The following is a 72,089-nucleotide window of genomic DNA, read 5'->3' as shown; positions in this document are numbered from 1 at the left end:
GTGTATGTGTGTATAGCATGTAGCATTGAGTCAATGTATAAGATCACATATTACATCCCCCTTACAGAAAAATAAACTGAGTCCATAATGTCCAAACTTGAAGTATCCAAAGATGAAGTCCTATCAATAAGTCAGTTTTTCTGGCTTCTTGATTACCCGGCCACTGCGGGTGGTCGGCTGGTGGTTGGGGATTGGGACAGGGTTTGGGGCAGGGTTTGGGGCAGGAGAACCTCTGATGTCGGGCGTTGGATCAAGCGTCATCTCTTCGCGTGTATGAGGATCGGGTGTCTTGGTTACCTCCTCATCATGATGGATACGCCTGGGCTCAATATCAGCGAGGTGTTGCCGGTTTCTGCGTAGCACCCTTCCATTAGGCGTCTCGACGAGATATGACCTAGGCTCATGGCATTGCTCACGAACAGTAGCTGTTATCCAGTGACGTGATGTCTGGTCTTGGACTCTCACAAGCTGCCCAGGTGAGAGTGGTGCTAGGTCATGGGCTGATTTGTCGTGATGATACTTCTGGCTCTGCTGTCGAAGCTGCATACGATGGTTAACATCATCACGACCAGGGGAGTTGTTGCGGATTCGAGTTGGTAAGTTGTCCTTCATCTTCCTCCCGTAAAGAAGCTCAGCTGGGCTTGGTATGCGGCTGTCAATTGGAGTGGCACGGATACATAGTAGAGCCATGTTGGGGTCGATACCACTCACTTTAGCTTTCTTGAGCGTATTCTTGACAGTTTGAATCATTCGCTCAATGAAGCCATTTGACCTGGGGTAGTGGGGAGAGGATGTAACATGGCTGAATCCCCACTGTGTAGCAAAGTCTCTGTATGTTGAGGAGTCAAAATGTCTTCCGTTGTCGCTAACGTTCTTGGAGCTCAGTGTCATCACGAAATTCACAGTCATATGCCTGCAGCTTCAGGCGCGAGATATAATCATCTGCACTTTCCCTCTCTTTCTGCACATATTTCTGAAGGTATAGCCTAGCTACACGGAAATTTGCCCTTGGCCTCAGTTGTGTCTCGAACTTCTCCCAAACAACAGTTGGATTCTTCTTATCTTCACCTTCCAGACCCCACGAGTTGTAAAGCTTGATACCCGTGGCACCAGTGAACAAAAGAACATGATCCACTTGCTTACCAATCGCAACATTCTTGACTGAGAAGTATAAGTCACACTGCTGATGAAAAATCTTAACAGCATTGGCTCTGTCGGGGTCTTCCCAATTCATGCGGGGTGTAAATGATTCATTCATAGTTCATACCAGCTACTCAAACTCCAATAGTAATGCAAATGTCAATGCACATTTTACTTACAGTAAAACCATCATATGGGACTGTAGAAAGGAGCACCTGTTGATCCCATGACAGTGTGTCAGTAAGATGGCCTCCAAAATCTCTCCAAAATGATGCAAAGTTCACAAATATTGTCCAGTAGGTTCTATATCGCTGCCACCATATAATGTGGGGTTGTTTAGCTGTATGGTTAGTACTCAAATGAAGACACATAGAGAAACATCAGAGTGAAGTTGCAATCCAGCATGACTGGTTATATTGTGTATAGAAGAGCCCATACACCACAGTGTACATTAACTGTGTGTGTATGTGTGTATAGCATGTAGCATTGAGTCAATGTATAAGATCACATATTACATTTGGTAAATTAGTTTATCTATTGGTATGTGAGAGAAAAACGCATGTGTCGCGCACATGTGCATATAGTCCCATATACATCTTTCTGTGTACAGTGCTTGTAACTTTACGAAGACTGGGCCAAATTTCTTATCATTTTGATGACTCCAGAACCTTGCAGTACACACCAATACTTATATGCTAGATGATCAACCTTTTCTGATCGATTTCACAACCATAACTGGTCTTTATCTTTAACTTAGTGACCTGAAATTCTACTCACATGATTGGGGATACTTGATAACCCTTTAGTCTAAATTTTATTGAATTAGCTTATACTTTCAAAATTATACTAAAAATTCAAAAACTTAACCCGAGTTTAAGTTTTTGATGTTGACGCTGCCGCAGTTGCCGCACCACCGTCACCAGAAAAGCGGCGCCTATGTCTCGCTTTTTGCTACACCTTCATTGAAAATTCGAACAAAATTCCTTGAGAATTATATGGCCTATAGAGCACACACAAACCAACCACGAAATATTAGCCTTTTACCCTAAAGAAGACGTAACACTGGGGGCAATATAGGTGTGTAGATTATACCAAGATACACCTTCATACAAAATTTGAAAGAAGTCCGTCAAGGAATGTGGCAGTTAGAGCGCACACAAGAATATGACGCAGCATATGACGTGGCGTACGCATGTTGCTTTGCTGAATGCGCAACTTGAGCGCGATAGGCAAGCTCTACATCCATTGTCTACAACGTGCATCCACATGCGAGGACCGAATGCAAAATGCATGTGCAGATTTTACGCGTTGTCACCATGGTTTGGACTGAGCGGAGCTCACGCCTCCCTATTTACATTTGTAGCTGATCCCCAAAATGGGGGGGGAAGGGTAGTTTCAAATTGATGTCGCTTGTGATCACTTGGGACTAGCGAAAAAAATAAGCACATAGATATTATCCTTACGTCTATCCCTGCATAAGCCTGGGGGGCTCACTTCAGGAAAGTGGTAAAGATCGGAGGGGGGACCTTGGTGTTAGCAAGGGAATGTGTATAGACTCTAGTCGGCTTCCGTCTCTAAACTAGAGAGAGCCGACCCTACCCAAATAAGAGGCTTAACAAACGAAAGAAACAGCACATTGAAGTCACAAAATGGAATCAATTGACCTAATTCTGAAACCAAACTTCCAACTTCTAAGATTCAAACAAGTTTTTTTTTTATGTCTTCATGTCTAGACTCTAGCTCTAGACTGTGGTCAGTCTAGACTTTGGAAGATTAGTCATGCCTCATTAGATATGGTCATTTTTTAATTTTAGTTTTCAATTTAATGTGGACTCAATTTATACTAGGCTACTAGACCTAGGTCTAGATCTATCATCTAGACTAGATATCTAGCCTTAATTTGAAGGGATCAATCAGTGAATCACAGGGTCAAACGCAAGGTAGGCCCCTCTAGATCTATTCCATTTTCGCATTCCTAAAAAATATTGATAGGCCTACAAACCTCTTTCCTCATCCGTGTACAGCGTGTTGCACTCTTTCAGGATTTTTTCGTTCAGGGAAATGGTGGCAGAATCCGTGGGATTTGCCGACTCTCGCCTTCTCACTCTTCCTGACATATTGACAGTTCTTGCGGTACAATCGATCAGCCTCAAGAGTTTTGACTTTTATACGATATATCTGTCTATTACTTCGAATAACTCTGGACTTGTGATTGATGAAAGTTATCTAAAATTAGTTAACATCGGAGATTTTCTGACGGGATCGTCTGTTCAGCAGTGGTTCTGCTTCAGGCACCGGCACAGATAGAATGAAGGCGGCGATTGGTTCACAAAATGTGCAAGTTGGCATGTACTTGTACGTGTGGCGGAAGTACTAATCATTTAGTGATCTGTATGAAAATAAAGCACGTTGGGCGACAATATTGTGTTAGTAACGAGTTTCTCTTCCGGACTTTTATTACAAAAATTATTAAAAAAATTATGCTAATGGGTGACCTAAAAGTTGACCTTATCCCCCCCCCCCCCCCAATGAAACAAAATGTCGATAGGTCAAATTGTCAAATTTCGGGACAAAAAAAAAATGTGCTCGATCCCTCGATCATAATCAAAATATTCCATTAGAAATCCAAAGCATATTGTGGTGTGGCGCTTCACGATAATTTATCCCCTCAACGACAACAATTGGGCCGCTTGGGCGCCTCAAAATATAACAATAATACTTTCTAACAAGGCAAGACAGGTCTTCAAAAAGCTTTTACTAAACTGGTCCACACGTACTGTGCTGTGATCTGTCCAGCAAAACGTGACCCCCCCCCCCCCCAACAACAACAACCGCCTACCCTTCTTCCCCTGACCTATCTATACGACCCGACTACGATCCAATTTGGAAAGAATAGGCAACAGCATTTAATGACTGGAACAATCATATTAAAATCTAGTAGGCTATACGGAAGCCCACTAGTCCCACCATGTGAATTATGCTTGGGGATAATAATTGTCCCTAAACTTCGGGCTATATCTGTACCGCTCCTGTACTATGTTTCATCAAATTTGAATGTCTTTGTTTGTTTTTTTCGTTTTTTCCCGCCCTCTTTTGGCTGATATTTCTCAGTTTTTAATGCTTTAATACGGTAACCCTTTAATACATGTGTTTCAGCGTCATCATTCCAAAAAATAAAAACAAAACAACATAGAGAAACTAATGTAGACAAATGCGATTTCATCTTTAGTTTGTGACAAGTTGCTAAATTGGCCATTCACCAGTTGACGGAGGTGTGTGCTTGTTTTCTCCAGATATCTTGCATGTGAAGATGTACGATCAACCGCGTACAATTTTGTATACGTGTAGGCTTTATAATTGTTTAGACCCGGTACCATTTTGTGAGAAAATACTTCACCATCATTGAAAAAGAAAGGTCTTGTTGATTAGTTTAATATTTTTATTTCGATTGAAGACAATACCATTTACATTTTTCGTATTATCATTGTATATTATTAGCAATGAATGTTATATCGAGCTCCACCCCCAAAATTCCCGTTTCCAAATAATTCTAAAAATTAAGACTACGTGTATTAAGAGTTGTGCAACTTCAATAATCTTAATTGTTCCGAAAAATATACGATTAAATATATATACCAAATTTCAACAAAAAACATGCAAACTGTGGTGAGATTTGGAATAGGACAAGATGAACGGTTTCTGCCGTTTCTGAATGAGATTCTAAATGCCGGGGGGGGGGGGGGGGGTACTCAGATGCTTATTATTGTCATTAAATATTATATATCCAGGAATGGCTGTGCAATTTTACAATCGGATGATTCCCTCCGAATAAAAGGATTCATTGCCTTGTTGATTCACTAAGTAGTGGGGGTAGTGAGCAATTTTTTTTTTTGGCCCTCGAAAATTTAAAAATTTGCACCCCCCCCCCATGGGCGCCAAAAAGGTAAAAATCACGTGTTTATACACATTTTTTTTCCAGAGGGGCCAGGCCCCCCCGCCCCCCAGGCCCCCCTCCCTGGACCCGCTACTGGGTGTCCCTATTCAATTCTGACAAATGCCCTCTTTCTCGATATTGAGTGCCCATTCAAGTTCCCTTCAGATAAGTGCAGGGGCGGATCCAGGATTTTCCAATAGGGGGGACCGGAAATTCGAAATTCTCGCAGACCGTTATATAAACTTACCAATACTGACAAGGTCATATTAGAAGCACTGTACTTTAATAGTGTATTGGTACCTACAAACGGGCACAATTATTTTGGAAAGGGGACATGCTCACGTCACATCTCTTGTCCGATATCAACATTCCCCGTTTTCAAGTTATGCTCGCGCGCAATTTTTTTTAACATTTCCATCAGTGGGGGCTGAAGCCTCTTGCCCCAATATCTATTTCCTGGTTTAATAATTTGGCGAGTGAGCGAAGCGAGTTAGCAGAAATTTGAGCTTATGTATGTTGTGAAAAGTGTTAATTGTCACCAAAATATACGAGATAAGATATAACAAATGCATATTGGTAATTTTTAAATTTTCGGGGAAAGAGGCTGCAACACCATCACGCATTAACTGCAGGTGTTTTGAAATCAAATCAGACTCCCCAAAAAATTGTTAACCAAAACGCACGAATCCAGTTTCAAAAATCAAAAAAAATGTCAGCTTCAGAGGGGGGCACATCATCCCCCAGACTCCCTCTAAAAGTATTAACCGAATCGCACGAATCTAGGTTAAAAAAAAAATCAGCTTCAGAGCTAGAGAGGAACCCCCCCCCCCACACACACACACACACACACACACACACACACACACCCTGTGCGCGCAAGCGTGAAATTAACGCTGGCGCTAATGCGTAAGCAGGGGCGGAGGAGCTATTTCCAAAGTGGAAAGCACCAACAAAAAAGGGCACCTACAAAGCGAAATCTCAAAGCGAAAATATCCATTTTTTTAGACATTGGTATATACCCTTTCATTGTGATCCCATTATCAGGGACGATTTCAATATTTGTTTTTCTTTATATATCATACAAGTTATTGCTTAAGCATCACAATTTCGGCTAAGTGTGATTGTCTGAATATTCATTTGCGAGCGAGCAAAGCGAGCGAGAAAAAATGTAAGATCTGTGAGGTCGTAGAGTGAAAAATTACATCTTATAAAGAGGAAAAAAACAACAAATCATGATGGGGTTATAAGCATCACGGAAGACTGAAAAAACATTTGTTTTAAAGTGACATATAATTGTATCATCTATAAATGCGAGCGAGCGAGCGAGCTTTAGGGGAAATTACTCTTAGTCGCTTTAAATTAGGTGCAAGACTAATGATGAGCAGGTTAGGGGGGCACGTGCCCCCCCCCCCGATGATGAGAGGTTAAGGGACACATATCGAAAGGGATAAAGACACTTATTAGAAAAGAAAAGGAGCATGTGTCAAGGTACAAAGAGTAATTATCAAAGGTTCAAACTGGGCACTTCTTACACCTGAAAGGAGGCACTCACCAGAAATGAGATAGGGCACTTATGAGTATGGGAAATGGGCATTTGTCGACGGAAAAGGGGCATCCATCAGAAATTGATTTATCAGAGGTGAAAAGGGGCATTTATGAAAAGGGGATAGGTCCCTATATAGAAAGGAAAAGGGGCACGATTCAAAATTAAAGGGCAGTTAGCAAAGGTGAAAATGGGCACCCATCATAGATGAAAAGAGTACTTATCAGGGGGGGGGAGGGGTACTTTTCAAAGTAAAATGAGCATCTCTCAGATTCGAATAGGGGCAATTATCGGAGGTGAAGAGCGCACTGAAGTGAAACGAATTAACTTCATATATATGAAAATGGTCATTTACCAGAGATGAAAAGGGACACTTTTTATTTATGAAGGGCCTCATTTTTCTAAATAGCCCTTATCAGATAGGAAAGGGGGCACATGTGTTGGTGAAATGTGCGCTTATCCGAGTTAAAAAGGGGAAGGGGCACTTCTTTACAAAGTAAAAGTGGCCCTTTGGGGGGGGGGGTACTTGAAGAGTGGGGCGAACTTTGCCCCCTACCCCTGCCACCCGCCCCATCATCTGAAAATATAAAATGATGTTGTAGGGGCCGGGCGCGGCTTTATCATGAGTACTTTTATGTGAACCTCTTTTTTTATAAATATATTATGCTGGATTCTGACCCAGATTGCACACTCTAAAATGATAGTATGATCATCCCCAATGCACCCCTTCCTCCTAATTCGTCGTTATCGTCACTGCCATTTACGTATGGCCGGTGTGACCGCGTAGAATGTAACCCGCACCGATCGTCCGACTATTAGAGATCGATCAAGAGCGGACGATCGGTGCGGATTTTATCCGCGCAGAATGTCCGTGTCGGACATTCCGTGCGCGCCTCAAATGTCTGACGGACAATCCGTGCGGAAGAGGTCTCGCAGCAATAGTCCACCTGCCGCACCGAATGTCCGTACTCTAGTCCACACATATACATAGTCAATATAGTGGAGGCTGTTAGGGCTAAAAAGGGGTTGTTTGATGCAGATTCTTCTAAAAGCACCAAATTTGGCCCAGAGGTAGATTATACCATACTTTTACGATTTCTTCCGGACGCCAAGAAGGGTACCCTCTGGGTATGCCATATTGGGCAAATCCAACATGGCCGCCATCTGAGTTAAAGGTCAAGCGAAGTTCCAAAAGGAAAAGCGGTTGTATGATAATAGTTTATATATTTATGGGGTTTTGGGGGTCAGAGAATCTGATTATGATATTCTTTCATCAATTTAAGATCTCCTTGGGGCTGCCATACTGGTCATATTGGTCAAATCCAAAATGGCCGCCATCTGATAGTTACAGGTCAAGTGTAGTTACGAAAGAAAATGGGCTAGTATGATAAAAGTTTATATATTTATGGGGTTTTCGGGGTCAGAGAATCTGATTATGATATTCTTTCATCGATTTGAGATCTCCTCGGGTCATACTGGTAATATTGGTCAAATCCAAAATGGCCGCCATTTGATAGTTACAGATCAATAGTAGTTCCAAAAGGAAAAGAGCTAAAATGATAAAAAAAAATTATATAGTAAGGGGGTTTTCTGGGTCAGAGAATCTGATTATAGCTGTTACTGGCCTTTGTATATAATATATACGCATACAACACTGATCTTTATGATGTCTTTAACGTGACATATCTTCTTCTTCCCTTGCAAACGAAAAAGAAAACAAGGTCATTAAAAGGGATTAAGCGACAAATAATGATTGTGATTCAAATTGATGCGAATATTTGTTTGAATAAGCACTGCTATTCACCCAAATCTTCTTTGTAAAAACAACTTTTACAAATCTCAGCCATGCTTACTGAGTTGAGACATTCCACTCAATGTAAAATACTCATTAAAGAATACACTTCTCCTAATCTGAAAGTGATCTTACAACACCGTGGCAGAATTGCATGGCTGAGATTTGTAAAAGTCGTTTTTACAAAGAAGATTCTGGTGAAAAGCATTGCTTATTCAAAAAAATCCTTGCATCAATTTGAATCACAATGATTATTTGTCGCATGATCCTTTTATTAAATAACCTTGTTTTCTTTTTTGTTTGCAGGGGGAAAAGAAGCTATGTCACGTTAAGAAATCATAAAGATCAGTTGTATTATGCGTATATATTATGATACCAGAACAAATGTTGATTATCAGAATGTCATTTTGGAATACCTCTATACAAATACCACATTGTCTTTAGCCCGTATCAGTATTAGTATGATGCAATATAAAGCTATTATTCTTTATTTAATTCAGTATAATGCTTTTCCTCAAAAATAGTTTTGCTATTTCTTTAGGGTTGAGACGCTAAGAAATGGTTTCAAATGTACATTACACGAACCCTGAACCATTGCAAAATGATGGTGGTTCTCTCTCTCTCTCTCTTTATTTTAATCATCCATTATCAACTACATATAAAGCAGCAACCAAAAACTTAGGATTATCTGAGATAGGTGAAAGTAAGAGTTAAAAAAAAAGTCATGCTAAAACGGCGCTTCACTTCCCCCCCCCCCCCCCATGAAAAAAATAAAATAGATTAGTAGTCCTCCTCTCCACTCATAGCGATTCATCCAAATAAGAAATCCAAGTAAGAGGCATTTTGAAAGTTTTAAGAAAATTCTTTCAAATTCCAGGATATTGGGTGTTCTTTTTCAGGAAACTCTATTTAAACGAGTGGAAGCACTGGCGGTTCTGTTTTTTTAAACTGTAACAATTCTCCTTGGATCAGATATAGACCAAAAATAAGCCTCATTATCTTCAGTATACAAGTGTCATTTCGGACCTTACAGCTTTCATAGAAATCGCTTCTGGACCGTCAAAGAAAAAGTTTGAGAACCCCTGGTCTACGCATTATACACATCAGGACCAACTTGACAACTTGACAAAAATTTGAGGGGGGTTCGACCCTCCCTCCCCCTCCCCCCCCCCCCCCCCCTGCGTACGCGCCTGCATGTGCATCCCTTCTTCCTTATTCCCTTATCCATCGTTACGGTCACTACCATTTGAGTAGGGCCGGCCCCCTCCTTAATAACGACTCCAAAGCCATCAAGAATGACCCCATAATTTATAGATTACCATTCTGCCGTTCTTTGGATCCGGAGGGGCCGGGCGCGGCCTTTTCAGAAGTGTTTCTACACTAACCTTTTCATGCACTCCGGCTTAACATAAACAAGCATGCTAAGATTGTTTTGAAAAGAAGCATAATTTCGACTCAGTTTCGCATAACCTAAAAATAAGAATACGGCCAGTCACCCCTTCCCCCCCCCCCCCCCCCTCCCCTCAATGCATCCGCCTTTACACACCCCCCTTCCCCTTGTCTTTCCTTATTCGTCGTTACTGTCACTAATTTTTAGTGCCATTTCGTTGTCTTTCTTTCTCCCCGGCTCCTCTCTTCTTTTTCTTTCCTCTTTTTTGAACTCTCTCTCTTTTCTTTACTTTTTTGTTCTCTTTTCTTTTATCTTCTCCTTTTTCCCCCTATGGGAAATTATGGGTATACGGGCCGCACGCATGTGCGTACGTCGGGTTGCTTTGCCTGGTCGCACGTACGTACATGCGAGCTTGTATATAAAGGGCTTTTAGCCCGTTGCCCGGGGCAGAATTACCAGTAACCAGATAACAGAAGTATAGACTACGCATCGGAGTGCACTACAAGCAACGGAGATCATCACAGCAACCAGCAAAGGACAGCATCGACGGATTCTGACATATAGTGACGACTCTGGTGAGTAGATTTTACTTTACCCCTTTTTTTCCTTCTTTTTTTCTTTCTCTTTTTTCCTTCTCAATTTTTTTTGCTTCGCCAATAGGGGGGGGGGGGCCCGCGGCCGTTTCGGCCCACCCCTGGATCCGCCACTGAAGTGCCCAGACTCTTCGCTTCTAACGAACTCTTTTTCTCTAGGCCTTTGTGATAATAACTCAATTTCAAGCGAATTATTGTCCTTCTTCAAATGTGATAAATGCATATGCCTCCAATCAAATCTATTGAGATCTTTAAAATGTTAAGCACCTGCAAAGCACGTTACCCAAATTATATTTCAGTCATGTTGAAAAAAGGGTATTTTATTACAGCCTTAACTTAACTATCCCTCACCATTTATAATAAACAAATGTTTTGCAACGCTCTCCCCTTCCCAAGAGCGTTTAATATTCGCCCCCAATGAGAGCAATATTTTGTTTTCTCAAAAGCTTGCTCTACACTTGCTAGTATTTATGATTTATGCGAAAGCAGGTAGGCCTATCAAGTTCCAGGTAAGGAAAGAAACATATGACCCTTGTTAACAAATTAATCAGAATGTAGTGATACATTTTTCAATGACTTAGAATTGTATTTTCCCGCTGTGTGGTTATACCGTTATAGCGCCTATCCTTTTTAGCTGTCCCTTTTTGTTGGTCTCCCCTCCCCGCTTTGGAAGACGCTCCTCCGCCTATAGTGTGTCCTAACGCGACAGGTTGGTTACCTGGGCAGATAAATTTCAAACAAAAAGTCCAACACATACGGTCGGGATTTCAGAAATCTTTCATAATAGTAAGTTTTACGGTAATGCACTGCTCTTTGCCCCTAACCAGGCGCGGATCCAGGGGGGGGGGGCCGAGCGGGCCTTGCCCCCCCCCCCCGCAAAAAAAAAAAAAAAAAAAAGAGAGAGAGAAGAAAGGAAAAGAAGGGAAAGAGAAAGAGGAGAGAAAGGGAAAGAAAGAAGAAGAAGAAGAAGAAGAATAAAAGAAAAGGGGGAAGAAGGAGATCGGGGGGGACCGAAAGGGCCTTTCCTCCCAGGCTGTTGACCCCCCCCCCCCCCCTCCAATCAAAAAAATAAGAGAGAAGGGAGGAAAGGGAAAGAAAAAAGGAAAAGAGGAGATACTGGCGTACTAATGGGGGGGGGGCTTTGGGGAAATCAAATTCAAACGTGGTTTATTTATAATTCCACAACGGTGGATTACAAATAATGCTGAAATGACATAATTTCCGAGATTTGTCCTCACTTTTTAGTAAATTATACGTTTGTATATGTGTTTGTTGGAAAATGACAAATTCCTAAATTTACAGCCAGGCACGAAATATGATTCTTGAGATTCCTACATGTCAGGGCCCGAGGTACGGCAGGGATCGGGAGCCTCGAGCTCCCTCCCCCCCCCCCCCCCACTTTATTTGAAAAAGTATATTAAAGAGAAAAAAAATAGAATGAGCGCAAGAAAGAACGAATATTTAACTGCCAGTGTTAAAAAATGAGTCATCAAAATATGCTCATCTGACCGTGATTAAATGCCTAAAACCTTAAGCTTCCGGGGCTCTGCCCCCTGGATTCCACCTAGGGTGCTACGGCAGGCCCTTAGATGCTCATCTGACGGTAATTTAATGCCTAAAACCCCGCTTTTTGGGTGATCCGCCCCTCTGGACCCCACGCCAAATAGTGACCTGCCAGTGTCACAAAATAATAGGTATTAACAAAAAATGATCATCTGACCTTAATTAAACGCCTAAAACCCCTGAGCTTCCGGAGCCGGACAAGTTATCAAAATGTGTTTATCTGACGGCAGGCGCGTAGCCAGCCAGGGGGGGGGGGGGTCCCCCAAATCGGAAGAGGACGTAGAAAGTAAAAGGAGCAGACAAAGAAAATCTTTGAAATTCAGACAAGGATTAAGAGTATAGAGAACGGTACAACGTATCGTCTTCTTTCTCTAATAATTTAATGAAACGTCAAAGCTTCGCGCAGGAGGGGAGGGGAGGGGGGGGGGGACTGAATTCAGACAAGGATTAAGAGTATAGAGAACGGTACAGTGAATCGTCTTCTTTCTCTTATAATCTTATGAAACGTCAAAGCTTTTGCGCGGGAGGGGGGAACCTGAATTCAGACGAGGATTCAGAGGCGAGAACGGTAATAATAATCTTTAATGAAACGTAAAAGCTTCCGCGTTTTGCGCGAGGTTGGAGGGGGAACTAAATTCCGACGAGGATTATTTTCGAGAACGGTACAACGAATCTTCTTTTTTCTCTATTGATTTAATGAAAATTAAAAGCTTCCGCGCGGGGGGAACCTGAATTCAGACGAGGATTAAGATTCGAGAACTGTACAGCCAATCGTCTTCTTTCTCTCATAATCTTATGAAACTTAAAAGCTTCCGCGCTTCGCGCGGGAGAGGGGGGGGGGGGACCTGAATTCAGACGAGGATTAAGAGTCGAGAACGGTACAACGAATCGTCTTCTTTCTCTAATGATTAAATGAAAAGCTTCCGCGCTTCGCGCGGGAGGGGGGGGGGGGAACCTGAATTCTGACGAGGATTAAGAGTCGAGAACCCTACAACGAATCGTATTCTTTCTTTAATAGTTTAATGAAACGTCAAAGCTTCCGCGCTTCGCGCGGGAGGGGAAAAACTAAATTCAGATGAAGATTTGAGTCGAGAACGGTACAACGAATCGTCTTCTTTCTATCATAATCTTATGAACTTTAAAAGCTTCCGCGCTTCGCGCGGGAGGAGGGGGGGGGGGACCTGAATTCAGACGAGGATTAAGAGTCGAGAACGGTACAACGAATCGTCTTCTTTCTCTAATGATTTAATGAAACGTAAAAGCTTCCGCGCTTCGCGCGGGAGGGGGGGGGGGGAACCTGAATTCAGACGAGGATTAAGAGTCCAGAACTCAACAACGAATCGTCTTCTTTCTCTCATAATCTTATAAAACTTAAAAGCTTGGGGGGGGGGGTACCTGAATTCAGATGAGGATTAAGAGTCGAGAACTCTACAACGAATCGTATTATTTCTTTAATAGTTTTAATGAAACTTCAAAGCTTCCGCGCCTCGCGCAGGAGGGGGAGGGGGGGGGGGACTGAATTTAGACGAGGATTAAGAGTCGAGAACGGTACAACGAGTCGTCTTCTTTCTCTAATGATTTAATGAAACGTAAAAGCTTCCGCGCTTCGCTCGTGAGGGGGAACCTGAATTCAGACGAGGATTAAGAGTCGAGAACTCTACAACGAATCGTCTTCTTTCTCTAATAATTTAATAAAACGTAAAATTTTCCGCGCTTTGCGCGGGATGGGGAAAAACTAAATTCAGACGCGGATTAAGAGTCGAGAACGGTACAACGAATCGTCTTCTTTCTTTAATAGTTTAATGAAGCGTCAAAGCTTCCGCGCTTCGCGCAGGAGGGGGAGGGGGGCTGAATTTAGACAAGGATTAAGAGTCGAGAACTCTACAATGAATCGTCTTTTTTCGCTAATAATTTAATAAAACGTAAAAGCTTCCGCGCTTCGCGCAGGACGGGGGGGGGGGGCTGAATTACGACAAGGATTAAGAGTCGAGAACTCTACAACGAATCGTCTTCTTTCTCTAATAATTTAATGAAACGTCAAAGCTTCCGCGTTTCGTGGAGGAGGATGGGGAAAAACTCGCCCCCCCTCTCCCCACCGACCCCCCCCCCCCCCCCCCCCCCTTCCGCATTACGTCACTGTTGGTCATCGTTACGTACCAATATTTGGCTCGCATAATTTCAAATTTGGGCCCCCCCCCCCTAAGAAATCCTGGATCCGCGCCTGCCCCTAACCCCCCCCCCCCTCCCCTCCCCTCCCACCCCATCCAGCTAGAAGGGGATGTGACTTTTAGATCATACCCTCACCTTGTAGGCTAGTACGTACGTAATTCGGGCTCTTGGGCCTTCTTATTCTAAATGCCATTAATTCCCAAATGAATCACCAACAGTTTTGGTTTGAAACCTCATTAGGGAAATTCCCTTGAACGCGCGGACGTATGCACTGGTAATCACAACATCTCACTTGCGATCTTGTACCGGTCGATAGGAGTTTCGGCTGGTAGTTCACCGTACGTGTGATGTCAACGCTGTGAAAATTACCGGGAAAAGTATAGAAAATTCAGCATCATTTTAGTGTTATGTATTTAGTATGTTTGTTGACAAACTTTGCTTTTTAACTATTTGGATTGAACACAACAAGAATGTTGATGAGTCGCCCACTTTTTTTATTCAGTCCCACATGTTGGAAAATGTGTATGGATCCTATCGAGTTGTGTCTCTAGATTTCATTTTCAATGGAGCTTATGTCATCCATTTCTGTACAGAGGCTGTACAGGGCCTGTTCATTGCACTTCCACACTCCTATAATCGTAAATGGGGTGGTCCTCATACATTAGTACCAGCATTATTGCTAAAATGAAGGAAAACTTTTCCAACATCAGTGACCTACGTGAGCTGAGTTGAAAAGATTGTGTTTCACTGCAGGTGTCCTCAGTAAATGTAATGCCGATTTTTTTTTTTTGTAATTCGTACAGTGATGTTTGAACATTTTGAGAATCGATAGAGGTCGTCTGAACAGTTTTTCCTACCCAAAAAGTATACTAATGCCTCCTTGAGTAGAATATCACAGACCATTTGAATTTTGTTTAATTTAGTAACAATCCTCAGGACAGCCGATGCCCGATGGAGAAGATACTAAAGGATGTTCTTGGGGCTACGAGGGTCAAATCATTCGGTACAACTTCCGGAGGCTGCATCAGCGATGGACAGAGCTACGACACCGACAAGGGCAAGTTCTTTGTCAAAGTCAATGGAAAGAGTGGGGTAATTTGATTGAAATCTCATAAATTTTCATGTTTGTAACCAATAAAGTCATATCAGACTTCATTGGTCTGCTACTGCAAACGATTAACATCTATATGTATCAATTTTCAATCTCATTAATAGTTATTGTATGTACGTAGTACAGATTCTATATTTTGTATTTTAGCTCATTAAATTTTGGTTCAAAATATCTGAGCCAATTTTTTACATTTGAGCCTATTCCATTTTCATTGCATTTATACTTCATGACATTAAAACATGAAAAGTCAATCACAACTGATTTTTTTTTAATATAATGATAAATACAAACAATTTCATTAGATTGTCACCATCTATACAATATTAGCATCCATAACATAAGTAACTTGATATCCTTTATGAAGGCAAGGCAGATGTTTGATGGTGAGAAGGCAAGCCTTGAAGCTATACAGGCCACAGAGACCATCAGGGTTCCCAAACCTGGACCAGTCTTGGACAATCCTTCAGGAACGGGAACCATATTCATCATGGAACATCTTGATCTTCAAGGTCTAAGCAAACATTCTGCAGCTCTAGGTGAACACTTAGCAAGGTATGATCCTGAGGCCATGTTCTATGTTCTTGAGAAGTATGCTAATTGTCATAAAAATTTTAAACTGCTTAGAATAAACACTTATTAAAGGACATGCGTAGCTGTCTCTTTTAACTATTATCTTAAGTATCCAGCTTTGTATAGATGTTAACCAATGGCAGCCATGCTAAAGCTAGGGTAATATTAATGGAGCACCAGGTGTGGCAATTTGCCAGACATAAATGCTGTAAAAGAAGTCACTATCATTATTTATTATTAATTCGGTTTAGCAAGCACTTAGAGCTGTAGGACCCTTGTTTTCTTATCAAGATGTTTCGTATGTACTGCTTTCAGCTGTCAGGTTAAACGGACATTGATAATTCGATATCACAATTTTCATTTTATTTTTTTATCCTGCTGCATTGTGACTCTATCCCATACAGATTGCACCTTCACAACCTAGACGAGGGTAAGAGAGCCAGGCAAGAAGAAGGGCGTGTAGGGGCAGATACCTCCCAAGGATTCGTCAGTCAGTTTGGATTTCATACCACCACCTGCTGTGGCTACCTTCCTCTTGACAATACATGGTGCGACGATTGGGTGGTAAGAGAGGGGCAAAGGTTGTGAGGGTAGAGGGAGCGGGGGGGGGGGGGGGGGGGGGGGGAGGGAGGAGGGGGGAAGGGGGAGCTTCATACAACCACCTGCTGTGGCTACCTTCCTCTTGACAATACATGGTGTGACGATTGGGTGGTAAGAGAAGGGCAAAGGTTGTGAGGATAGGGGAAGCGGGAGGGGGGAGGGGGGAGGGAGAGAAGGGGAGGGGGATTTCATACAACCACCTGCTGTTGTTACCTTCCTCTTGATAATACATGGTGTGACGATTAGGTGGTAAGAGAAGGGCAAAGGTTGTGAGGGTAGGGGGAGCGTGAGGGGGAGAGGGATGGGGAGGGGGGAGGGGGAGAGGGATGGGGAGGGGAGGGGAGCTTCAAGCCACAATGGCAGGAGTTTTGGCCTAGACTCTTTAAGCAGCTTAGCGAAACATAGTGCCACGAAAAGAAGCGTCTGGAACCCAAAATTGCATATTTGTTGAAAATCATAGTTTTGTCACATAGAGGTAGAAACACATCATTCGTATATGGAGCTAGTAAATGCACATACCATCTTGATGAGGCTTAATGTTAGGTTAACTTTCATTTAGATAAGTCAAAACAGAACATTTTGCATTCCAGACAAGTTTTTTTATGCCACCACATTTTGCTATAAAAGTCACGTTAACGGTTCTTATTTGAGGGCATTGAGACCAATGAGAAGAGGAAAGAATGACTGTGGGAGGGGTGTGGTTGTGTTTTTATGCTTTGTGGAGTAAAAGAAGTAGCCTTCCTCAGCAAATGTCCCTTCATTTATCTTAGTAGTATGTTACAGATATATAAAGTACACTCTGCTTAAGTCATTTTATTTTGCTGCATCATTTTCTTTTAAAGGTGGTTACTATGTATATGTTTCAATGAAGTTTTCTACAGCACTAATCCATTTAAAGAGCCATGAATCTATTAGTTGTGTTCTCCCAACATCCTATATCTTTCAGTACCGTTGTTTATGTAAAGGCTTAAGATGAATGATATACCGGTACAGAGGCATAAGCTCTTGCATAGATCTGGCGTAATATTTTAAATAAAGATGTCCTTTGCCCAGCATCACCAAAAGAAGCGGCTAAGAACTTTTAAAGATGTCATTATTATTTGACTTTGTTTGTTTTGTTTTGTTTGTTTCTTTCTGTTTGTGTATTTGACAAAAGTTTGTTTATTTGTGTTTAAAAAATATATTGATCTCATACAAAATACTTGTACAAATTCCAATGCAGCGCTTCTATACTGAGTACCGCCTGAAGAAGCAGCTAGACCAGATACAGGAGAAGAGCAGTGACAAAGAGTTAAGAGAACTGTGGCCACTCCTGGAGAGAAAGATACCCAAGTTGTTTGAAGGTTTGGAGATCACTCCTGCACTGCAGCATGGTGATCTATGGGGTGGTAACGCAGGCCAGCTTGAATCTTGCCCAGGTAAGGAAAATTGGATGTATGGGCGGTTGTATGACATTTGCTTCCATGACATTTCCTCTGTGTCAATTTCCTACACTAACCAAAAACCTAACATCAATCCTGGATTCAACACTCTACCTAGCCCTAAAGCAAACCCAACCCTAATCTAAAACCCAAACCCAACCATAACAGCCCCAAGCAATTGTCGCAGATGTAAATAGCGGGTGGCTACATGGGCATCTCTGTGGTGATCTGATATTTGCTCCAAGCTTTATTTTGTTAAAGTATGTATGGTTGAAATGCTGAAACAGATGGCTAAAGACCGAAGTACTTGGAGAGACACTTGAAGTAGAACTCTATTGGGTCATTGAACCTGTCATAAACTGACAGATCACTATTGATGATGTATGGTTAGGATATATATGGTCCTACAACCATGTCTCTGTCTGTGTGCATCCTCCTGGTCCTATCTCCTGTTTGAGGCATAACAAGTGGTTTTTACATATTTGCAAATGTGCTTTGTGATGAACATGATTTCCAGATAGATTTCGCTCTCTGTATACATTTTGCTGATCAAAAAGACATTTCTCTTGCATTTTCAATCAGTTTATCTCCAAACATGATTCTAAACATCAGAACTCTAGACTAGCTATATGCCCACATATTTGAAATATTCAATCAAGCAAATTTGTATACTATATTTCATTCAATCTTTGCAAAGATATGAAGAAAATATAATAAATTTTGAATGATCATATTAGTTACTGGCATAAGACGCATCCTTTTTCTGTACTCTAGCGGCAAACGTGACAGCTTTACTTTCTAGCATGCTGATACACCTTTTCCCATCTCCTTCCTACTTCATGTCATTTTTCTCTGTTATACTTGCAGTTATTTTTGATCCAGCCAGTTTTTATGGCCACCATGAGTTTGACTTGTCTATAGGAGCCATGTTTCACTCTTTCAACCAAGACTTCCATAAGGCCTACCACAAACTCATCCCCAAGGCTCCTGGCTTCGAGGAGAGAGAGAAACTATACTTACTCTTCCACCACTTGAACCACTGGTTAGTCACCCTCTGATGGAAGACAAGGATGATTTATAAAGATAATTATTTGATGATGATGATGATGATGATGATGATAGTGATGATGATTTATAAAGTTAATTATTTGATGATAGTGATGATGATGACGGTGATGGTGATGATGACCATGATGATGATGATGGTGATGATGACCATGATGATGATGATAGTGATGATGATGATGATGATGGTGATAATGATAATGACTATGATTATGGTGATGATGATGATGAAGATGATAATGGTGATGGTGATGATGATGATGGTGATGATGGTGATGGTGATGGTGATGGTGATGATGATGATGATGGTGATGATTATGATGATGATGATGGTGACGGTGATGGTGACGATGATGATGATGACGGTGATGGTGATGATGATGGTGATGGGGATAGTGATGATGATGATGGTGATGGTGATGGTGATGATGATGATGATGATGATAATGTCTATGATGATGATCATCATCATGATCATGGTGATGATGATGATGATAATGTCTTTTTGGATGATGATTATGATGATGATAATGACTATGATGACGATGATGATGGTGATGGTGATAGTGATGAGGATAATATATTTGAGGATGATGATGATGGTGATAATGATAATGTCTATGAGGATGATAATGACTATGATGATGATGATAATGTATATTAGGATGTTGATGACTATGATGATGATAATGGATTACCTCTGATGTAACATTGAACGTGCCTTATTATGTGAGCATTGTATTTTTTCATTCTCTCTTCAGGAATCATTTTGGAGCAAGCTACAGAAGTTCTTCATTATCTATCATAAGAAGTCTTATCAAAGACTGAATCCAGAGTTTGTAACCAATCATAAGAACTCTCAAGCTGCCATCCCAAAGAACCAACATACCTGCATTCTATCTATCATCAACAAATGTGAGGAACTCAAGAGGAACCTTGTTTACCCTAAATCTCTTACTGCTGTCAATCGTTTTGGATCAAGTTACGAGGCTGTTTATACTGACCAAACTAAGAACAGTTGGACCCACTGATGATAGATCTTAAGAACTCTCAAGGTGCTATCCCAAAGAACTACTGTCACCATCAAGTATGAGGAACTCAACTCAAACCTTGTTTACTCAAAATGTCTTGCCGTTAACCGTTTTTAAACAGGTTACTTTGCTTACATATCATGGGGTGTGTTTATTGACCAATTTTTTGCCTAGAATCAGTGTTTTCAAACGTCTTTTAGGCAAATTTTTAAGGTGATAAATGCAAAGCCTTTTTCTAACGTCTGTAGATATGGGCATATTGTAACGCCGAAAAAGGTGCGTTTCGAATGTGACATACAGCCAGAATCACGTTTCTGAGAGATGATAAACGCAAAGCTGTTTTGAACTCCACATACAAATCGGACCTTCCCAGGCTAATTTCCGGTTCGAACGCTATATGTGTAGCCATTAAATATATTTGAAGCTGATTGTTCAATTGTACATTTTATTTTAAGTCATGTACGTTATGTGGGTTTAATCAAGTGATAATGTTGTTTCAAAGATAACGACTATAATAAATAATAAATGCCTAAATCTCATTTGTGGAGGAATCACTGTTTATCAACTTTGCTCTGATTTTATATAATTGCTTAGAGGGAAAGTTAGTGGTTGTGAGGGTTATGGTGATTGATAACTTATATTACATATACACTTTTTAAACCTGAAATATTTGTTAATTACTGATTTATATGCACATGAAGTTATGAAAATTGCATTTATGATTGTAATATTGGTACATGCCTAAGTTTAAGTTTCTCCTTGGTTCATTTTCCTATGCATGAAATGCCACATACGCACACACACATGCACAAGCACACACTCTCTATCTCTATCTCTCCTTTCTCCCTCTCTCTCTCTCTCTCTCTCTTCATTATATTCAATCACAGAAACAGAAATAACTATTTTATGAAATATTTTGTTTCATATATTAATTTTTAATTAGGGTAGATTTTTTATCACAACATCAGAAAACTTCTGTTCATCTGAAGAAATTGTCTGAACTATTCTTACTTTTCTTTCTGAAAGATATATCTTTTTGAGTTTATGTGCTTGTATATCATGTATTTGTCATTTATTTAGACTTTCTATGTAATACACAAGGCCAGTGGTGAATTATTAACAATGAGTATTTATCAACATATACATGTAATGTATATGTATATTAAAGTCATATTCAACAAATAAAGAATCTTGAATCAAAGTTATTTTGTACTATATTTTGATATTCTTTTTTTACACTTGACATACCGGTATGTACATTTTCAAATTACAACTTCTTTTTGTACATCCTTTTTTATGGGGGGGGGGGGGGTCGGGGGATAGTGAGCACTAAAAAAAATTATATATTTTGCTCCCCGAAATTTGAAAATCGTGCAGACCAATATATATATATTTTGTTGTTGTGGGGGGGGGGGGGGGGGGGGCAGAAGAAAGCACTACAAAAAAAAATAATTTCCCCCCGACAAAGGGGGGGGGGGGGGGTGTTAAACCCCTTTGTAGATCCGCCTCTGGTTAGGTATACAGACGGCTCCAACAAGGAAATGGCGTTCACCTTAATAAAGATGCCACGTCACCGACTGGTTTTTTACAAGTCCCCAAATTTTATGTTTCAATCCCTACTAAGGCCGGGGCCACAAATCCCTCCCCCCTTTCGAATGTTTGCCCCTGCATCAAAACCCCTGAACCTTTGGCGCTAAAATTTCATGAGTTTTTTCCCTCATGTCTCCCGCACAGTTTGATACCAAATTTGTTATGTATGTGTGTATGTATATTTGTAAGCGTGAATGTGTGTTTGTATAATGTTATTTTAAAGTTTTTAAACTGTATAATTTATGGGTAGTTTGTTTTTCTTTTTAAGGCCCCACCACAAGCAATTTGCTTCTAAGGGTGTCCTTTACCGTATTATGTTTACTATGTTACTCATTTGTATGTAGATATTTCATTTTTATGGTTAAAATAAAATAAACTGAAACTGAATATTGCCCCCCCCCCCCCCCCCATTAAGACCTCAGATAGCCCAGCCTTTTTAGGGTTATGGGCCCACCAGTGTTTTTATGCATTTCAGAACACATATTTTGGCTGAGAATATTCGTTTGGTGTAGAAAACCCACTATAAACAATACAGTGAAATATACAGAGTGAGTCAGAAAAAATGTATGTAACATAAATAATTATGTGGGCATTAAATGAAACATAGTATACAAACTTGCTTGATTGAATATTTGAAATATGTGGGCATATAGCTAGTCTAGAGTTCTGATTTTGGAATCATATTTGGAGATTAAAAAACTTACTGGCTGAAAAAGCAAAATGTATACAGAGAATTACGCAATACGTGAAAACCATTTCCCTGTTGGAGCCGTATGTGTACCATATAAGGATAACATGAACCACAATATCAGTAAGGTTATCTGTCCATAAAGCCGACGCCGAAAAGGTATGATTATATAGGAAATAACAACTGAACAATGCCTCAAGAGAGCAATATAACACGATGGCTCATAAGAAACTAAAACTTACATGAAATAATTACTTCTAATTTTATACCGTGCTTTTATTGTTATGTAGCCCCTTTTTTGTGATTCAGGAACCCCTCGCTTCACTACAGGGTTACTTGTGTGGTGGAGATTCTGCAGATGTTCTGAACCCTCCTGTAGACAACCATGTGCCAGTTAATATAGGTCGGTAAGGTTTGACTTTGATAGTGAAAACAAACGGCTTTAAAAAAATTGGCGCATCATCCCTCCAGCAGATCTAGATGATGCCAATGCTGCAGTGATGGGACTACAAGCTAGGAGAAACATGTCGCAGAGAAAACAAAGATCGATCTGATAGGACCTTACAGATCCAAGCACCCTGCAACATGCCAAAGTTCATTTGAAAGAAAAGTTTGATGACGCCTTTTCTCGTCATTCCTGATTCGAAGGCGTTATGATATTAACAGTTTTGTCAATGTTATAACAAGTATTTTTTTAATGACAACTGATGGTAATTTAATTGTGGTTATATTTTCTACTCGTCATTTCTATGAATTCTTATTAATTTACCTCAAGACCCAAACAGCGCAGAAATCTCTTGCGTTCTTGTTTAGCAGCACATCGATATTGCTTGTTCGTCGTCAGAAAAATGAAGAACTTCCACCAGGTATTGATAAACGAGGTAAAATTGACGAATTGGAACGCTATAATGGAGACGTATCCACGGTCAGACATATCTCGGACAACTCGCACGGTAACGGCTGGTAGGGCCACGATGTAGGTAGAGAGAATTAGGATAAGAACAGTGCGGATGCCTTTGAGGTACCGCATACGAAACTGACCATGATCACCAACTCCTTGGGAAATGTCCCCGCCAACATGTGGCTGTAGTTTGGTCTCGGCGCGAATCTTGGTGAAAGTGATGACCAGAGTGCCCACCTGTGTAGACATGCAAGCGATCATGAATAGAACCGGTAGATAAAATGTAAAGATCACCCAGACCTTGTCTCCAGTCATGCCCATTTCCCTGGGGAAACATTCGTTAATCACTGTAGGATTGTGTCTCCATGAGACAAGTTGACCAATGCTTACAGCCAAGCAAACAATGGTTGCAAGGGTGAAACTAATGGTTGCCACCGACTTGGTGACGATTCGTTGGTAAAGGAATGGCTTCCATATCAGTAAAAAGCGATCCCCGCTCCATGCAGTCATGTAGCAAAGGGAAAATGTGCTGAAAGCATGCTGCAAAATATAGACATAGACGCAAGTATGAGTGTCCTGGCCCCGGATGGTGATCAGAAAGTTGTGGCAGACGGCTGCAAGAGCACAGAGTTGATCTGTAACAGCCATGGTCATGGCGTATTGTCTAGCTCTGTATTCAAACCCGCAATCTCCTCGACGAAGGACTTGGATGTTGAAATTGTTCAACCCGACAGAGAGAAAGAGATGAATCGTCATGGCGACCAGCATACTTACTTGAAAGCCGTATGATAGAAAGAACGCATCATCACCGATGACTAATTGAGAGGAGTCATTATCTGTTTTGTGTGATGTATTTACAGCTTCATCCATATTAGGTGACCTTGATTAAATAAAAGATGGCTATTAAAAAGAGTATGCTTATGATGCAAAGTCGACACAAATCACAGAAATCGTCCAGTGTTCATGCAATTTGTGTTCTTTAATGTGCCTTCGCTGGAGTATTAACCTTCACTGACATATATAGCGGTTTAAAACTACTCTGGCACTTCTGGTTTGCTATCCGTTAACACTGATAACAACATAATCACTTTTTCAATTGAAACAGAATCCCGTGACGGAGTTGATTCGGTATGAAAAGACCATAGAATATCATTGCCAATTAAACAAGAATCATGTAAATAATGAGAAAAGTCTGCAATCGATGGGAAAAAACGAGTATTACAACTGACAGATTGATTAATATATCTCATATTTTGACATAGTCGAGGGTTGTGTAAATTGAAAGACAAGATTTTCTTCATCGTTGCTTTGCTCGAATGTCGGCAGAAATAGACCGTGGGCCTTTGACAAACTTCCTACCAGAACTCTCAGCAAATTTGTTTGACTTGATGGCGATGTACTTGTCACAATCCTGCTGGTGTATTCTCTTTCTTTAATTCGACTTTTTTTTCTGATTTGAAAATAAAAACCCGAGTCATTGATATCGGTTGTGTGTTGAGTGATAATCTGTTTTTTATTAATTTTGACTCCACTATACTCAGCTTGTCATATTGAAAAGGATTATGAGTTATTATAAACCATATCATTCAAGAAGAATCTTTTTGTTTACTTGGGGGTGGGTTGCTTGAAGGCTGGGTTTGTGGGTTATTCTAATCACTTTCTTCATGTGCCTCGAATAAACTAATTTATTTCCAAAGTTTTTTTAAATAAATTTCTAATATTTGTAGATGTATCTATTTATATATTTATTTGTATTATAATTGCAATCATTTTCTGCCTGTGCCTCGATTAAACTAATTTATTTTCGAAGTTTTTTTAAAATAAATATTGTTATCTATTTATATTTTTAGTTATCATTATTATTGCTGTTACAATTTTTTAGGAAGGGGTGGGGTCTTAAGCCACTCTTGAACCGCTATTGATGTGGTGAATACTTTCAAAAATGAAACTAAATGCTTTCATAAAGGATGAGTACACTATAATTATGTTAGTTTTTGCCAAAGCAAAAAACTAGGAATTAAACAGGTTAGTAAAACACCAAAAAGTATTCTTATCATACTTCTTGGTAGACGTAGTTACTGTCATCGATAAATGATAAATACTAAACTCGGGTTATAAAACTGAATTCCATTCGTTCATTCCCAACCACGGTTCTCATCAGAAGTTTAACATTCATCTTGATTCTCCGCCCTTCCAAGCTAAATCTACATTTGTTCTCAGTTTTCTCTCGTTGAAATTCAACAGTTTTAGGAAATAACTTATTTGATGATCAAGTCCGAAGCGAGAACGAAATAAATGTCGTTGACAAAATATTTATTAAATATACGAAGAAATTATAACAAGGGCTAAAAGAAAATAAAGCTGAGCTGGACTGGGCATCATTACTAAGATGCGTTCAATGATTCAAAGAAATAAAGCTCCAGAAAATGACCCAATCGTAAAAGAAATATAGAAGACTAGAAATTTGTGTTATTACCACTACTAGAGATCTTTAATCTAATTATGGAAGAAAGAACCAAGGTTTTGAATACACACTGGCTGCTGGTACAAATATATTTTCAGTTCCATCTGGTAATGAGGAAAGAGATTTGGGAGTGCTGTTTCAACAGGACCTGTCCTTCAGCACCCATGCAGCAGATGCTGCCAAGAGAGCCAACATTAAGTTAGGAATGATAAGAAGGTCGTTTTCAGCCTTGCAAAAGAAGGGGTTCCTTAGTCTCTACAAAACTATTATTCGACCAACACTAGAATACTGCAACTCTGTATGGTGCCCAATACTCAAGAGAGATGAAGACATACTAGAAAAAGTCCAGCAGAGGGCCACCAGACTTCTTCCTGAGCTGAGACAAAAAGCATACCCAGACAGACTTAGAGAACTACAACTTCCTACTTTGGCTTACAGAAGACAAAGAGCAGATCAGATACAGATATTCAAAATCCTGAGAGGCTTTGACAGAGTGAATCCTTCAAAATTCTTCCAACTAGCAACTGGCTTAACAACAAGAGGCCATGATTTCAAGATTGTCAAACAACGTTTCAACACAAGACTTAGGCAGTATAGTTTTTCAATAAGGAGTGTAAATAATTGGAATGCTCTGCCTAAGGAAGTAGTCAATTCTACCACCATTAACCAATTCAAGTCATCCCTAGAAAGGTATTGGAGAAACAATCCAATTAAGTTTGAACCATATGTGAGACGGGATGCAGCAGTAAAGAGGGACAAATAAGCCAAGCTTCCAGTCTCTACACCCAAGTATACCCAAGTAAGTAAGTAAGTAATTTTAAACAGTGGATGTTTCCCCGAAAAAGCATGGTCTTTGGTATAAAATGTTAAAACAAGGTATTGGTGGTACTTTTCTTGGGGTGTTACGTGACATGAAAGATCTATGAAATTAGTCGAGGGCACCACCTCATGTTTTAACACAAAGATTGGAATAAAAGAAGGGTGTGATTGGTCCAACGTTATTGAATTTGTTTGTAAAGGATGTGGACAATATGGTTCAAACAGAAGTGAATCCGAAAGGCTGCAAAGTCACGACAAAGGAAAACTTAATCAAATAATGTATGCTGATGATCTTGCAATTATTCTTCACCTCCAAGGAATGCACTACTTTTTTGCTGAATCATGACAGCTGAATATCAATGCCTCCAAACATAAAATAATGAGATGTAATAAGACAGGCAGTTTGAACGAAAAGTGTGTATTAGACATAAATGATTAGTAAATTAACATATGTAAATAAGATGAAGGCCTGGATAATACTTCCAACAATTGCGGGAAAATTTACATGAACATAATGAATGTGAAATTAAGAATACATTCTCCAATTAATAATCTTTAGTAATTGGTAGTTGTGTTCCAAACCAGTAGAAAACCGCATGGCTTATTAGTAGATTGTGTTTTAGTCATTATCGCTCGATTTCTGTTATATCTGTCTTGCTGAAAAAAAAGTAATGAAAAAGTACTTAATGACCACTACGCCAGGCGCCTCGGCCTATATCCATCCGCCGACGCCCCCCCCCCCCAAAAAAAAGAGTGCTTAGAAAATGTCAAGATAGTTTTCCAGTGCATAGATTTTTAAAAAGGTGAAATAATTTCTTTAAAGAAGGAATCGGCAGCAGCTTTGAAGGCTTTGTAAGAATCAGTTGAATGATTCATACAAACACAAAATGTATAATGACAACAATAATTTATTTGTTATTTGTTTCCACAAGGTTCTGTCATCGGACCCTTGTTTTTCACCCTTTACATTCGTCCTATTAGTGATATTCTTCGGGCTCATGGAGTATTGTTTCATATGTATGCAGATGAAATTCAGATCTAGGTGATGTTTGACCCAACTGATCCAGTTGCAATTGATGCTGCGCTTGGCAGACGCAGTAGTTATAACACTGAAATTCAGCGTTGGATGAATGCGAACAAGCTCAAACTCAATGATGGCAAGACTGAATTCTTTGTCTCTGCTTCACCGCATCATCGGTCATCCCATCTAATGAACGATGTCAAACTGATGATTGGTGAGAAATCCTTCCAACCATGTAAGTCCATCCGCAATCAAGGAGTAACACTTGAACCATTTGTGAAATTAGGTCTTCATGTCAACCTTCTCAGCAGAAGCATCAAGTACCACCTACGTAACCTGTGGAGGGTGAGGCGGTTAATTGATAAGTCAACTTGCCACGCTGCGGCAAGGGTTCTTGTCCTTTCCAGACTAAACTACTGCAACAGTCTCTTCAGTGTTCTCAGCCAGAGGGACCTTGATATCCTTCAGAGACTCAAAAACTCAGCGGCAAGGCTTGTCTTTTCTGCTCCTCTTCGGACTCGCAAACAACCTCTTCGACTTTGGCTGCCTGTACGACAGAGAATAGCTTTTAAGATCCTACTACTGGTCTACAAGTCTCTCAACTACCGATGTCTCCCGTACATAGCTGACTGCTTGGTTCGTCGTCCTCGAGTCCGAAATACCCGCTCATCATCATCCATCTGGCTCACTCAGTGTCTCTCTAAGAAACGTGCTGGTGAATTGTCTTTAATTTCCATCGGTTGCTGCAAAACTGTGGAACCAACTACCTACTGCTGTGCAGACGGCCTCATCTGTTGACTAGTTCAAGAAACTACTTAAGTCACATCTATTCTGCTAGAAATTACTTTATTACCAGCCTACATATACTTAACTGATCTCTGAGAAGTGTCTAACCTTTGTTATTAAGTGGCCCAAACATTGTGGAGCGTGTGTGCAGCGCTTTGTAACTGCAAGGAAAAGGCGCTATATCAAATATCTTTTGGATTGGATTGGATTGGATTATGATACACTCATTCTCATGTTCAATGTTGCAAAAAGGTTTTGATCCTGTCAATTTCACTCCGAGCTGCATCGCGGAACTGCCTATTGGTCAAGACGAAGATGATTCCCTTCCACCAGGTACTGCACGCTATGGCCAAATCCACTGCAACGTTCGGCCCAAAAAATCGGCTGTTCGAGGCAACGATAAGACGGGGGATTGTCGCCACGTTACTACCCACGATAACGACAAGAACCGTCCTGATGCATTTGAAGAGCCGATAGTTCATCTGGTCATTTGCAGGGGCTTGAGGGGGAGAGGGCGCTTCATCTTCAGGCGTCTGTTGATCATTTCGTGTTGCAATTGCTGCTGGAATTACAGCTGGGTGTAGCTTCCGTTCTGCCTTCAGCTTTTTCAGAGCAATGATAAGCAAAAAGATATTTGCTTTCACCACCATATCCACAACACCTATTTCCACAATTGAATAGAATACAGCATCGGTTGGCTTCAGTCCATAACCCACGAAACAGTAATCAAGTCTACCGATTGGATTCATGCGATTCAGGGCTGCAACCTGTACAGCGAAATAAATAAGCCTCAACGTGGTCGTAACTAGTAAAGCTAGCGTGACGACTTTTACAGTTACGTATCGTATATAGAGGAAGGGTTTCCATACCTTTAACAGACGATCAAAACTCCAGAGGGACATGTAGAGGTTGGAGAGTACTAATGTTGTGCCCAGCAGTATTGTACCATAGGCGCAGGCTGATCGTACCTTTACACCCGAAAAGATTCGCAAAATTGATATGACGGTTAGAATAATGATTGCGAACGTATCTGAGAGCAAGAGTGCGCGACAAAGTAGTTTGGAATGCTCTTCAAAACCACAGTTGTCTCGGAGTAACACGACAAAGGTGAAAGAATTACACAAGATGGCACAAATCAGTTGCGGTGAAATAAAGTATACCCCGTATTCCGACCAAAATATCTCAAGGAAACCATGTACTTCGCTTGAATTCGACATGATCCCAATGGTTGATGTGGGTGCGTTTGTGATTCTGCTCTGATTGACGTTGATAACGAGAACTGAACCCATGGCAGCTGCATGAGATGATGTAAATGGAGAGTTGAGTTTAAGTGCTTAGCGCGAGCCAATCATATCTACCTTGTTGTAATTAACTGGAGCTGATCGCGATTCTATTAATGTATATAAGTTCTAATCAAGTTGAAACATTAATTTCATGACTGGAAATATATATGTCCCGCTTTAATCTACCTGTCAAAATAAAGTGGGAATTGATACCCTCATTAAAAGCATGACTGTCAACTCAATCTCGAGTATCAGATGATGTAATGGTAATATTACTTTGGTGGCTCTATTTTCCAATATCTATTACGTGAAGTTTGGTAAACGCATTAAAATCTTGTTTCACCCTGATATCGTGTAAAGCCCACAAAACAGAAGTAGTAAAAAAAAGTTTGATGATGACAATGATGATGATGATGATGATGATGATAAAAGTGATGATAATGTCGATAATGATGATAATGTTGATGATTGTGATGATGATGATGATGATGAAAATGGTGTTGGTGGTGATAATCATGATGATGATAATGTTGATGTTGATTTTGATGATGAGAATGGTGATGTTGATTTTGATGATGATAATGATGATAATGATGGAATTGATATTGATGATGATGATCATCATCATGATGAAAATGATGATGATCATGATCATGATATTGATAGTTTCCCATGGAAACCCAAGGTATGGGACTTACACATGTGAGATGAATGGACACCCCGACTTTAGCAGGATAATATCTGCATACAGTTTGCTCACTTAAAGCACTCCCACCAGAGGTTGCTAGATTATTTCAATGAGGGCAGTTCAGATCAAACTTGTGAAGCTAGCCCAGCATTTCCAGCATGCAAAACATCGATTTTTCACATCTCTTTCAAAATTGCCGAAATGCCTATAAATTAAAAAAGGGGAGAAATGAATAACGGCAATAGCGAATATTCAGACATTACACTTTGTATGTGGTGGAAAATGCGCTATATTTAAATTGCAACTATTAGTAGGTATACCACACCAAAAATAAGTACAAAAAACACATGTTATTTGATGATTTTAAATGATCAAGCTTTATGAAAGCTTCAAAAAACAAAAAACAGAATTGAAATCGGTCAAAGCGTTGTGATTTTATACCCTTTTTTTTTATATCGCAAAATTACCGAAAAACCTGCCAGAAATGGTCAAATTGGCAAAAATGGCAAAATTCGACAAAGTTGACAACCTAATTCATCACTTTCTTGGACACAAATAATAATTTAAATTATCAGACACTAAAATATCATCTTTGTGGTAAAAAATATTAAAAAGAAAATTCATAAATCTATTACCGTTTTGAAAACAGAAGCAAACAAAATAAGTCATTTTTGCCATTTTTGCGAATCTGCAGATATGAAAAAGTTGTGAAAATAACTAAGACCGTCTAATTAATATGCGCATAATTATGTAATCAAATCAAAACCGAACATGATACATTAATGAAACCTATGTATATCAAACAGGTATGGAAATATATTTTTGTTGAAGAATTTTGTTAATGAATATTCATCAAATATGCAAATTAGAAAAACAAAGTTTGTTGATCCCAGTACAGTTGTGGCTACCTTGAGTGTAAATAACAAATTGATTCAATGAGTGAAACACATGAGGATATTGCATTTTTGTAGGGGAGTTTTATACATTGAAGTGCATTTTTACCACGCAGAATAACAGTCAATGGGCGATTAGCCGGCCATGTCACAAATGGCTGAAAAGACAATATTCTTATTAATAATTTAACATATTTCCCACATGCCTATAATAATGTAACTACACAGAATTGTAGTTAAATGTATGCTTGAAAGATATGTAAAATAAAAATTTAAAAATATTGTTCATTTTTTGAAAAATAAATTTACGAAAATTGCTATTTCTACCAACTGATTGCTGTTGCGTGTGTGTATGTGCGTGGGGCACAGGCGCGGATCCAGGGGGGCCGAGCGGGCCTTGGCCCCCCCCCCCGCAAAAAAAAAAAAAAAAAAAAAGAGAAGAAGGAAAAGAAGGGAGAAAGGGAAAAAGGAGAAAAAGGGAAAGAAAGAAGAGGAAGAAGAAAAGTAAAGGGGGAAGAAGGAGATCGGGGGGGCCGAAAGGGCCTTGCCTCCCAGGCTGTTAACCCCCCCCCCCCCCAATCAAAAAAAAAATAAGAGAGAGGGAAGGAAAATGAAAGAAAAAAAAAGGAAAAGAGGAGATACTGGCGTACTGATAGAGGGGGGGGGGGGCTTGGGGGAAATCAAATTCAAACGTGGTTTATTTCTGATTCCACAACGGTGTATTACAAATAATGCTGAAATGACATAATTTCCGAAATTTTTCCTCACTTTTTAGTAAATTATACGTTTGTATGTGTTTGTTGGAAAATAAAAAAATTCCTAAATTTACAACCAGGCAAAAAATATATGATTCTTGAGATTCCTACATGTCAGGGCCCGAGGTACGGCGGGGATCGAGAGCCTCGAGGCATCAAAATATGCTCATCTGACCGTGATTAAATGCCTAAAACCCCTAAGCTTCCGGGGGCTTTGCCCCCTGGATTCCATCTAGGGCCCTACGGCGGGCCCTTAGATGATCATCTGACGGTAATTTAATGCCTAAAACCCCTGATTTTTGGGGGCTCTGCCCCTGGATCCCACGCCAAATAGTGACTTGCCAGTGTCACAAAATAATAAGGTATACACAAAAATATGCTCATCTGACCTTAATTAAACGCCTAAAACCCCTGAGCTTCCGGGGCCGGCTCCGCCGCCTCGACCCCACCTCTTTGAAATTCAGACAAGGATTAAAGAGTATAGAGAACGGTACAACGCATCGTTTTCTTTCTCTAATAATAAAACGTCAAAGCCTCGCGCAGGATGGGAGGAGGGGGGGGGGGGGGGACTGAATTGAGACGAGGATTCAGAGGCGAGAACGGTAATACGAATCTTTAATTATTTGATGAAACGTAAAAGCTTATGCGCTTCGCGCGGGATGGAGGGGGAACTAAATTCCGATGAGGATTATTTTCGAGAACGGTACAATGAATCGTCTTCTTCTCTAAGGATTAAATGAAACGTAAAAGCTTCCGCGCTTCGCACGGGAGGGGGGGGGGGACTGAATTCAGACGAGGATAAAGGGTCGAGAACTGTACAACAAATCGTCTTCTTTCTCTAATGATTTAATGAAACGTAGAAGCTTCCGCGCTTCGCGCAGGAGGGGGAGGAACTGAATTTAGACAAGGATTAAGAGTCGAGAACTGTACAACGAATCGTCGTCTTCTCTAATGATTAAATGAAGATTAAAAGCTTCCGCGCTTCGCGCGGGAGGGGGGGGGGGAAACTGAAATCAGACGAGGATAAAGGGTCGAGAACGGTACAACGAATCGTCTTCTTTCTTTAATAGATTAATAAAACGTCAAAGCTTCCGCGCTTCGCGCGGGAGGGGAGGGGGGGGGGGGCTGAATTTAGACAAGGATTAGGAGTCGAGAACAGTACAACGAATCGTCTTCTTTATCTAATGATTTAATGAAACGTAAAAGCTTCGCACGGGAGGGGGGAACTGAAATCAGACAAGGATAAAGGGTCGAGAACGGTACAACGAATCGTCTTCTTTCTTTAATAGTTTAATAAAACGTCAAAGCTTCCGCGCTTCGCGCAGGAGGGGGAGGGGGAGGAACTGAATTTAGACAAGGATTAAGAATCGAGAACTGTACAACGAATCGTCTTCTTCTCTAATGATTAAAATGAAGATCAAAAGCTTCCGCGCTTCGCGCGGGAGGGGGGGGGAACTGAAATCAGACGAGAATAAAGGGTCGAGAACGGTACAACGAATCGTCTTCTTTCTTTAATAGTTAAATAAAACGTCAAAGCTTCCGCGCTTCGCGCAGGAGGGGAGGTGGGGGTCTGAATTTAGACAAGGATTAGGAGTCGAGAACAGTACAACGAATCGTCTTCTTTATCTAATGATTTAATGAAACGTAAAAGCTTCCGCGCTTCGCACGGGAGGGGGGGGGGGGAACTGAAATCAGACGAGGATAAAGGGTTGAGAACGGTACAACGAATCGTCTTCTTTCTTTAATAGTTTATTAAAACGTCAAAGCTTCCGCGCTTCGCGCAGGAGGGGGGGGGGACTGAATTTAGACAAGGATTAAGAGTCGAGAACTGTACAACGAATCGTCTTCTTTCTCTAATAATTTAATAAAACGTCAAAGCTTCCGCGCTTCGCGCAGGAGGGGGAGGGGGGTGCTGAATTTAGACAAGGATTAAGAGTCGAGAACTGTACAACGAATCGTCTTCTTTCTCTAATAATTTAATAAATCGTAAAATTTTCCGCGCTTCGCGCGGGAGGAGAAAAACTAAATTCAGACGAGATTTATTTTTGAGAACGGTACAACGAATCGTCTTCTTTCTCTAATAATATAATGAAACGTCAAAGCCTGGGAGGGGGAAACTCGCCCCCCCCCCCCCCGCATTACGTCACTGTTGGTCACCATAACGTACCAATATTTGGCTCGCATAATTTCAAATTTGGGCCCCCCCCCTAAGAAATCCTGGATCCGCGCCTGGTGGGGCAGACTGTGTGCACAGGTAGTGTGATCACCCTACTATTAGTAGATGGTAGGGGTGTTGGTGAGGGGTTGTCAAATACCCACACGTTCTCTTACCAGCAACGCCCCTGATCCTCGTGCCCCTCGAAAATCGACCAACAAGGCCTGATCACACGTTGGAAAATGTGTCATTGGTAAGCCATTTAAAAACAAAATTTAAATTTGTATAAAGATGGGAAACACACTTCCGCAAATCCTTTCAATTTGAAAATCTGAAAATGACATTTGAAATGAAAATGTTGGCAACTCAGATAATGGATGGCAATACTGGATCTTAATTGAGTGACAGGGTATCGTGTTTAATAACTTCGTCCCTCTACTGAATATAAAAATATCCTTCCATTAAGAAAATTATAGCAGCTACTTTACTTTCGACAATCGTAGTGGAGACAAATGAAAAGTCATCAATGCTGTTATGCTAACTCACTCGATTCATTAAATCCTAATTAAGGAGGTGCGACGGCTCAGTGGCAGAGCAGTGGTCTCGTAACAGGGAGGTCCCGGGTTCGAAACCAAATCCATGCGCTATTGCCCTTTTATTTGGTAAGGAATTAATTTTCATTACCAAGTCCCTAGAACAGGACTTAAAGGGAAATCCAACCCATAACAGACAGCTACTCTAAAAGAAAGCAGACAATCAGAGAAGCAAACTGATGAAAGTTTCAATTAAATCTGACTAAATATTGGAAAGATATGAATTTGTGAAAGTTGTAATCATTATAAGTATGGGCACTTCAAATTGGCCGAAGCGATGAGGAGGCTCTATTCTTTTCAGATGACCTATACTAACATGCTATCTATAATATATTTTGAGTAGTGCCCCTAAGGGAAAAGGAACTTACGCGAAGAACAGAAAATAATGATATCTTTGTAATAATAATAATAATTTGTTCTTTTATAGCACATTTCATGTCTGTTGACATTTCAATGCGCTTTACAATTTTACAATATACATAATTATTTAAAGTATAACACGATCATGAAAGGAAGATGCAACAAAAACATATATAGAAAACAATGAAGTACTTACAAAAAGAAAAAATATAACATTACTTATCCTTAAATACTATTGATGTGCTAATTTGAAGAGATAAGTTTTCAGTTCAGATATGAATGTTTCAATATTGGATATACAACGTAATGAGTTTGGGAGGAAATTCGATAGAAATGGTGCTCTATGAGTGAAAGCCCTATCACCGCAAATAGGAGAGTTATCGACGTCCTACGTCACAATCCACTGACCGAACTGCCAATTTGAGATTCGCATAGATTAGTGATCTCATATTTCAACCATTCATAACTTCTTTACTATTGATCCGATTCATTTTAAACTTTTGCCATTCTGTTTCTTTCATTTTCTGCTTTCATACAAATCAACTTAGTACGAGGGTTGGAGTGCCCTTAAACTGTTTGGACAGGCATTTTGCAAGCACCAATCAGGTGGCTCTCCTTGATAGAATTGTTAGATCTTCCTAGAATCGATCATTCTTTCATTCCAATCAAACCTGATTGAGCAAAGAGCAGTATAGCATGACACTACGTCCACATCTACCGATAGAAATACAATCAATTTTCATGTTGTTCATGCTGTGATTTCTGCTTGTAAATGCTTTATATTTACGTATTTATTTATTTATTCAGTCTTCTTTAAAAAACAGGGTAGTCCTTTCAGAGCCACAAGGCCTGCTTTTCAAAGGAGCCCTTTAAGCGTGTGACAAAGTCAGGGGGCCAGGAGGGGGGGGGGGGGGTTACAATTTGAAAATCACGCCGAAAATTTCGCAACGACTAAGCCAGCCGCTGAATAAGCGTGGGGGGGGGGGGGGGGTTAAGAGGACATATTTTTATTTTGTTTTGGTCTCAAAAATTTCGCAACGACTCAGCTCACCGCTAAATAAAGGGTGGTGGGGGCGGGGGGGGGGGGGGTAAGAGTAGGGTGATCACACTGCCTGTGCACACAGTCTGCCCCATGCACACACACACCCACACACATACACACACACAACAGCAGTCAGTTGGTAGAAATAGCAATTTTCGTAAATTTATTTTTAAAAAACTGAACAATATTTTTAAATTTGTATTTCACATATCTTTCAAGCATACCTTTAACTACAATTCTGTGTAGTTTCATTGTTATAGGCATGTGGGAAACAGTTTGATTTTCCTATATTTATAATTAGCTGAAATGACCTAATTTGCATATTAATTTTGATGAATATTCATTTTTTTTTCTTCAAAAAAAAATGTATTTCCATACCTGTCTGATATACATAGGTTTCATTGATGTATCATGTTTGGTTTTTATTTGATTACATATGCGCATATTAATAAGGCGGATTTAGTTATTTTCACATTATTTTTCATATCTGCAGATTCGCAAAAATGGCAAAAATGACTTATTTTGTTGCTTCTGTTTTCAAAACGGTAATAGATATATGAATTTTCTTTTTTGTATTTTTTTACCACAAAGATGATATTTTAGTGTCTGATAATTTAATTTATTATTTGTGTCCAAGAAAGTGATGAATTAAGTTGTCAACTTTGTCGAATTTTGCCATTTTTGCCAATTTGACCATTTCTGGCAGGTTTTTCGGTAATTTTGCGATATAAAAAAAAATGGTATAAAATCACGACGCATTGACCGATTTCAATTCTGTTTTTTGTTTTTTGAAGCTTTCACAAAGCTTGATCATTTGCAATCATCAAATAACATGTGTTTGTTGTACTTAGTAAGAGCACTTTTTTCGGGTGTCTCAAAATTGGAAAATTTAGCCGATCGATATTTAGTTTTGTTGGGGGGGGGGGGGGGGGGAGGTCAACTCTTTTAGGTCACCCATTACCACAAATTTTGGTTTTGGTTTTTTTTTAATTAATTTTTTGGTGGGGTGAGGGGTTTTCTCCAAAACCCTTCTGCTAGTGAGGGAACGCCATCTTTGCTTGAAGTTTCAGATCCCATTCCCTCACAAGTTGTTAACCTCTCAATTAAAATCAGTTTCTTTCCCCACAGTAGAATATTTTAATTCGATAAATTCCATTGGCTGGGGCTGAAACAAGAAATGGAAGGTTGAAACGATGCTAAAAATCAGCGAGTGATTGTGTGAAAATATATTTCAGACTAAAGAATTCATCTCCTTCTCCCCGGAAAAAAAACTTCCATTCACTCTCATGGAATCGAAATAATGATGGCATATTTGCCACAGTATAAGAACGACCGGCCACCCTGGTGAAAAGGGGGAAACGTATTCTCTCACTATTTCTCTCTCTCTCTCTTGAGTATCAATAATCTCTTATCTATACTGACGGGTTATGGCCCTTTATATCAATAATAATAATATGTATAAAATATTGTTTTGCCATTATAACATTTATTACGTATTTATCTTAAACTCGTAAAAAATCATATTCAATTTGTTTACGACAGGTTAATCTTTATTACATTCAAGAAGCAAATCAGAAGTTCAATCTACGACAGATATATTACAAGTAGACTTATTGTGTTATAAACACTGTGTTATGATCCACGCCTTTAAAGGTCTAGACCAGTTTTGGAAACGCCCCCTCTCAAAAAAAATGAAATGGAAGCTCTTATTACCAATCATGTGAAAGAATATGTTTTGACTAATACGTGATGATACAAATTTTGCCGGAAACCGCCTACTATATAATTATTTGGTAAATTGTTATATCTATCCGGACTGGATAGATATCGCGTAATCCCATATACATCTTCCTGTGTACAGTGCTTGTAACTTTACCAAGACTGGGCCAAATTTCTTATCATTTTGATGGTTCCAGAACCTTGCAGTACACACCAATACTTCCACAACGTTTCTTTCACAATGCGATCGCATGACCAGAACTGGTTTATACCTTAAACAGGACGTATGGTAATAATATAAGATAAGATAATATTTTGTTATATTCTCTCGCATTGTCATTGTTTTATACACCAATTCACTGGCCCAAAATATTGGAATGCCCTTCCCGGCACATTAAAAGAAAAAACCCTCGATGGAATAATAAAGGACAGCAACAAAATTGAACAATGTGTTATTTTTTGGCAAGAATTAAATTGAATCTTTGAATAATTACGTTGCAATTTTTCGTGTAAGAAAGAGTTTGAGGAAAGATTGAATATCACCGAACTAGTGAAAGAGTGAGGAGATGAGCAAGAGATAGAAAGATAAAGTTGAGTGCGGTCATCTCTTCCCATCGGGACATTCATCATGTCATGTACGCCGACGACACCCAGTTGTATGTGACCATGACATCCAAAGATCACGTAGGCTCTATGCATAAACTGAGCGAGTGCGTCTCCGATGTCATGTCCTGGTCTTCTTCAAATAAACTCAAGTTAAATCAATCTAAGACTGAGGTACTACATATCACCTCGCAGTTTAGAAGTTCTTGCAGTCTGCCGTGCTTGGATGCTGCTGGCGTTGAAATCGTACCTTCAAAAGTAGTTCGTAACCTCGGCGTCACTGTTGATAATGTATTGAATATGAAGCAACACATCAGGAATACTTGTCGGACGGCTGCCTTTGGTATATCCAGGATTAGTAAACTTCGAAAATATTTGGACAGACAGTCTACAGAACGATTGATCCACGCTTTTGTGAATTCCCATTTAGATTATTGTAACGGATTGTACTTTGGTTTACCAGATTCCACCATTTCTCCACTCCAACGTATTCAGAACATGGCAGCCCGTCTCATTACCAAAACCAGAAAATATGAACACATAACTCCTATTCTCAGATCTCTTCATTGGCTACCTATTTTAACTCGCATTCAATTTAAGATGCTTTTGTTAGTATTCAAAATTAAACACGGTTATGCTCCATCATATTTAAACGACCTTCTCAAACCTATTGTTCCATCACGTTCATTACGGTCAACTACACATGCTAATTTCCAATACGCCCCTGGTCCCCGAACAAATACCCGTTACGGAGATCGTACTTTTGCCATTGCAGCCCCTAAATTACGGAACAGTTTACCTATTATTATTCGTCAATCCCCATCTGTAGAGTCTTTTAAGGCAAGTTTGAAATATTTTTTGTTTACCGGTAATAGTAATTTATAGGGCATTAGAATTGTGTATTATTATTGCTGTATGTTTATTTTACGTTGTACCTAATTACTTGTATGTTAAGCGCTTATAAACATTGTATTAAGCGCTTTATAAATGTAATTTATTATTATTATTATTATTATTATACACAGAATGAAAAAAGAAATTTACTTATAGTGACAACTTGGAAAATAAAAAGGTCGAAATATGATTGTCCCGATATAAACCCTGCCGCTCAGATGAATGCTTTGATAGGGACCCGATCCGCCCTTGAATTTTCGATTTATTTTTTTTCGGGGGAAGGGAGAGTCGAAGAGAGATTGTGTTAATAGTGTATTAGCGTGTGACTTATAGTGTATATTTTTCATATCTTTCAATACTGTATCTGTCAATCTTGCATTTATTTTTCAAGATAAATTTTAGTAATCATATTTTGGCGACATAAAAAGATCAGTAGCTAAATAATGAGACTTCTTAAACTGACCAAGTGACTTAACTTTCGAGGAAACGTATGCAGAATGAACAGGTCAAGCCTCAGCCCCATCAAGAAGACTTCACATATTTTAAATAAAAGCGTCCAATATCTGTGGTTAGTACTACTTATTACTTCTCACGCTTGGCGGGGAGGGAGGAAGGGAAAGTGGTCGCTGCAAAGGCACCGAGTGGGAACATTCTATTTTTAAATGCAACTTTGCACACTCCAGAGCAGTAATTTATTCTGAAATTAGTATTCATACTATTCTCTTTAAGAACAGCTTCAAATGAGTATTCGGATAACTTTTGACGTTCTCTAAACGTCTGGACGAGTAGTCCTTGAACACATTCAAGGGAGTGAGAGTCCCTACACTGTGAAAAGGTTAGACAATATTTTTCCAACATTTTGCCCAACGTTGTGCCAATAGTCAACCCGACCGACTATCGGGCAATATTCTGTCCAGTGGTATTGGTAAACATAAGTACCCTACTTCGCACGTGCATTGTTGTTTCGTATTCGGTCCAAAATGTGGGCAAAGATATGAACCTTCAACTGCCCGACTACGGTAGCCCACTAGTTGGGAAAATCTTGACCAGCTGTTGGGCAAAATACGAAACAATTATGCACGTACTTATGTTTACCAATACCACTGGGCAAACTATTGCCCAATAGATGGTTGGGTCGACTATTGGCACAACGTTGGGGCAAACTGTTGGAAAATATTGCCCAACCTTTTCACAATGTATTGTATCCCTTCAACCGACGACCCTTTAGTTTCATCGCAACGTTAGCATGATAAGGTACCTGTCCCACTACTACAATCCGCCGCCCCCTCCAATTCCGGGGTAGGAGGGACCGCATGCGTGTTCCCAAAATCTCCGGTAAAGGGGTACTGTTTCGCGCGACAAAGTCCGGGCCGCCATGGACTTTCACACCGGAGATAGAGGGGTACTTAAAAAAAAAAGAGGGAACATGCATACGCGTACCCTAAATATTGAGTGAGGGGGGGGGGGGGGGGGGTAACTTAACCCGATGACATTCTTTTTTTATATTACTAAGCTCATATTTATTAGCTTTATAGGATGCTGGTTGAACCTATAAAGGAGCGGTTCGTTTGGTAAACAACATTGTAAAAAGCCACTTTGTTGCATGATATTGTTATTAAGTCGCAAAACTAAATAAGTCAAATGTTAACTCTGACACTCAATCTAAAAGTATCATAAATGTTATCATAAATCATAAAAAGTGTAATCAGAACTATAAGAAAATTCATGTAGCGCAACAAAGTCCATGCGTCCTTCTTAAGCTTGACACTTTGCCAGAAGAGGTAACGCAATCTCAAATCTCTGTGGAGAAACTTCATGTACTTTTTCATATTTATATCGCCAATTACTGCAGACATAGTAGGCCTTTAACTCTCTGTTAAAACGGATCGCCAACCTATCACATTATCATTGCACTTTATTACTGGATTCTTCTTAAAATTAAAAGTCTTCCTTGGTGAAGACCAATAAGTTTGTTATTTCTTACTGATTAAATCCCTATCGTCAATCATGATTAGACTGGATGATATTTTGGTGCAGATCGGCGAGTTCGGGCCTTATCAGAAGAGGGTTTTTGCCATTATCTGTATGCTTGTTTTTACCGCTTCATGGCAATCAATGATCTTCGTTTTCATGGCTGCATCCGTGGACCACTGGTGTGCGGTGAGTCTTGATGTTTATTCTTAACTACAATTTTGGACCAAATCATGTACCGAGCACTACATGCTAAGAAAACGGTGGTGGGGCTTTTTTCACCGAAGTATTTGGGGCGTTTCGAGGTTTAATGAAGGAGTTAAATGGGAAATAAAAGTGATTAAAAATGGGGGTTGAAAGTGAGTGGGGGAGGCCATAGTATTTAAAATAAGGTTCAACGTGGCACAAATTGGCGGGGGAATCAAGGGGCGGAGCCTCCGGATGCTCAGGGGGTAGGGGCATTTAATTAAGTTCACATGAGCATATTTTGTTACCTCATTATTTTGTGACACTGGCAGGTCACTATTTTTTCTTTCTTTTCTTTTTCTTTCTATTTAATTCAAAAACATGCCAAGAAAGACAACTTGTAGTTTTTGTACGATTAAAGTTGTATAGGCGGATACTCCGCCCACTCATACAAACTAGCGTGCACAGAGCAACAACATGAAAATGGAACGACACCTCAGGCCTATACTTGGGTTTTGTGAGAGGCTTAAGTATCCGGGCCAGCTATTTATACTTTTTTTTATTGAGTAAGTTTTGAAGAAAAACAAAAACGAGTACTCACTCTCCAATCGTATTGGTTATTGGGGAATTTGGAAAGTCTTCAAATATGTTTTTTTCCCCTTTTAACACAATAATTGTTTTGCGACTCAATTCAGGCTTGACTAAATTTAAACTTTTTCGTAAGGCAACAGACAAGTGATTTAGTCATATACCTGATTAACATTTGAAGATTTCCTAAACTAATGCCTGGCCGTGCGTGTCCCATATTATTTTGAACACTAAGTTGCGCCTGAAATTGCAACATGTGTATTATAAGCTCCAAACGCTTTCTTTCATACAAATACACATACCAAAAATTCCCAAAAATCTTGAATGCATACTATTTCACAAGATGTAATTAAACAATATGAATTATATTAATGATACACTTACATGTCCATGCAAATGCATGATCATTTTTTGCGCTTCTTGCTCCCAGCAAAATAGTTTCCTTCTGTATTTAGTTTTGTTGCTGTTATGAGTTTATATTCATATTTTTGTTATCAAACAGGAACAAATAAATGAATATATATACCTTTGTACAATGATAGTTGTACAATGATGATAGAAGAACCGATGAAAATCGCAACTGATCTTCCCTAATTCCTTTTATTTTCTTCCTCTTTGTTTTCTGTCCCTTCCTCTCCTCTTTCTCTTTCACATCCCTCCTTTTCAGGCGCGCCGGAAGCAGTTTGGGATTGGGGGGGCAAACATTCCAGGGGGCTCACATTCCAGGGGCAGTGACGTAATGAGAAAAAAAGTTCGGAAGGGGGGGGGGGGGCAGACGAAAAATCTGCATCACCACCAGTCTTACACGTTACATGCAGGTCCCGCGGAACGTTTTTCAAAGTGGAGTATTATCGATCAGGTAGAGCGTAAATTGGCGTGGGGTCCAGGGCATGAGCCTCGGCAGGGGGTCAAGGGGCTGAGCCCCAGGAAGCTCAGGGGTTTTAGGTATTTAATTACGGTCAGATGAGCATCCAGGGGCCCGCCTTAGGGCCCTTGGTGGGGTCCAGGGGGCAGAGCCCCCGGAAGCTCAGGGGTTTTAGGTATTTAATTAAGGTCAGATGAGCATCCAGGGGGCCGCCTCAGGGCCCTTGGTGGGGTCCAGGGGGCAGAGCCCCCAGAAGCTCAGGGGTTTTAGGTATTTAATTAAGGTCAGATGAGCATCCAGGGGCCCGCCTTAGAGCCCTTGTTGGGGTCCAGGGGGCAGAGCCCCTGGAAGCTCGGGGGTTTTAGGTATTTAAATACGGTCAGATGAGCATCCAGGGGCCCGCCTTAGGTCCCTTAGTGGGGTCCGGGGGCAGAGCCCCCGTAAGCTCTGGGGTTTTAAGCATTTAATTACGGTCAGATGAGCATTTTTTATACCTTATTTGTGACATTGGCAGGTCACTTATTTTTTTCTCCGTCTTTCTTTCTTTTTCTCTTTAACATACTTTTTCAAAAAGGAGGGGGGGGGGGGGGGGCTCGAGCCCAGCCACTTTGCAGACCATGACATAAAGGCTTCTAAATAAGCGTATTTCGCCCGACTGTAATTTGGGAATTTCTTATTTTCCAACAAACGCATAAGAAGGTATGACTTACAAAAAAAATGGAGAAAAAATGCCGGAAAATCATGTCACAACATCAACATTTGTATATCACTTGTTTCGAATAAGAAATACATCACCCCCCCCCCCCCCCCATCAGTACGCCATTAACGTTCAGGGGCTCATGTCTTCTCACCCCTATAACAAAAAAACGGACACGCTTTCCCATTCTCGCACAATATGTCCACGATATGCGCGTATCGCTATTATAGAGACCTCCATTGATAAATACCGTATAGGTGGCATGCGCAATGTTTATGAAATTTAATTCCTGTGAACTTTCCTTTTTCTTTGAATGGAATTGTATATGTGATTTAATTCAGGTTTTTATTATTGTTACGTTCTTTTGGATTAAAAATACAAACCATGTTTACTCCTTTACTGTTTTTTTTTTTTTTTTTGGAGGGGGGGGGGGGGCGTTTTGGGGGGGCAAAAATGCGTTTTGCCCCCACTTTTTTGACTGGGGGGCAACTGCCCCCCCCTGCCCCCCCCACTTCCGGCGCCTATGCTCCTTTTCTCTCTCTCTCTCTCTCTCTCTCTCTTTGCTGGGGGTGGGGAGGGGGTACAAATTGGGAAAAATCGCAACTGATTTCCCCTACCCTTTCTTCTTCCTCTTTCCCCCCTTCCCTTCCATTCCTTCTCTCTCTCTCTCTCTCTCTCTCTCTCTCATTTAAGTTTGCTGAGGGAGGCAGGGGCCTTTCACCCCCCCCCCCCCCGATCCACAAGGTGTTGGTGGGAGTAATCGCAACTGATCTCTGCTTCTTTTCACCCCTTTCTTTTCTTCTTCCTCTTTTGTGTTCCATTTTAGCTCTCCTCTTTCCCTTTCCCTTCTTTCTCTCTTTTTGGGGGGCGTGCGGGTTACATTCTACGAGGTCACACCGGTCCGACCTTGTCAGACCGAATGACGCCCGCTCGTAGCATGGGCATCATCGGATCATCGCGTCCTGTCGGATGGTCGCTGTACACGACCTTTCGCGATACGAAAGCTGAGGATCACGCGACCTATCGCAGATTTGCCGTAGGTTTTTCACAAAGTCTAGGGTAGATGGGACCAGACCATTTGTAGATGAGAGTGGTTTATTTCATAAAAAAAGGGAATGTCTTCACTGAAGGACGAACAGTTTGCAGAATGCAGTCTAGATGTGAAGACAATTTGGAAGCTCGAAATGCAACAAAGTTTTGTGTTGAACTCTGCAAAATCACTCAACAGACACTATTATAACAGACCACTGGCGTACCTATGGGGGGGGGCAGGGGGGCAGAGTGCCCCCCTGACGGGCTCCAGGGGAAAAAAAGAAAAAGGGGAAAGAAAAGAAAAGAAAGGAAAGGAAAGAAAAAGAAAAAAGGAAAAGGGAAGAAAAAAAAGGAAAGAAAGAGAAAAAACGAAAAAAAAGGAAAAGGAAAGAAAAAAGGAAGAAGAGAAAAGGAAAAAAAAAAGGGAAAAGGAAAGGAAAGGAAAAAAATGGGGAAATTAAAAAAAAAAGACCATGGCCGTACGCACCAGGGGGGGGGGGCAGTTGACCACAGATATTTTGAAAACGTACAGTTTTTTTCCTGAAAATGTAGTGTAGGCCTATACCAAATCCTTCAATTCTACTTTTGAAAATGCAAAAGTACCCTCATGACAAGTTCGGTCGCTCGAACTCCCTTCACTCCTTTTGCTTTTGAGATTCTTCGAAAACTTTTAACGCATCTTTCCCCCTCCCTCACCAGAAAAATATTCCGCATACGGCCCTGAAAAATGAAGACAAATGAAAATAGGAAAATATAAGTGATATAACAAATTCGAAACTCTTCGCTGGCGCGAACTGCTTGCTAGCCTATTTTGTATTAAATGTTTTCACTTGCTCGTCCCCCTGAAAAAAGAAAAGGATTAGCATTGCCTAGAATACAATTGTGCCTGCCCCGACGGGCCCCGACCTGCAACCATGGCAACAATAACACACAATGTATGTACCAAATGTTACTAAAAGAGACTAATTCATTTCTTCTCGCTCGCGAATAAAATGAATAGACATTGCTTTGGAAACAATTGTGCCCACCCTTGACCTGCAACAATATAATCAAAAATGGAAGAGTTTTTTCGCCCTCTCGCCAAAAAGGAATTGAATCGCGTTGAACGTGATTGCGTCCATCCTGACCTGCACCAATAAAAACATGTTTATTTATTAATCTCTATTCAAAGAGATTTTTTTTTTTTGCTTGCTCGCTATGCTCGCTCGCCAAAATGGAATTGACACCGCTAACGTGCCCGCCCCAACCTGCAACAACCAGTTAATAATTATGTACCAAACGTTATTCAAAGAAGTTTTGGTGTGCTCGTGCTCGCCAAAACGGAATTAACATCACCTTAGACATAATTGTGTAAGCCCTGCCCTGCAACAAACAAATCTGAAATTTATGAACCAACTATCATTACAAAAATTTTGCTCGCTGGCTCGCTACGCTCGCTCGCCAAAATAGAAATAACACCGCTTTTAATAATCACGTCCCTGACATGGAACAATGAACCCAAGTTTATGTACCATATTTTCCCTATAATAGAGAAGTAATTTTTTTTTCGCTCGCTCGCTACGCTCGCTCGCCAAAATAGAAATAACACCGCTTTTAATAATCACGTCCCTGACATGGAACAATGAACCCAAGTTTTATGTACCATATTTTCCCTATAAAAGAGAAGTGATTTTTTCGCTCGCTGGCTCGTGGAATTATGTGCCCACCACTAACCTGCTACAATATCATTAAAAAGAGAAATGTAGGGGGTTGCCTGCCCGCCAAAATGGGATTGACATTGCCTTAAACACGATTGTGCCCGCCCCAGACCTGCAACAATGAAACAAATTTTATATAGCAATTCATTGAGAGAAAGATGTATTTTCGCTCGCTAGCTAAAATGGGTATAAAATTAGCCTAAACACAATATATTTGTCCCGCGCCCTGCATGGGACAATTGAACCAAGTTTACTCTCTTAATTTCTAGGACTTATTTTAAATTGGATTTAGAATAAATTCTTTGGACTTTAAAATAAGTCCTAGAAATTAAGAGAGTTAAGTGGCAATTATTAAAAAAGAAGTGATTTTTTTTCTTGCTCGCTACGCTCGTTTGCAAAAAAATGAAATTAACGTCGCTAACAAGTGAATGTTCCCACCCTCAACTTGCAACAATACCAGTTTATATACCAAACGTTACTTAAAGATTTTTTTTTTTTGCTCGTTCGCCCGCCAGAAGTGAAAATTAGCATCGCCTTTTTTGTTTGTTTCGGTCGCTTGCCCCCCCTGACGGAGTACCCCAGGTACGCCAGCGTAACAGACACTATATTATGAAATGCTCCATACTTAAATCTCTTGTGACCGCAAACGCATTTTTGGTGGCAAAAGTTTTCATCCCTAAGCCTACATGGAACCAATGGTTAATTAATCTCAATGATTCAAGATATACACCGAAGGACGCAGGATCAACCTAACCATGTGCAGATGTGTACCACATCAATTGAAGTGTAATTTAATGACAGACGATGCACTTAGAGCAATTGAGAGGGGAAGTCCACCTCGATATTAAGTTGATTTTTGTAATAGTAGAAGCAGAAACATTAAAGTAACAGGTCAGTGAAAGTTTGAGCAAAATCCGATTAAAAATAAGAAAGTTATTAATTTTTGAAGGTGCAATCATTCACACACAAATTGACAATTCTGTGACGAATCTTGCAAGGCTTCCTTTTTGCTCTGTACTAAAAAAAAAAACGTTTAACACAAATTCATTTTCGCTTTAGAAATATTCATTCCTACATTCACCCTTAATATAATTATGGCAATTTTGTCTTTTTTAAAATAAATCCCTTTATGTAAAAATCTATTGCGTCATCATTAATTTAAAAGAATATAATTCGGTACAGGGATAAATTGTCTTTTATTTACTAAGTGGCACATATCTTGTTTGCAAACAGTTTTACGAGGGATGTCAAAGTTTAGATATTAATTACAGCATGTTCAAAGGTTATCTGCTTGAAGCGGATCATAAATAAAGTGAAAAAGAAGACAGAGGGATGGAGGAGAGTTAGGAGAGGATTATGATGATGAAACGAAATTTGATTTCAACTTTACCTGACTATCGTTCTCTATCCCCTTAACATTTTATTCTTTTTTCTTTTTTCTTTTGACAGGGTAGCTTATTCTAACTACGAATATCGGTTTGAACAAGTGGCTCTTGATACATGTATGTAATAGCATGACGTTTTTATAACATATAAACACATATAGATTATGGAATATAAATGAATTAGGTTTGAAGGAAAAGAAAAAGGGAAGGAATGTGAATAAAACAGCAGAAATAGTTAAAAGAAATAATATTCGGTGTACGCGTGACAGGGCATTTGTAGTATGAGCGCCTACAAACATGCAATATTCACACTATAGCTTGTATTGTTTTTCTAATCCTCGAATCCTATACCGTTGATGATGTTTTCTGATGTTTTTTTTTTTTTTTTGTTAATTCATTAATTTTTGACACGTTTGTTTTGACTTATTTGTTAAAATTTTTGTCTCCATATTTATTCCTTTCATTCGATGCCAGGAGCCGCAATGGAACGATTTTGACTACATCGCCGCCGGTCTCAACGAAGAAACATACATGCTCGCCATGAAGAACGCAAGCATCCCAGCCAACTACACGAGCGACCACCAACTCGTCTTTGAGCAATGCGTGAAATACAACGTGTCTGGGGAGGCATTCGATCCGAACATCGACCCGTTCCACGACCCCGGCTGGCCGACATCGCAAGTCATTGAATGCGACAGCGGATGGGTGTACGACAAGAGTCAATACAAATCGTCAATAATCACGGATGTAAGCTACTTCGATCCCTTATATAGAATACCAAAACAAGCATACATGGCATACTGAAATTAAAAGAGGGGGTGTATACGTGTAACATTATTTTTGTAGATTGAATTTTTTATTTTCCCTTTTTCACATTCTTTAGTTTCAACAAGATTAATAAATTGCCCTATTTTACCTAAAATACACAAACAAAATCCTCTGTGTGGCCATGCCTTGAACCATAATGCATGGCCCTACAGAGGAATTTTTGCTGTTGGGGACCGGGGAAATGCAATGAATTTTTGATAATTTATTGCATTAGTGCCCTTTTGTGAGGCACTAATCCTCATTACTGTCAGTTATGAATTAAGGACGTAGGTCCCCTAGTTGGTTAGCATATTAGCACACGCATTCTTTAGCAGTCACGCAAAACAAACACTCGCAAATTATTATTGAATAAAATCTGAGAATGTATACTATTATCTAGATCTATTGGGAATAAATCATTGTCAAAATAATTCCATGAATTGGGGTAAAAATAATGATTACACCATTATGACCAACAATGTATTATACATCATAATACAATAAATCATTTGGTTTATATTTAATATTTTGGTCTATTTCTGAATTATATACTTTGATAAAAATATTAACTACCGGTATAGACGCATATTACTATCAATTTACCTATTACTATTTATTATTATTTAAATCAACAATTTGCTTTCGCAATTCCTTTTCGAATACTAAAAATGTTCATTATTAATTCTAATTAATTTATTACCAATTAATAACCATACAAAATCGTTTTTCTACCTCTCTTTATGAAAATTCAACGAATTTGTGTTCTTAACATAGATCAGAAAGGACTATAAATGTGTTTTTAAAAGTGTCTTTATGTCCATTGTACGGGAGGCAACTTTTAGGTTGCGTTAATACCTACGCTAATCAATAAGCCTATAAGGTGATGATTGCTTGCGCCAGTAATACACCAGTTTACGGTTATGGGCGCCATTTTCATTTACAAGTAAACAAACCAAATGACCTCTAGAGGTCAATGGTTTATGTGTAAATTAAGATTGCGCCCATGCAAATTATGATGACATCACTGCCTGCGCGCTGCGTTGTGCGCTCACGTCATAATTTGCATGGGCGCAATCTTAATTTACGCATGAACCACTAAAAAAAGAAAAGAGATCGGACAATATTGAGTCGTTTTCGCTGTGGCAATCATTACCTGCCGATTGTTGCTGGTAGATATTCAAATACTACAAGGGAAATGAGGCTATGTACGCTGTGCAATTTGCAATCGCTTGGGGATGAGTTTCATTACTTGTTTGTATGCCCTACCTTTCGTTCAGACAAATGTTCATCGATAAATATTTTATTGAAAGACCAAATACTTTTTTTAAAATAATTTTTTCCCCTTCCACAGGGCTCTTTATTTTCAAAACAAATTTCATCATATACAGAACATCCATATATTATCATATACAAATAATTAAAGAAATAATTTCCATACATAATGGCTTGACACAGATAATAATCATCACGGCCAAAAACTTTTGTGGCAGATAAAAACAAACATTTGTGACAAAATTAGTACTTTAAATATATAATTTTTAAAAAAAATACCAAACATAAAATACATGATCATGTTTATGTTAGCACATTTCCAACACTCTCAAAATATTTTCTAAAGTGAAACCATTTCTTTTTCAGTTTATTCTCTCTGAGATTTGTTTGGTATATATATTTTTCCATTTCATAATAACGTTTTACAGCTGATAAAATTATATCAAATGATGGTAGTTGATTTCGTAATTTAGCTGAAAATATTTCTTGTCTTACAACCATCAGAACACAGTTGAGTGCATTATTATTGCTACCGCAAAATCCAAACAATTTATTTTGATTTGTAAATTTGATCCTTTCCCCCGTATTACGAAATATCCAGAACTCTAACTTCGACCATACTTCATTAGAATAGTTACAAAAGCAAAAAACATGTATGATAGTTTCATCATTGTTACTACAAAAAGTACACTTCTTGTCAGCCACTACACCAAATCTTAACAAACTGTCCTTCATATATAATATTCTATTTAAAATCTTGATTTGAAACCACCTCATGTTGATATCTATTGTTGACTGAAATGGAATTTGACAGTACGAACCCCAAAGTACATCTTGAAAATCTAAAAAACTGTTCCACTTTGTAAGGGCTTTACATTCTTTTACTTTGTTTTTTAGCAAAGACTGATAAATATGTGAACAACCAACATTTGTTTTCACCACAAGGTGCACGGATTCGGGAATGATAGGTGCTAAGGCCTAGCTTACTAGGAGCTACATGTGTAGTCATTTTAAAACCTGATCGAATTGCATTACAAAGACCATAGTACTGGAGGAAATTTGTTTGTATGTCAAATCTCCGTTGAAACTCAAAATATGAACAAAAAGAACCATCTATTTTTAGGATGTCATTCACAAAACGTATTCCTCGTAAATTCCAAGCCCCCCAAAATACCACTTTGTCATTTATTTCAATGTAGGGGTTATTCCAGAGAGGTTGACTTGCAATGTCGTCAATAAGAAGTTCGACCAAGTCTGACCAAGCGAAAAGGACCTCTTTCCAAAATGGATTTGGAGTCAAGTCTGCTAATTTTCTAAAATAATGTGAGCCCATATACAGGTGAAAAAATAGGTTTGGGGCAAGAATGAATTGAACATGTGAAAAGTGAAACTTTCTATCTGAGAATTAGTTACAAATCTTCTAATCCATGATATTTTCAGGGATTTAGCATGAATGTAAATATCAATCATCTTAACCCCACCTTTATTATACAGTTGACACATTTGTTCTCTATTGATTTTATCAGGTTTGTTACCCCATATAAATGCATACAAAGAATGATTTATATCTTTCATAATTTGCGAATTCGGTTCTGGAAGTGAAAGCAACAAATAGTTCAATTTTGGCACCAACAAAGATTTTATTCTTCCGAGGACAGTTAAGGTTCGTTTGGACCATGAAATAATTTGGCGTTTAATATCTTTAATTTTTTCAGTATAATTATGATTTACCATCTCTACTAAGTTAACCGAAAAATCTACTCCTAAGTATCTCGAATAGCCTTCTGATACCCAATTTAGTTTGTGCTCTGGCATTAGCTGTTTTTTGCAGGCTCTATTTTTCCCAATCCGTATCACATGATTTTTTGTAATATTGATCTTTAGGTTTGACATTTCTTCAAAATCACCCAATATTTTCAATGAGCTCTGTAAATCTTCTTTTGTACCGTTAAGTGTCAAAATGGTGTCATCTGCGTATTGTAGTAGTTTACTATTTTTTCCCGGTAGATGCAAGCCAATTACATCATTGGAATGTCTAATCAAAATTCCTAATATTTCGCTAACAAGTAAAAACAGGTATGGAGATAATGGGACTCCTTGACGACACCCTTGTCCTATAGTAAATCTTTTTGTGCAAAAACCATTTACTGTGACACAAGAAGAAGCATTTTGATAAAATAGATTAATCCATTTTTTCAGCGATGGCCCAAAATGAAAAAAGTCAAGGACATTGATTAGAAACTTGTGAGATATACAATCGAAGGCCTTTTCAAAATCAATCATCAACAACATGCCTGGAATATCATTAAGTTCGGTATATAATAATATATCATAAAGTAAACGAATATTTTCTCCGATAAAACGGCCTTTCAAAAATCCTTTTTGATTTTCATGTATCAAGCGGGGCAATACTTGCTTTAATCGATTAGCTATGCACCCAGATGCTATTTTGTATATAACATTTAAAAGTGAAATAGGACGCCAATTCTTTAATAAATGTCGAGGCTTGTTTCCTTTAGGAATTAAAGTGATAATTCCTAATTTTTGTGACTGCGACAATTCTCCTGTAAAATAAGCAAAGTTCAAAGAACTGATAATGAACGTTTTAAGATATTGCCAAAAGAAACGAAAAAATTCAACGGTGAAGCCATCTTGCCCAGGGGATTTATTATTTTTCATACTTTTTAGCATTAAACAAACCTCACTTTCACTAAAGGACCTTCTAATAATGTGGACAATTCTGGAGTTAACTTAGGAATACCTGGATAGTTTAATAATGTGTCTATATCTACCTCTTCAGTGTCTTTCGCCTTATATAAGTTTGAATAAAATTTAAAGATTTCGTTAGATATACCATCTTGTCCACTAATAACATCTCCATTTTCTGTTGACAATTGCCGTATTTCTTTATTTACTTTATTCTGTTTTTCCAAGTTTAAAAAATATTTTGATGACCTTTCTCCCAGCTCCATCCATTTGATTCTAGATCTCATGATAATTCCATCATTTACTTTTAAGCGATAAGTTTCAAGTTGTGACTTTTTGTCACTTAATTCTTTTAGTAATGCGGTCTTATCATTCGATGTCACTAGTCTTTGTTCCAGTACTTCGATATTTCTTTCCAGTTCCTTTTCCCGACTGATGTTTTGTTTCTTAATGAACGAGCCATAGGAAATAGATTCACTCCGCAATAGCATTATCAAAGTTTCAAAAAATAATTGGTCATTGATAGACAATTCACAATTTCCAACTATGTTATCGTTTTCATCAAACTCTACCTCATCTTTTGCATAAAATGTAATTGTCTCTTTTATAGTTTTTATAATTTTTGACAAAAAAATTTCATCTTTTAATAGAGAATTATTAAATTTCCAAATTCCCGGACCCCGTTTAATTTTATTTAAAGACAAGCTAAGACGAACTAATGAGTGATCTGTTCGATAACCAGATAAAATATCAGATTTATGAACTAATGATAGTAATTCTGATGATATAAAAAAAAAAAGTCTAATCTACTTTGTTTAAAAGGGTTCGGCTGGCGCCACGTGTAATATTTTTTCACAGGATATCTAATTCTCCATGGGTCACATAGATATCTAATTCGTCCTTCATATTTTTAACCTGCTGTCTCGCCCTAGGATTATTTACATGAACATAATTATGAGTATCAAGGGTCTGGTTCTGCACTAAATTCCAGTCTCCACAAATAACAACATGTGGATTTTCGAACTCTGTTATAATACGTTGTAAATCAGTATAAAAAGTTGGATTATCAGTGTTCGGGCCATATAAAGACGCCAGTGTAATGTCGTACTCATATAATGTCAAATCTAAAACTACTAAGTTTCCACCATTGTCTATTCTACTTTGATTAACTTTGACCGGAATAGTATCCTTAAACAAAATTGCTACTCCTCTAGAGCTGGATGCATGATAAGAGAAAAAACACTTGCCTCCCCATTTGCGACATATTTCTGTTTCTATGTCAGGAGTGAAATGAGTGTCTTGAATAAAACATACATCATATTGTTTAGATTTCAAATATAACAAAACATCTTCTCTTTTCTTATCATTTGCTAGGCCGTGACAATTCATTGAAATAAAAGTAATGTCACCCTGCATCAGACGAGAGTACCGAGGCGAAAAAAGACGACGAACTACCTGTGGAAGATTTTTTCAATATAAATACAACTAACACACATACAAAAACACAAACATCAAACACAAAGGTCGAGTAACGACACGACCGACAAGCCACGGGCAACAGCATTGTGGCCAAAATAAATCCTCTCAAGACCCTTTGAAATACGAGAGCAACGATTTACATTAATAGCAGGGAGTGTAACAGAAAGAGAGATAGAGATAAATGGTGCAACATTATGGCCCGAATTCACAAAGGAGGTTTGTCGACAAACCTTGGTTTTCGTACGTCATATGACGCGTTTTACGCGTTTTTTACAAACCTGGTTTGTAAAGAACAAAAGGAGGTTTGGTGAAACAAAAGGTTTGAGCTCAAACCTTGGTCTGAGCTCAAACCTTGCTTTGTGAATTCGGGCCCTTAAGTTCAAGAGTTCAAGCAAGTACATTTCTATAAAGGCTTATTGAAATTTACAAAGGAAGACACCTGTTGAAGGTATGCGCATGGTTTCTTATGAGATCTACAGTGTACATCTGAATACATTCTTTAGCGTTGCCAAATCCTGCATCCAGAACTAAATTAAAAGTACTATTCTCCACTGCCAATGAACTAAAAGAGTGTAATGTTGCTGTCTTGCAAGTCAAAAATATGACTTTTAGAATCCTCAGATCCTTAGAATCCTTCCCAAAAACGAATACCTCAGTCTTTTTTTTTTAAACATAAGAAAAACAACAATTCAGAGACTGGAAGTATAATGAAAATTTACTTCCGACAACTTTGATTCATAATCTTTCCCTTTTTAGGGGTACTACAATAAGTGCCAAAAATGAAAACGTATCAAAATCAGAACATCCTCTGAATATAAAATTTGCTCTACCTTCCTTCTTTTATGGAGTACTACAATAAGTTACTAAATGAAAACGTATCAAAATCAGAACATCCTCTGAACATAACATTTTCTCTACCTTCCTTCTTTTAGGAGTACTACAATAAGTTTCAAAATGAAAACGTATCAAAATCAGAACATCCTCTGAACATAAAATTTTCTCTACCTTCCTTCTTTTAGGAGTACTACAATAAGTTACAAAATGAAAACGTATCAAAATCAGAGCATCCTCTAAACAAAATTTTTTTCTCTACCTTCCTTCTTTTAGGAGTACTACAATAAGTGAAAAAATGAAAACGTATCAAAATCAGAGCATCCTCTGAAAATGACATTTTCTATGGATAGAAGGAAATTTAAGTTTCAAATCAAAAGAATGTTTATGTTCATTACACTCTAAATATCTTAGACAGACAAAATCTAAATGCAAGGAATAATCTGCCTGATTTTCGAACTGTTTTACAGTTATATCCACATTCTCTCCTTTCATTATTTTACATACCAACATTCCCAACAAAATAGTGGGTAATTTACTATTGGACATAATACAAAATATCATGATGCACATCATGCATGGCTTTTCTTCATTGCCCAAAGAACTGCTTGAATCTTAATCTTAACATTCTTCACATTTTATTTGTCACTTTGGAGTGATACAAACTGAATATTTGATTCCTATATAAAAAAAGAAAGAAAATGTACCAAAGATAAATTAAAAAAAATCCTCACCATCTGTTGATATCTTAGGTCTTTTAGTCCTTCAACTTCAAGCCGATGTAGATGTAGACTTTTTTCCCTTGGTCTGTCTCATTATCACAATCGATTCAGATAACGGGGATCTTGGTTGATTTCTTTCTTTTCTTTATCTGTAATACTAGTATTAGTAGTCACACTTCTCAAGTTTTCAATCGTTAAAGATAAATCGCTTTAGTAGTATTGACGGTATCAATACTAACTTCAATATCAACAAAATATACAGGAAAATGAACTGGTGACCATGATGATGATGATATTTTTCAACTTCAATCTACTCAACTTCTCTTTTCCAAGCCGATGTCGAACCTTTCTCTCGCTTCTCGAGCACTACTTCGATTCCAACTACGCGGATTCTCGTTGACTGATTTCCTTCTTTCCTTAATCTGTAGGCACATTTTTCCAGCTCGAAACGGCGTCGCTTCAAAAGTGGGGGTAGGTCGATAAGGAGCCTGAATGGAAGTCGGTTCTGGGCATCACGATTTTCCCTCGCAGCCACCATTAAGTCGCGTTGTTTCTGTTGATACTGCCGTAGTACGAGATCACGGTCAAACATGGTACCGAATCGTACAATCAAGGGGTCGGGTCCTCGCTCCTCTCCCGGTGGGCCAGGGTATCTACGAGGCAGTCGATGGGCGTTTATCAATGACATATTTGTGACAACTTCTCCCGATAACCCCAAATTTCCAATCACATCTCGTACCTTTCTTTGCACATTCTCTCCTGCTTCCTTTGCTATTCCGTATATCAGTAGGTTCTGCTTTCTGTTGTGAATGTCCATCGCCAAGATGGCTTCTCTCAGCTCCTTCTCTGCCTTTAAGCGTTCGTTCTTTAATGCAGGTATGCTCTGTTCTAATTTAAATCATTTATTCTTGCGGATGATTCGATAGTTGTCGCTTTTAGGTCTTCTAGTCCCTTGCGCAGTTCGGTAATGTCTTTTTTAATGGTTGCCAAGTTGGCGGCCAGCCCATCAAATCGACTCACAATCGTGTTGGTCAGCTCGGCCATGTCTGCCTTGGTTGCCGCCTCACTTGCCTTGCTCGCCGCCTCACGTGTCTTGCTCGTAGAATCTTGTTTTTTCCTGAGAAAATATGGATCTCTTTCTGAAGAAGTATGACTTTTGCTCTTTTTCATACTACTGCATAGATTTTCGGTATATACAAAACCATGGATCGAGAGGATTTAGATATTTTTCCGCCTAGCCTTCAAAACCGCCGCCTGAAGCCATCATTTTCGTGACGTCACGAATACACTGATAATACACTGAAAATGGATCAGCTTTTAAATTCCAATAATGTACAAACACGTTTAAACTTAGTAAAATTCTGTCGAAAAATGATGCTTCGTTTTCATTAATTTAAATATGTGCAAAAAACATGTTATTAGTTCAATATTAACTTTATGTTTCTCTTTTTTGTCTTATATCAATTTATCAAATTGATATCAAGAATATTTCAGTAATTCATCAATTCAAATTTACTGGTGCCAGTAAATTTCTTTTTCAATTGCTTCCATGAATTTCGTCATTAATTATCGTTTTAATTAATATTATCATTTTGTTTTTGATTATTATTATTATCATCATCAATATTGCTATTATCATTATCATCATAATTTTTCTCTCTATTGTCGTTAGTGTTATTTAGTATTGATTAACATTAATTCCATTTGTATTGTATATTTTACATTGTTAAATTGACTGATTGTAAACTTCTCCAATACCCCAATGTGGGTGACATGAGAATAAATTGTCATTGTCATTGTCATAAATTGTCATCACTGACCCGAGGTCATTTGTTTTGTTTACTCGTAAATTAAAATGGCGCCAATTTCTGCGCAAGCGCACTGTTGTAACCGTAAACTGATGTATTCAACTCAGTTTTTGCACTGTTCGTTCCACGCTTGTTTGTTTTAATATGATATCAGTTTATCAAAGACCACTCCAATCACTGACGCAGTTCTACGTCAGTAAAAAAACGCTTCGTGTGCAACGGACATCGGTTTATTGTACTTTATGTACATATCATTCTATATCATTTTATTTCTTTGTGTGTTCTATTGCTTCAGTTTGACCTGGTATGTGGAATGGACGATCAGACTCAAATAACCCAATCAGTTTTCTACGGCGGTTTCCTAGCTGGATCGATCATCAACGGAACATTGGCGGATATGTAAGCGATTGATTTAAAGGGGATCCGTCATACATGTCCTTGTTTAGCTTGTTGCGGTTTGGGTTCGGGGTTTTCGTGGTACTGTGGTGCTGTAAATTGACGGTCATGATCCTATTATATTTGAGGGGTTTTAATGTTGCAGTTATGGTGTTCCATTAAATATACCCTATACGAAATGCCTAATGTTGGACATCTCGATTTTGACTGGATAATTACCTGTAAAATATACATCATTATCTAAAATGTACAACTTTGTATATTTTAATTCAGGTTGTATCGTTTCCATCCTACATTTCGTTGAACAAATCGCCCACATGAAGATATATAAATATGTGTGTGTGTGTGTGTGTGTGTGTACAAATATGATTTTTTTTTTTTTAAATAAATATATATATATATAAAACAATACCGTATCCGGACAGCTACCCCCTGGTCATCCCCCCCCCCCCCCCCGGATAACCACCCCAGTCAACTACCCTATAGGACAACTACCCTCTAGGACAACTACCCCCTATGGCATCCACCCTCTAGGACAACTGCCCCCCCCCCCCAGGACAACTACCCCCTAGACAACTACCCCCTAGGACAACTACCCCCTAAGACAACTCCCCCGAACAACAACTCCCCGGACAACTACCCCTGGGATAATTGTCCGGGTGTAGTTGTCTTAGAGGATGGTTGTCGTTGGGGAGTAGTTGTCCGGTGGTAGTTGTCCTAGGACCATACAATACATTATATAAACACACTTTTATAGAAATATATGTTTATAGAAATGTCTCACAGTATTCCAACGTACATAGCTGAAAGGCCATTCCAGAAAATACTTCATTTGTACTTTCTGAAGGAAATTAGCCTTCATGTACATATTATTCCTGGCGGTACGTTTGTCAAAAATACGTCATAACAACTTATGATCATGATGATTACGGTAATTATTACAATGATCAGTAAAGTTATTTTAATCATCTGCAGCATACTTTACATTATCACCATTATCATCATCGTTATCGTCATCGCCTCCATCGTTACCATCGTCATCATTGCTATTTTCATCATCATCATCATTGTCATAACCACCGCCATCACCACAACCATCATCATCATAAACAACACCATCATCATCGTCTTCCTCATCATTATCGTAATTATTATCATAGTCATCATCATCATTTCATCACCATTTCATCATCATCACAATCTTCATGTTCTTCTTTATTATCTTCGTCGTCGTTATTATAACCACCGTCGCCTTCGTCATCATATGCCATCATTTTCTCACGGACGTTTTCATTCAAAAAAAAAATTGTATAATTGCTTGTGGGTTGCATCTTTTGCTTTATACTTGAATGTTTGAAGAGTTGGACGATGGTGGATGCTTATGGTATTGATGTTTGTCCGGCTAATCTCGGGGATAGCTATAGCATTCTCACCCAACTGGTGGGTCTTCACTGTTCTGCGGTTCTTCCAGGGGTACGCTGCTATCTCTCTTTTTATCATCGCCTTTATCGTAGGTAAGAGATTAAAGGCTAGGACTACTCTAAAAAAATAATGCGATTTTAATAGATGCAGAAAAAACAAAAGAAATCGGGCAAACACAATTTGAGTAAATTCGGAAAACTAATAACGAAAGGAAGTTATGAAAAAAAAATGTAAGTATGAAAAACTATGGAACTTAGAAAATGAATACACAAATTGCCGATTTGGTTTAAGCCTACAGTTCGTTTTACGCCATTGCCTCAGTAGTTATCAATTGCTTTAAATATTTTTATCCCATTAATTTCCCTTTTTATCCCCAAAACCTTGATTTGCTCATGCCTTTGCCCAGGTTATATAATATCTATCATTTTGCGTGCATGTCATTTCACAATGTTTTTTTATAAACTTTGAAGATTTAATACTATTTTCTGAATATTGTATATTCATAATCATCGATTCTTGTATAAATAGTTTTTCAAAATTCACATTTGTCATGATTTAACTGGAGAAATAATTACTCTATATTAGTGCATCCACACAAAAACATCTTACTTTCAATATTATTTGGATGCTGGTGTGAGGAAAAAAAGATTTTAGGGGCCCAGGAAAATTGAAAATTGTCATTATCAATATAAAAGAAATCAATTGGTGGATATTGAGGCAATGACGTCACAGTCTCATGAGTGAGTTGCAAATTTATCTTGTGATTTTCCAAGTTTTTCATGTCATTAAAAATTCATGCCTTTCTTATTAGTTATCCGATTTTTCTCAAACAATTTTTAATTGGTTTGTCTGATTTTTCTGCTTCTATTGAAAGAAAGATATTTTTGGAGTGGACTTTCCATTCTCATCCACGCTCGATAGCGCTCAAAGCGCTAAGGCAAATTTTGACTTGTACCTTTAATTCTAAAATTTTACCATGAACCCCTTGTCTAAATGAAAAAAAAATATTCACATATCCTTTAGCACAGATTCTTAGCGAAAACATATTTAAATCTGGAAGAAAATTGAGCAGAAACAAGCAATTAAAGATATACAATTTTACTTTAAATTGCAATAGGATGACGTCATAACCTCTATTAAGCAGAAATGATGCATAAAATCATTTCTACTCGTCAATCTTTTTTTAGAATATGGGATTAAATCTGGGGGCCACTTGCAATTCTGAGGAGTTATAGCAGATCCAAATTTGGCAATTTTTACAACTTTTTGCAATTTTTAGCCGAATTCGCGCGCACGTGCATTTCTAGGCTTTACGTGCGCGTATCGTAGTTGAATGGTTAAAAAAATAGGGAAAGCAAAGATATAGATTTGTCAAGAATAGGATCAGGAACCAAAATAATGTGAAAACCTTAAGTGACTCTCACACTCTGCCGTGTAGGTCTACCGTGTGCCACCGTGCGCGAAAATGTCTGCGGACGGTGGAGAACGGCGAAGGCACACGGTGGTTCGTTATCAAAGCGGGCAACACGTTATAGGGCGTTGGCGCTTATTTACACCCGGTGGGACCCGGCGAAAGTTTTGGGCATGTTCAAAACTTTGGCCGGCTGGCACCGGCCGCAAGAGGACGGTGTTGAACGGTATGAGGACGGTATGAATACGTTATGAAAACGGTCACACTGTATGAACACGTTCACAACACGCTCATAACCCGTTACAGAACGGTGATGAAAAATGGAGAGCGGACTGACCGTTGCCGTTCAAATCGGGGTATTTATGGCAGTCGTGTCATGACGTCAGCAGTCCGGGGACTCGCTCACAGGACGCTCCGAGCGGTGAGGGGACGCTAAGTGACTGGTAGGTGGCTGCTACAAACCCGGTGCACACGTTCGAGACCCGGTATGGGCCCGGTATGGAAACGTCCAAAATTTTCAACAAAAGTCAATCTGGGCGGTGAAGACGGTAGAAGCACGTTCAACACCCGGTATGCGCCCGGTGAGAACGGTCAGAAGATGGCAACGAAACGGTGAAAAGATTAATTTTATGAATTTTTTTTTGCGGCCGGGGACAAGTTCGCTCAAAACCCAACGTTCTGGACTCTGTTTTTTTTTTTAATAGCCCGGCAGGTGGACGGTAGGCCTACACGGCAGAGTGTGAGAGCTCCATTAGTTTTTAGCTTACACAAGGCCAACGGGTATGTGCGCCTTAAGCGGGAAATATTTAAAAAGTTTCAGAATAGCCTGACAAATAGGCCTATGCAAACTTTACAATTTTAGGCGACTTGAGAATTTTCATTTATTTAATGATATGTTGATATGCTGCGCATTAAGTGTCCTGATACAAAATACTAAGTGGTATGCTATTTTGGTATAGATATATAAATTCAATATATTACGTCACATTATGCAAATGACCTACGTGTGTCCAGTGCTCTTAAGGGTCTACCAATGTGCCAACTTCGAATTAAAATCTAATATCTTTTCTTGAGAAGTCTGTTCCACAAGAAATGTACAAAAAGAAAAAATAATGAAGAGTATAAGAGGTATCATATGCAATAATAGTATACTATTAATATTAAACTGACTTGTTTTTGTCTCTATTCTCTAGGAACCGAGTTCGTCGGGCCATCGAAACGTAAAATCACCGGTATTATCTACGGTATCCCTTTTGCTCTCGGCTACGTTTGCCTCGCGGGCATCGCCTACCTTGTACCATACTGGAGGACTTTAGAACTGATTTGCGTCTCCCCGGCACTTATCTACATTGGCTTGATGTTGTAAGAGGATTAATAGAATCATTACTCTTTTATATATCTAAATATGTAGTGTGGCGTCTATCTGGGTTTTATGCAGGCGTAATTAGCATCTCATGACACTCGGCGTTTAACTGGTTTGGAGCAAAATATTCAAAGGAAACCTTAACCCCCCCCCCCCCCCAAAAAAAAAAAAAAAAAAAAAAAATAATAATAATAATAATAATAATAAATAAATAAAATAAATAAATAAATAAATTTAAAAAAATTACATATTCTGAGGGATTTATTATAATTACTCCCCATTAATCTACAAGATTCCCCACCAAAGTATATGAGAGAGGCATAAAGCAAGAATAATGTACAGTTTCCCAGCACGACATGGGCATTGCCTTATTCACTAAAGTAAATTCTATTTATGAAAGACGCATCACATCCAATAGTTTCTTGTTTCACTTTTAACCGTTAAGGAATCCGCTGGTGTGTACCAATTACCCGTAGAACCAGAGTCAAACATTCTTTTATTCCAAATTGCATACATATCTATAATACACAACACGATTTCCTCAGCTGTAAGCGAAATAATAGCGATTATGATTATTTGTTAACTTTTTCTCTACCCACCCAGTAAAATAATTGTAGGGATTGGGTGGAAAGTGTTCCACCTTATCAACTTTGTGGGCTTAAAACATCCGTTGTATAGCTCTGCTGTTGATTTGCTATGTATAAATCATATAATTGTCTTGTTTGTTGTATGCTAAGAGCTGGAGGACCATACCTGACGTTTTCTTTATAGAGTCTTGACGCCCCTCTGACTTTCAGCACACGATACCATGTTTTTGTCTCATGTTTCACATATTACATTTTTTTCAAGGGGGGGGGGGGGGGGGGTTTCCAAAAAAAAAATACATAAAACATACACATAAAAAAAATCGAGGGGGGGGGGTTAACCCCAAAACCACCCCCCTGCGTACGCGCCTGTATTACATGACTGTTACACCAATGGAAATCAAACTTCTGTATTACATATGGAAACGTTGTATCATCCGCTCAATCTGACTTGCGTGCATAGAACAAATAAGCATTTTTACATGAAAAAGTGAAGTTCTCTAAAATGTGCGTTTCTTTCCAGCATTGGGGTGTCCGGAAGTCACTCGGCTAACATTTCATAAAGTATAATATAAAAAGACCATATGCAAATTTTCTGTACTTTTGTCGGAAAAAATATATTTATCCAGCACAATGTCGTCTCTTTTTGCGTTGGAGAAGAGCAAATACCGAGTTTCAATCACACTTTGGCCGCTCTCGCAAGCTCTCACTTGTTTCACTGTGGTCAAGCGACTTTTGGGGCAAGCGGCTAATGAAAATACTAATCGTTAGCTTTCTTCTGGTATTAAACTTGTTTTGATTGATTGTATAATTTTGTTGGAATAAAGGAAACAAAAAGGCTTGACCAATAACTTATCAGCATCTGAATTGACCTTTTGACCTTGAATTCCCTGATGCAAGTGCATATAAACATGTTCTAAAGACGTCATCTTCGCTAAATCGGTGTCTTTTATCGTAAAAGCTACACTTTCACAATGTTTATACATCTTTTTTTAATTAATAGTAAGATATAACATATTTTGTCTGATATCACTGAAGTTTTGGGTTTTATTTAATAAGTAATTTTTAAATAAGAGCCATTTTAGTGTTTTAATTTACTGGATCGTACCATTAAAGTCGCAGGGTAGAAAGATGCATCTTCCAACCGCGCCAAATTTAATTTACGTTCCGACGTTCTGTTAAATGGGTTCGTGTTGTTAGAATCCACTGCTTTCTGCTCCACCAAACGTCCACATGCGGAGTCGTTTATCAACTAAACTATTCAAATTTATGGATGCTTCCTTCCCAGGTGTTAGTGTTGTTAAAGCATTTCATTCACCTGCTATCATTCCTTGTACTCCAATTGCCAGAACGCAAAATTACATTTTGGTTTTATAGTTTCATTCAATAAGTAAGTCAATAAAAGAGTTTAAATTGTTCTGCACAATAACAACAATGTGTGTCCCTATTGTTCAATGTAATGTGTCCCCTCATTTTGTAATAGTTAATTTACCCATTCACATAATGGAACTACCTGCCCGATGAAGCCAGTGGCCTGTGACCCCTGAGCACTCAACACCGTGTGGGAGTCAGTTTGTGGTCAACTTATTTTATGAGACAAATGCAAGCAAACGTTTCCATATGATATATGGACATCAAAATTTTGAATCTTGAATCTTGATAATGCCAAGAATATCTGTATGTAAAAATCTTTTGTAAGGAATATTGTACAACAAAGGGCAGGAACACATCTCACATTACAAAATACCTACACTTGTTCTTTGGGGTGAGGTTTTCTTTAAGAAATGGGCATTCAAAATCAAATGCTGACGGCCTTTTAGTTTGTATTCAGTCATTCAGACTCATGAGAGGCAAGCATACGTTAAATAATTGCATTAGATTCAAGATTGGTTTGAAGAAAAGCATTAATCCCCTTTGTTTTGAAGCCGACGATTCACGGTTATATTAGATAAAAACACAGGAATTTATTCACTTCACCCAAATACCACAAGTTTAATATTTCCACATCTTTACAATGTTGTGACAACGCACGTCTTTTTTTTCTCTCCTGTCAGCTTTCTTCCGGAATCGGTGCGTTGGCAAATATCGGTGGGAAAGTATGACGAGGCGGAAAAGACTCTAGTGAAGATTGCCAACTCGAACGACAAGCCCCTTTCAGGTCCATTCTTTAGCATTGATTTCAAGAAGGAACAAGTAAGTACTTAAATACGGAAAGAGAATAGTGGCATATGCAGAAATCAATTAACAGGGAAACGGTCCTCTCAGGCAAGATGACGAAGGGAGGGGTGGGGGCAGCAGATGGAGGAAGGAAGAGCAGGAGAAGGAGGAGAATATGTAATGACTTTGGCGGTGCCCTGTGCTGTAGACTTAGTTTTGGGGATTTGTGTGTGTTGCCAACTTGATCTAGACGACGCAAAAATAATGTATTTGTTTTCATAACGGCTCCAGAGCCATCTATGCACAGAGTTTGGCCAACTTGGTTTCACTGGTTCACAACAAGGCGTATATTCTTTTGATTTGTGCTTGCCCAACAAAGCAGTAGTCGCCATATTGTGTCCAACTCGAACCGGGTTGGCCAAACTCTCCTAATCGATGGCACTGAACGGCTCTTTAATGCACCCCTCCCCGATAAAAGAGTTAACTGCTAATTTCCAATGGTGGTAGGGAAGAAAAAACATTTTCCAGTAACCTTTCATTGTTTTTTAATCTCTTTTAGTCCTAATAAGAAATCTACTTCGTGATCTATTTAGAATTGCTTCTATAGTCACTTTCTCATGACATCGATTCTATCACTAAGATTTTGACACATTCAGATTGGTTTCAGTTAGACAATCTAATGCTTTGTTACATTTAGGATATGTGTAAATTATTATTACTATAATTAACTTCATTATTACTTCTATAGTGAATATCAATTATTGTTAATAGGCCTATTATCATTATTATTATTGTTATCATTACTATCATCAATATAATTATCATTATCATCATTATTATTATCATTATCATCGTCATTATTATTCGTATAGGAGGCCGCACCAAAGGAGAGACGAGCTACAGGAATTGATCTATTCCGCCAGCCTCGAATGAGACTACGAACCATCATTCTTATCTGTACCTGGTTTGTCCCATTTAATTTGAACTTCTGATACTGATTTTGTCAAAGGCTGAAAACTAATAAAGGGAAATATTATTATTTGTTAGTCGTACATGTACAAGTATTTATTGTTATTATTATCATTGTTATTATTTTTTATTGTAATCATTATCAGTATGAATACAGTTGCTAGCTACGATTGCACGGCTGTCTAGCAATATAGGCCTATAATGTGTTTACAAAGGACTATGGCTGTTACAGCAGAAGTAAATATTCTGACGCTTGTAATGAATTGTAAATTATGATGGCTTCAGTCATAGTTTTTTCTTCTTCGTTTTATATTTTATCAGGATGGTGAATGCCATGGTGTACCACGGTCTATCACTAAACACCTCCAACCTCGGTGTCAACGACTACGTCGCCTTCGCAGTTTCAGGAGCCGTCGAGATCCCCGCTAGCCTTCTCTCCTTGGTTGCCATCGAGATCAAGTTCATTGGACGGAGGATTAGTCTCAGCGTGTGCCTCTTGGTTGCCGGCTTGGCTTGCCTCTGTACATCCGTCATACGTAAGATAATCAAATTTAATGGATGAGACTGTTGCTTAAATGCATCGTTTAACAATGCTTCCGATTTTACAAATCTGAGATGCATGGCCCTACGTGTCTGTGATATGGTGTTATCGTTGAAGCCCTAAACAAATTGCGCTTCAAAATTATCATGAAGTGCCTCAAAAAAGCAAAAATCTTTGAGTGACCGGTTTTTACCATATATACTCATATTTCCAATATTCTGTAATTTAGATTTCAAATGATAAATATCTTGATAATCAGATAGGCGATCGGCTTGTAAAAGTCATGGGATTCCTGACTGACCTAAAGGTTTATAATTATGATTGCAGCATGAGCCCAATCCAGAATTTTATTAAGAATCCGAGGCAAAGAGACCAAATCCCTTCACGGTAGTGACCCCACTCCCTCTCTCCTTCTCCTTCCCCTGCTCTGTGAGAACAGTGGCGGCCCCCGTATTTCATAATAGACGGACGGTTTGTTGCACATGCATGCTTTGGCAGTTGACAAAGGAAGAGAAACTTGCACCTCCCCGTAATAATGCACTACTTGTACATAACAGCTGTATAAGAAAGAAGGCAACATTATTTTTTTAATTCCATTCACCCATTTATCAGAACTTGAAAAAAAGTCTGTCCAGACCCCTATTCGCAATCACTTTCATCATCTTCTTTATTTATTTCTCCCTCTGTCTTTTTTCTCTTTCTTTAACATTCATAGCACCCGGAGCAGCACTCACATCAGTTGCAATGATTGGTAAATTTGGAATTTCGGCATCTGTTTCCATCCTGTATCTGTACACCGCGGAGCTGTACCCAACCAACATCAGGTAAAACCTATGTATATTTACACGGTATTGTAAATCAAGGTCATCAATACATATTGTTAACAAATTTAAAGGTATAAAAATAAATAAGTGAATGAATAGATATATAACAAATAAATAAATAAATAAATAAATGAATGAAGGAATTGATAAATCAATCAATCAATCAACCAACCAACCAACCAACCAATAAGTAAATAAATGAATAAATGAACAAACCAGTCCAGTTAATCTTTTATCGGACTCTAATTACCACTCAGAGAAATAATTATTTTAAAGGGCTGCCTGAAACAAAATGGAATTGCGGAACAAACAATAAGAAAATATACTAGTTGTTTATATAATTTGGCGCATTGGTTTATACGGTAGACTGCAAAAACACTTTTCAACTATATAAGAGCAAAGGATTTTTTTTGACATTCAAAATGTTTTCAATTCACTTCATCTAATTTACTAATTTGAATACGTCATGAATATTAGGCTACTTCCAAATGATGACGATATCAGTTAACTCAGTTTATGTTACAATGATTTCATTGGGGGAACACAGGAGCGTGGCCATGGGGACCTGTTCGATGTTTTCACGTATCGCCGGCATTATGGCGCCCCTCATACTCACACTGGCCAAGATTTGGACTCCACTGCCCCTCGTCGTCTACGGGTCCGCCTGTGTGATCGCCGGCCTCCTGACCCTCTTCCTTCCCGAAACGTTGGGCCACAAGCTCCCCGAGACGATCGAAGAAGGCGAAAATGTTGGAAGGTATGTAAAATATTCTTTTCGCCTACCTTTCCCTCCCCCCCCCCCCCCCCCATCTCTCTCTCTCTCTCTCTCTCTACCCTGCCTGCATACTTCGTTCCCTCCTTCTAATATCCTCCATCTCAATAATTCAAGCCCTCCTTCTTCCTCCGTTCCTCTTTCCCCAAAACCTAGATCCCGCAACCCTCCCCCCCCCCCCCTCCCCCAAAAATGGGATTTTCAATTTTTGCTTATTTCTAGAAAATGTTATACAGGCTAGTTGATAAGTCCTGCATTTTATGATTTACTCCTATACTAACAAGAGAATCACTCAAGAAACTAACAAGAGAGCCGACCTAATTGTCCATGCTTAAAGGTTATACATGTACAAAGTTTTGGTATGGGGTCATGAATTTGGTTCAAATGAAGATATTGGAAGCATATGCGATCCCACACTATTCAGTGATCATTGTCGCGGTTGAAATCGAGTCTAAAGTAATGAAATTGTAAATAATAAACTCTTTATGTTGTATAGCGCCCTCTCAAGATCAAGATATTGATTGAGCTATAAAACAATGTTATTGGACTAAAATCGACCGATTTGCTACAACCGTTTGGAATATGTATATTACAACTGCATATTCTGATATTTTCATGGTCGCAGCTAGCATCGTATGGCCGTTGGCGCTATTTGAATCAATTCCTTTCATAGCAAAAGCGCTCCTCACAATTTCTGTAAATTTGGCAGTTTAACGCTACGCGTACCGCCTTGACCGGACTGTGCGGTATCTGTGCAGTTCTGTGTGTAGAGAGGTTGGGCCGTATTCATTATTTCTTGGGGGTGCATAAATTGCTCTAATTATACGTACGCGTGTAATGCGCAAGTTTATTGTGACGGCACTAAACCCATCCCACTCATTGTTCCCCTATTTTCATAATGGTACTGACCCAATGAAATGGCCGATGCTGCTTCATATTTAATTTTTTAGATTTCTCAATCTCAGATATAGTCTATCCTTTTTTTGTACAGTAAATGATCTCAAATCTCAATGGTATATGAAGTGATAATGTCATGAAGAGCATCACATATTTACATACTTTACTAAAATTAAAAAATTTCATTGCTAGAATCAGACTCTTCGAAGAAAAGATCTAAAACAAAGACAAAGTCAAGAACACCAATTCGCTCTTTATCCGTCCACATCTACAGTAGATTTGATATACATACTACGTTGTGCTGCTGCGCTGGTCGGGATTAGTCTCAACTTTTTAACAAGTTAGTACTACTCCATTTATCTTATTTTCCAATACTTTCAGGCAAAGCAAATGATAGGTCAAAATTTAAAAAGTATTAATTTTTATGTAAACATATATTTGAAATATTTTCACTTACCAAAAAAGGGTCAAAATGCCCGGTCAAAAGGTTGCAGTAAAGACTCTCGAGTTCAGAAAAGTAAGATGTATAATGTAGTGCAGTGCGCTCGTACGCGCTGCGCTGCGTGTGTACATGTACTGTACTTATGCATGCTCAGTTGCATAGCATTACGTACATGCATGCATACACGGCTGGCTGGCACAAAACCCTGGGTCGGGCTTCTAAAATGGGACATGAAGCATGATTTGACATGAAAATTGACGGGGCTAAAAATGAACCAATCAAAATGAGCTTTATATGTATGAAAAGCTTACGTATATGTCATTGTCTGGGATTGAGGATTTACAAATTTGACGCAAAACGCGTTGCTGCAAAGTTGAAGATTGGTATATTGAAAGGCAATCGAGCACAGTGCGACCAATCAATGGACATTATGTATGAGAAAGTAAAAAAAAGTTAAATGGATTGTAAAGTTTAACGTCAAAATGACGGAGGTTTTTTTTTCAAGTAAGGGCATGGTTTTACATGGAATGTAAAGGAAATGTTTTCTTCTTCTCATATCTCGATTGAGGATATTATACTCAATTTCGATTTTCAATGGTAAAGAAAAGTGTAAAAAGATGTCGAGAATTTTACAATATGTCATGTAATATAAAATGCGCGCGAGTCGGTTGATCTCCCAAAAGGAGCGCGAAGGAAAGTATCAAAATTTACTGGGAGCACCGGTAAATTTTTTATATTCAATTTTTCTTGAAAGCAGAAGTGTTTTAGGGGCTAAAGTTTTTAGTGCTTAAAATACATCCAAATGGGCATCCACATAATAATATCGAAATTGTAAAGAATCACTATCCAGCCAATTTTCAAAAATTACCAAAACTATGTAATACCTTTAAACGGTGTGTGTGAAAGCTCCTATCAAACAAGATTTTCTTGATGGTACTCTAATCAGAAACCAAACCAGAAGAGATTGGAGTGCACAATTTTGTTCGGTAGTCCTCGAACGTTGCTTTTACACTGTCGCTCATATAGTTGGAATATTTTTGTTTTACCCCAATTTATGGAATTATTTTAAAAATAATTTATTCCTAATAGATCTAGATAATAGTATACATTCTCAGATTTTATTGAATGATAATTTGCCAATGTGTGTTTTGCGTGACTGCTAAAGCATGTGTATGCTACTATGCTTATCAACTAGGGGACCTACGCCCTTAAGTCATAAATGACAGTAATGAGGATTAATGCCCACAAAAGGGCACTAATATATCACATCGACACGGTTTTGATCCTGGGGCCTCACAGTTACGAGGCCATTGCTTTGTCACTGAACAATGACTGTACGCAGCGGGGGCTAGGGTATAGGGGCAGTTTCCATAAATAAAAATAAAAAAAGAAAATGCAATACATTTTCAATAATTTATTGCATTTTAGCCCGGTCCCAAACTTAAACAAATTCTCTGTGTGCCCATGCTTTGAGCCATAATGCATGGCCGTCCAAAGGATTTTTTTTTGGATGTTTTAGTTTCTGGTGGAGTGTGGAATGAAGGAATATTCAAAACAGTTGATGCCGCGTAAAGGTATTGAATATAGAATTTGTTGAGGAACGTCTATAACCCTAAACCCGAAACCCAAATTGCAACCCTAACCTCATTCACCTTTTTGAAAGTCTGGAGCAATTATTGTTGCAATAGCAAATGTTGGATCGCCCAAGGGTATATTAGGACCATTATTTTGTACCACTGAGATCCTGTTCTTTTAATTTCATACAGGAAATCTGACGAGAAAAACACCACCTCGGGTAAAAATGGCGTCTACATTCTCCACCAGGATGGGCGTGATGAGAAGGAGCTTAAAGTGGAGAATGGAGGGGTCAACACTATGGATTACGCGAATCCTTCATTCAACATTCAAGATGAGAATGACCACGGCAAACGGGATAGTGGCGTGCAAGCTGATCTATCGGAATAACCCTAGAAGTACTTTCGGGAACAAAGCGGTGTACGAAGCGATATATCGCAATGACAAAGTATTGTTAACACGATCACTAAGACATTCGAAGAATCAACTGAAGGGCAATGCCAATATCATATTGTACACCAAATAGATATCATGGTCGGGTTACTTGATACGTGATTGTTATGTTCGCTGCAATGAAAGTTGAATGAAAGTTCACTCTCATAGAATCCAAATAATGATGGCATATCTCTTATCTATATACTGACGGGTTATGGCCCTTTATATCAATAGCAGAATTCTGTATACAATATTATACAACATTATAAAATTCATATGTATTTATCATAAACTCTTAAATATTCATATTAAAGGACAAGTCCACTCCAAAATTAATTTACTTTCAATAGAAACAGAAAAATCAGAAAAACCAATCAAAACAAATTTGAGCAAAGAATAAGAAAGTTATGCATTTTAAAAAAGTATGTTAAACTATAGAACAATGAAAAGCACAAGACAAATTGGGAACTCACTCATCAGTCTGTGATGTCATGTCCTCACTATCCACTAATATAGAGGGCGTACTTGGAGAGCAGTTTTGTTTTTAAACTGAATGTACCTACTCTCTATTTTAAATAAAACTTGAATAAATAAATAAATAATAAATAAATGAATAATTATTATCTTTATATTGATAATATAAATTTTCTATCCCCCCCCCCCCCTCTAAGAATCTCATTTCTTCACACCAGCATCCAAGTTAGAATGATAGTAATATGTTTTTTGTGTTGATGCACTAATATAGAGTATTTTTTTCCAGTTAAATCATGAAAAATGTGAATTTTGATCAACTCAATAAAATCAATAATTATGAATATACAAGTTTCAGAAAATAGTATCAATTCTTCAAAGTTCATAAAATATTTTGTGAAATGTCATGCACGCAATATGATACAAATCATATACACTGGGCGAAGGTATGAGGGAATCAAGTTTTGGGGGATAAAATGGGAAATTAATGGGATTAAACTATATAAAGCAGTTGATAAACAGTGAGGACATGACGTCAAAAACTGATAACCAAATTGGCAATTTGTGTAGTGATTTTCATTGTTCCATAGTTTTACATTCTTTTTCAA

General features: G+C 38.8%; 3 protein-coding genes across 4 annotated transcripts; 2 read left to right on the top strand and 1 right to left on the bottom strand.

The window, feature by feature from the left end:
- Positions 1 to 123: 123 nt before the first annotated feature.
- Positions 124 to 891, bottom strand: LOC115922148. Its single transcript, XM_030980347.1, has one exon. The coding sequence runs from the start codon at positions 889 to 891 to the stop codon at positions 124 to 126; it is 768 nt and encodes a 255-aa protein (XP_030836207.1).
- A 13,460-nt stretch (positions 892 to 14,351) lies between these two features.
- On the top strand, positions 14,352 to 21,123 carry LOC115918478 (ketosamine-3-kinase-like). Of its 2 annotated transcripts, none has more exons than XM_030980296.1 (7): positions 14,352 to 14,462; positions 15,048 to 15,216; positions 15,600 to 15,787; positions 16,210 to 16,369; positions 17,628 to 17,823; positions 18,694 to 18,868; positions 19,653 to 21,123. In XM_030980296.1, the coding sequence occupies exons 2-7, from the start codon at positions 15,076 to 15,078 to the stop codon at positions 19,717 to 19,719; spliced, it is 927 nt and encodes a 308-aa protein (XP_030836156.1). In that variant the 5' UTR covers positions 14,352 to 14,462; positions 15,048 to 15,075; the 3' UTR covers positions 19,720 to 21,123. The 2 variants fall into 2 exon arrangements, with proteins under 2 accessions (XP_030836156.1, XP_030836149.1); XM_030980289.1 differs by having other exon boundaries at positions 14,355 to 14,501.
- A 23,279-nt stretch (positions 21,124 to 44,402) lies between these two features.
- LOC105437064 (organic cation transporter protein-like) lies at positions 44,403 to 71,329 on the top strand. The gene is made up of 11 exons (XM_030980342.1): positions 44,403 to 44,519; positions 48,072 to 48,344; positions 57,518 to 57,621; positions 58,978 to 59,132; positions 61,645 to 61,813; positions 64,453 to 64,591; positions 65,428 to 65,519; positions 65,846 to 66,060; positions 66,781 to 66,889; positions 67,437 to 67,646; positions 70,767 to 71,329. Exons 1-11 carry the CDS (start codon positions 44,403 to 44,405, stop codon positions 70,963 to 70,965), a joined length of 1,782 nt encoding a protein of 593 aa, XP_030836202.1. The 3' UTR covers positions 70,966 to 71,329.
- Positions 71,330 to 72,089: the final 760 nt, after the last annotated feature.

The sequence above is a fragment of the Strongylocentrotus purpuratus genome, unplaced genomic scaffold (assembly GCF_000002235.5).
Source record: "Strongylocentrotus purpuratus isolate Spur 01 unplaced genomic scaffold, Spur_5.0 spur5_contig_818, whole genome shotgun sequence".
Lineage (NCBI taxonomy): Eukaryota > Metazoa > Echinodermata > Echinoidea > Camarodonta > Strongylocentrotidae > Strongylocentrotus > Strongylocentrotus purpuratus.
Note: the sequence above shows the minus strand (reverse complement) of the source record. Positions and strands in the feature narration are given on the sequence as shown.

Excerpts from the sequence above, each read along its gene's own strand:
- LOC115922148 (XM_030980347.1), bottom strand. The coding sequence starts at position 891 with ATGACACTGAGCTCCAAGAACGTTAGCGACAACGGAAGACATTTTGAC.
- LOC105437064 (XM_030980342.1), top strand. The coding sequence starts at position 44,403 with ATGACGCCCGCTCGTAGCATGGGCATCATCGGATCATCGCGTCCTGTC. Across the intron at positions 59,133-61,644 it reads TATCATCGCCTTTATCGTAG|GAACCGAGTTCGTCGGGCCA; the intron begins GTAAGAGATTAA and ends TCTATTCTCTAG. Across the intron at positions 67,647-70,766 it reads GAAGGCGAAAATGTTGGAAG|GAAATCTGACGAGAAAAACA; the intron begins GTATGTAAAATA and ends AATTTCATACAG.
- LOC115918478 (XM_030980296.1), top strand. The coding sequence starts at position 15,076 with ATGGAGAAGATACTAAAGGATGTTCTTGGGGCTACGAGGGTCAAATCA. Across the intron at positions 15,788-16,209 it reads CTAGGTGAACACTTAGCAAG|ATTGCACCTTCACAACCTAG; the intron begins GTATGATCCTGA and ends TATCCCATACAG. Across the intron at positions 18,869-19,652 it reads TTCCACCACTTGAACCACTG|GAATCATTTTGGAGCAAGCT; the intron begins GTTAGTCACCCT and ends TTCTCTCTTCAG.